The sequence below is a fragment of the Acipenser ruthenus genome, chromosome 25, assembly GCF_902713425.1.
Source record: "Acipenser ruthenus chromosome 25, fAciRut3.2 maternal haplotype, whole genome shotgun sequence".
In the NCBI taxonomy this organism is placed as follows: Eukaryota; Metazoa; Chordata; class Actinopteri; order Acipenseriformes; family Acipenseridae; genus Acipenser; species Acipenser ruthenus.
The window spans coordinates 18,597,269-18,662,429 of NC_081213.1; the positions used below are offsets into that span (position 1 = coordinate 18,597,269).

Here is a 65,161-nt window from a genome sequence, read left to right on the forward strand (position 1 = left end):
GGATATGAATAACAAAGCTTTCCCCAGGGAAGAAAAACAGGGGCCTATAAAATGACTTCCTCCCAGGGACCCTTCAAGTAAATTACATCTAAAAATAAACAGCTATTTAGGTTTGACCGCAAAAACCACAGGAATGGACAAGGAGCAGCACAAGAATCTGCCGGTTTGAAAGAAACCATTGGGTTGTATCCAGAGTCCATTAAAGGTGTCATATTGTGCAGGCAAAGACATGGTTTAGTGTCTGGGAACTAATTGAACTGTTTTAAACCTTTATTAAATGGCAACTCAAGAGGAATAAAGGGTTTCTGTAGTTTACTTCAGCCTATTGACAACAAAAATGTGCAGTCTTTACTAAATGTATTGTCTCATTTAAATGTGATTACTTCAGTGTTCACATCACAGGAGACCAAAGTGACCTGTAAGTGATAGTCATTCTCTTAAGTGGTAAAGGAGTAAACATACTTTTGCACAAATAATAAAAAATGGGAATAAATATAGAAAATATAACACGTGAACAGTGACAGACAAAAGGCAAAATCATATTTGTGATTATACTGTATTAATACCCTTCTTGTATTTGAGCCTCCACATCTGATTACCTAAAGATTAAGAGGTCCGAACCATGCAGGGAAGTACCTGTCGGGGTCAGGAAAACCGAGGATATTTAGGGCACTGTATCCTTTGGTCCAAACCTAAGTCTCTCTGACTCCATATGTGCAAGTAAACTGCTGCCAGCTGTTTTAACTATAGTCTCAGCATGCTTTTATTCACAAGAGTAATGTTTTGTGCGTGTGTGTGTGTGTGAATGTCAGGATTATAAGTCCCAAGGGCTTTCTGTTTAGAAGAAGTTCACATTAACCGTTTTGTGCTTTCAAAATCAGCCTGTTTGCATTTGAGATGGGGAAGAAGAAAATGCCTTGTTTTTTTCACAAGGACAGGCAGATAATGCTGGGAAGGATTTTTGCTTTGCACGTTTACACAAACTGCTTCATTTTGTGCAATATAATCTAAGGAACATTTAAACTAAATCACGTTAAGGTCAAAATGTACCATACTACTCGTCTGACTGGCCTAAGAATTAAATATATATCTTTTTTGTCTGGCAAAGTTTTCTTTTCTGTTCCTAAGCCTTGACTAGACACAGTCGTCTATAAGATACTATACTAATAACTTGAATATTTTATTATAAACCCCCTGAAGATGGGAAAAAATAAATAGGAAGTCCATAGTGCACTTTTAAGAACAAATTGTTTCTGTACTCAAGGACTGACTGAAGATATGTGTATAGTGTCCCTTTTGGTTTGACTTTTGTTTTTTACATATTGTTGTTACCTTATAAATCCATGTTGATAATATCAGCCCTATATGTACTGAAACCAATGAATTACTGTATATTTCAGTTTAGAATTTAACAAGATTATGCAACTTTAAAGAGCAACTTGGTATTTCAGAAAGGAGAATCCACAACTGATGTAGAATGACCATTTATTGATTTAAAGAAGTCAGATATATAAATATATAACTTTGGCTAATGGCATTGTTCATAGGAGCTCGTTAGCTGCCCCTGTGCTGTCAGAATATGTGATACCTAAAAACAAAAGACAGGGGAGGAGGGGAACGAACAATAAAAAAAATGACAAGAGGGCATAGACAAACAGGGCTTTTATAGGGCAGATGATTAGGTTATTGATTAATGTGGATTCTCCAACAACAAGTTTCCAAGGGTAAAAAATATCACAGTTATCTTAACTAAAGTATTCTTTTCTTGCATACATGGAGAATGTAATAGATATACTCTGGTGTGCATTTCAAGCTGTACTTAGAAAGGAGACGTCTGAGAGGTCTGTTGAGGCCACATGGTGCTATAAAAAATAATGGAGAATAATTGAGTACACACAGAAGAAATGACATACTATGAAAATGTAGATGATGTAAAGTATCCCATTAAACAGGGAGATACTAAAAGCAAGATTGGTGGGTGGAAATTGCACCTCTTCAAGGGTAAACTTGCATAACCTGCACGATGGAAGACAATGTAGCATCTCTTACATTGCAAGTGCACCTGGAATTGTAAGAGTCTTTGTGACATTGAGTGACTAGACTAACTCTACTATTTAGGTCATTCTTAATGAGTGATCTGAATAAATGGAGGATGAATTATGGATTACTACAGTTCCTCAGTGCAATGCAGATTTTTATATTTAGAATGAGCTTTCCCTTTGCTCGTTTATTGCCTTCCTTGAGTCACATAGTTTCATACTTCCCTGCCAGCGGAATAAGACTCCACTTTTAATTCCTCTTCCTGTGTCCCCAGTGGTCATTTAAGTGGGAATGAGAAGGATTAGCATTTGCTTTAGTTCTCAGCAAACAGTACTATAGAAAAATACACTTGAAATAAAGACATGGAAATTCAACCAAGGAATGAAAGGAACTCGAAAACAATGACGTTCTAATGTACAACTTATAAGAAACTAATTCAAGTAACATTTCATTACTTGACTTAATTTCTTATAATTTTTACGTTTGTTAAATCTTAACTCAGCCCTCCACCTCACAATGTTGTAGGGTAGGGTGGTTGCCAGTCCCTGTTGATATGGCACCAGGTTCTCTGTAAAGACATCACCAAGGGGCACTGGATTTCAGCTTTCCTGAATGAGTTAGCCACAGCATTTATTCTATTAACTTGTGAATACCTCTATTCTCAACAGTTGTTGCTTTTAACAAGCTCCCAAAAGCCTGTTAATGTTGATTTGAAAGGGAGATATGACTTCAGGCCAAATCCTGTCAACCTGAACCGCACTTAGTTATCTTCAATTTTGTGATCCAATGCTGATTTATCCCAGGTTTGTTTCACCATTGTTATTCAGTAATTGGAGTTAGCACGCCTTTTTGCACATGCTGGAACTAGTAGGCAATGCCACCCTAAAGTGTCTAGCAGTTGCTACCACTTAAGAGTTGCTAAACAACTTATTTGGATAGACACAGAAAAGAAGTGTAGCTAACTACTCGTTCAGTAACGCTGGGAATGCATCAGTTTACTTTACATCTATTTATCCGGGAACAGGAAGAATGAGGTATCACTAATTTGTTGTGACAGCATGGTGAGTAATTGAAAAGGGTCCTAAATATATAAGTTACAAAAAAAAACTTTGGAGGGATTCCCAGTGGTGGAAGTTAATTGATTCTGTATAATGGAAACAAAGGAATGCAATTTGTTCTGTCCTCTGCTGATTGCTTTTGAGAACCGGGCTTTATCTGCATTCCTCTGGCGACTTTGTAACTTCTTTTTGAGGTGGTGGGAAAGTTCAGCTTCGTAGGTCTTCAATGTTTTAGGTAATCTGATGTTTTTCAAGCTTTTTGTAGAAAAAAAGGAACGAAAGAGACCACACAACATCTCATAACATTTAAATGTCATTTACCCGATTACCATTAGAAGCAAGGATCTTGTTTTTTAATCATCCATAAACTCAGAAAGCTCAATTAGAATTCTAAGGCAAAACTATAAGAAACTAAATCGAGTAAATACGCTATCACCTGAAAAAGGCACTAGCCAAAACATCGGTCTACTTGACAAAGCTTTTTACTCCAAATTGTCATTCGCCCAATTGTGTTCTGTAAGAAAATAACAGCAATTACAATTTTAAAACAATTAAAAAAAATGCTTAAGACAATCCATTCATTTTTTTTCTGGTTCGTTAATTTTATTGTGTGTGTTTTTCATTTCTGAAAAAAACTGCAAATGACCAAAAAAATACTTTGAAAGCCCAGCACTTAGTTTCTAACATTCATTTTTTTAAATCAAATTGGACTCTGCCAACTAATGCTGTTGATTTCCAAATTAAATCAATTCAATTGTATTGAAATTACAAAGAAAAAAAATGTAGTGACTTATTAAATTGACATTTCTTAATATATGTGTAGCACAAAAAAATGAGGCAAGCTGCAGAGATGTTAGTCTACATGAATGCTGTAATAGCAGACTAGTATCTGAATTACAGTAATCCAGTTTGGAGATAACAAAGACTGTATTCAGATCTTGGTAACCTTGACATGCAAGTAAGACATGTTATTTACGTACACTGTCAGTAAAATCTGACAATACACCTGCCGGTTTTGACATGCACTTACATATTTCAGGCTAAGAATGCCGTAGATTATCAGAACATAAAACTGTCCATCGAACTTCTCAGACAAGATACAGAAAGCTCAATTCACTGGCTATTCTATAAAGAGCAACACCCCCTTATGGAAGGGTATAAGCAGTGCAAAGTGTAAATTGTGTGGTTTATCAAATGGCAATGCATTCTTAAGTATGGTTGGCCAGCCAAACATGCATTATTGACCACATAAGATATTTTGGTGTTTCGTGAATATGAAAAGTGTTATTATTTTTTTTAAAGTGACACACATATTTAGATTGATACAGTAGTCGAATATTTGGGCTAAATACATAAAAAGTATGTAGCGGTTAGTGTTTGAAAGTTGTATTTTTTAATTATTTGTTAGCAACCAGCTTAGCAAGATATCAAAATAGCAGCAGGTTGTTTTGTTTTGTCATTGCAATTTTAGTACTAAAAAAAATAGAAAGTTGCAGAAATCAAGTAAAAACAGACACTTTTAGTAAGTGGAAAAATGCAACAGGGTTACAACATAGACATGAGTTTATATTTAATCTGGGCTTAGTAATGAGACAAGCGATGGCAGCAGTATTATCTGCCATCTTATTCACTGCGATTCAATCCTTAAGTGTCCTGTAATTAAATTAGCTGGAATTCAATTGTATTAATATACTGGGGCATGTTTGCTGTCTGCCGCCACCACTCTCAATAAAAACAAGGCATGTTTATCCGATGAGATTGTAGTTATTCATGGTTTATGGCATTAGGTCTTCCTGAAACAGACACTGACCACAAGATTGTTCTGCCCACATGGTGCCACAATAACAGGGGCATCAGACTGGTTTAATAAGTGTGGGTATAGATGACCCAAATAAGATTACTGCAGATGCCGCAAACAACATAGCAGTACCACAACATCTGTCAAAGACCAGCAAAAATAAAATCTTGGAAATCAGAGCCAAGTTACAATTGACTTCCAGGGAATTATTCTGGGCATGAAAGGCCAGTTACTCCAAGTCTGAATGTTCCACCGCCTGGTGTCACTCGTGATTAGCAGCCCCCTGAAAACAACACAGGCTTGTTTTTGGTAATTTTTTTAAAAAAAATGTTTTCCATTTATCAATCAGCACTTGATTCTTTACATAATGTAAATAATTTAAAAAAATACAAAGGAAAAAAATACAGTCAGCACTCACATATCCAACCCTATAACATGCTGACTTCAGTGATGGTTAAACGCGTGTGATGCATGTCTAATTATTTCTTTTTGGCCTGTACCAAACCTTGTCCATTTTTCAGGGAACACAAAAAAGATACAATATAAAAAATACATAGCTGAAAGGACTGTGTTTTCAAATAAGTAGGCTTCCATTTAGATGTACTGTATTGGTTTGTTGGTACAGTACTATATTTTCAACAGAAGTATTGTAATTCAGAACGATATGATTCTGAAAATATCACTTGCCAAAAGAGATGACACGTGGACTGTAATACAGTACATACTTTTAAATCCAATACGTATTGTAGCAGTATGTAAAGTTTCCAGTTAACGACCCAACATCAAAATGAAATCAAAATATTACCCATGCACAGAACTATGTACAACAATTGCAATTTAGCAAAAGATTAAAAAAACCAACACGGTTTCCAGAATTAAAACAGCATCCAAAGTCAGTATTCAAAATTGCAGAATATAGTGCTCGATAAGGTCCTAATGTCACAGTTGACTTGCAAATGAAAATGCTCAAAAACAACTAAAGATCACAGATTTAAAAAAAAAATACATTACAGTAACTAAAACTGTTTAGTGATTAACTGTTACATTACCATAGCTTGTCTCGTTTGCTGTGTTTTGGCTGCATTTGGTATGCGAGAGAAAAAAATAAAATAAAAAAAATAATCAAATAAATTGTAACATTGAAGAGATAGACTTTGTATCAGAAAACTGGTGACGGAAATTGCATGTGATGGGTAAGTGCATTTTTGTTACACATATATATACAGTATATACTGTGTGTGTGTATATATATAATAGGGAGTGATTTTATTCTTAATACAAGGGCGGTAAAACGCGACTGACGTGTATCTGGGTAACGGATATCCGAGAGCTGACTGTACAAAGAAAAGTATTTATGTGCATTGATTTTAATGTTGGCATCTTAGATATTTCAAATCTGCAGTAAAAAAAAAAGAGAATTTATCTTTGTGTATATGCTGGATAGTGTTAAATTCTACATGCTTGTAATCCCTTGACTTAATTGGGGAGATGGAGTTTCATGATTAGTCCAGTATACCTCTTTCCAACACCAATTTTCTTTAGATCTAATCATGAGATAAATATTTTAACATTGGTTGGTATCTAGTTTTTAATTACTGCAAATTATAGTGATTATAGTATAGTAATTATAGTGTGTATATCTTTGAAATTCACTTAATTTGATCAATAAACTCACATTGTGTTATTACATTGTAGTTACCAAATAATTTGTAATTACTATGTAATAAGTGTCCTATAACTGAAAACTAAAAAAAAATGTATAACAGGTCTCTATTAAAGACTTTGAACAAGAGCTCATGTGCTCTTGCGAAATAAATACATAAATAAATCAGGGAAGAAACTTCCTTTACAAGTCTTTTTTTTGGTAGCGGTAGTTGCACAACTGAGACAGTGGAAAACTACCGAGAAACCCACTCACTTACAGTTTAGTGTTATTATTTCAATTCCTTTGAAATGAAAAACAAAAAATCATGGCCAGATGCTCTGATGGGTATTTCTTCTCATATGTTTGTCCCAAACTGTAAAGATGAACATGGTTAATTGTATTAATGGCAACACATGTGTCTCAGAAGTACTGTAAATTACGAGATATGTATACTATATTTAATACAGTGATAGTGCAGAAGAGAAAAGACATATTGATTTGTTTTAAAAGGATGTGGTGTCCAGATGTCTTATTTTCAAACAATATAATATTCCATATTCCAAATGGTATGTTAACCCTTCGGGTCGTTCTTTAATATTTACAGTAATTAAATACCATAGAATAAATGTAGAAAAGCATTAAAAGAACCAAAATATCTACAATACAATAAAAAGGGGGCCGCTAATAATGTCGATGTAGTGCTAATAAGAGAATGGATTTTTAAAAACGTAGTTCTTACTCATTAAGAAAGTAGTTTCAATTATTTTTTTACTGCCCCTTGACAGTATTATTATGCAAGCATGCTGAGTGCTTCTTATTGCAATTGTTAAGCTGCTTTTACTTGAGTTCAAGAGTTGCTCTTCAGTTCAAGTTGCCTGTCATAGACATGTGCAGCACTGTGAGCATCAGCTTCGGATGTGAGCTGTGAGCGTCAGGCAACTGGAACTGAAGAGCAGCTTTGACTAATGGCGGGGAAAAAGCAACACAAAAATACAATGTTTAAGTACTTAGAATAAGAAACTGGTTGTTAACACAATAACATGCTGTACCACTATGCACACAACAGAAAGATGCCCTCAAACCTCTCACTTTAAATTATAATTGTACATTTAGTTTGTCACAGCTGTGGTAATTCAGTTGGTGTTCTGATCATTTGTCAGGTTCAGAATCTTTAGACATTAGATGGAACTTAATAAATCATTTACCAGTATTAATAGTGATTGATTCAAGTAGGTCATACAGTTAGCTTTCGCAATACGTTTCTGAAGGAGGTTTCTAGTTTTACATTTTTCTTTATCTTTTAATGTTATTTGTTTACATTTCTGCTGATATGTATCCTCTGAATAGAAAAATCCAATAATGATAAGACTGGTGGTTACAACTGTTAAGTAGTAAGTGGAAAACTACAGTGACGTACTTCAGTAATGCGGCTTTTGCTGAAACGGTAAAACCATGTTGGTCAAAACAGATCATATGATTTTATTTATTAAGCTGCTTTAATGTTAACAGTTTCAAATAAAATGATTCCTATTTTAACTACAGTACAGACTATAGATCAGCCTACAACTTCTTGTTAGTTCCAGCATTTACTGGATTTCTAGAAGGCCATTACCCATATGCCAACCATTTCATATTTCATTTGAAAACCTGTTTTCTGGTTGTCAGGGAAACTGATTTTCATAGAAGATCTTTACTGAATCACATTTTCTTTTGGGATTTGAATGCTAGTTTTTGTTAAATGACAATGAAGCTTCATGTAAAAGAAATTGAAGTTAAAGGGATGCGCAATTCATTTTTTTCTTTTTCCGTTTCGGGATGATTGGTCACACTGTTCCTTGTAGTTCAGCTGTGGGTCTTTGTTGGATCTGCAATTAAATTAAATGAATCCTTGTGGTGTGTTTTTTGTGTTAGTGTGTTGGGTTTCATTCTTGAGGTTATATGACTGAACGGCATCAGTGACGAGGCTGTGACGTTGATCAAAAGGGGCAGGGATAAGGATAAATAGCCAACTGGGGAACTGGAGGGTTGTGTTTGGATGTGGAGCAGACGGAGTGGAAAATAACTGTAGCAGTTTTAGACTGATTTAGCATTGGTCTGTAGCTCTTCTAGAGCAGGCCTGTGTTCCAGGTGTTGTGGACTTCATGCCGATGACTGCAATTAAAATATCTGGGATGAAACGCTTCTTCTCTTTCATATTTTTTTTCTTTTCTGCGGTTCACGAGGCTGTGCCAAATTCATTTCGTGCCTCCGGATTCAGACAGACACACATGTCCAATATAATATTACAAAAAAAATACTTATTTGCTAGGAACTGGGAACCATAGGCTGACGAACCGTCGGGGATGGGGGGGGAGCGGCATTATGTAAGAGATATATCTGTATATTAAAACATGGATCTGAGATTTCCTCTAATGTAAAAAATACATAAATTCAGTAGGCCTGTTCTTTCATGTATTTGACCTTTTTGTGCTCGATGAAAGAAAATCTCTTTTCCTGTACACCCCCACTGGATGTTGTCTATCAATGTCAGCGGCAATACAGTACGCCCAACAGGAAGAGCAACTAGTCTCCGGTTTGAATGACAAGTTTTAGAAATCAAACAACTGGATGCAGATTACTTTGAATAAACTTTGTGAACACACTGAACAAACTGAACAAACAGCACGATCAGCACTAACACATGTGGTCTACTAGATATTTTTAATTTTTATTTATTTTTTTTTTTTTTTTACTTTCGCTAATAAATGTTAGCCTGTGTTGGTAACTTAAATACTTTCACAAATACACAAACGTTCACTAAACTCCTATTTAAAAAAAAAAAAAAAGTGACCAGTACTTTTATTCTTTTACATGTTTTAAGAGGCAGATAAAAACAAACTGTTCACAAACCATGCTCGCTTTTATGTACATAATGCCCTGGGAATGCTCACTTGATCACATGTGTTCCTGTACAGACGTACAGCTTTCAAGCAAACAAAAAGTCTGCAACAGTTCCCCAAAAAAGGGTCATGTTTGTCAGTGCTTTGCCTGCTTGGCAGTACTGAAAAATGTAGCGAGTGCATTTAAAAAAAAATGAAATGCCAGTAAACTGTAAATATACAGGTCTGGCTCACTTTTGTGTTCCAACATTATTTACTGTGAAATACTGTAAGTCCACCAGTCAGTCTACAAAGGTTGCTGGACTTGATTTTTTGAAAATGATTTACTGTAAAACATTTCTACTTATACGTGTTTAATGCTAGTTATTTCACATTTCTGCCATTTGAGATTGCTATTTTTATGAAATAAGAAAATGAAACACTGTTTGTATGGGTTTTTATGGCATAGTTAAGACACTAGAACAAGATTTCTGCGATTTTTCAAGCTTTGGTCGCAATTGAGCTGCATATTTTGAAGATCTCGTCGCGATATCTGTAGGGCCTTAATTATTTTCAATATTAACTCACGAATTGTGTTTCGGTGGGAACACTGAAAATAGCACCGAGGAAGCTTCGCCCTTGCAACCATAAAATGCTTCCGCGGCGCTGGTGGGGACCATTTAAGAACTGTAAGCTTTGAATTGAAAGTTTATCAAACTCATATAGCTAGTTCTAATCAGCATGAATTCAGCACATTCACAGGTCATAAAATGGGGTTGTGTGTGTAAAAGGGGTAGATGGCTGGTTGCGTTATGTGACACTCAGCTGGTATAGTAGATAGTGAGGAGAAGGAGAAGGAGAGGAGGGGAGCAGAGTAAAAGTAATTTAAATGTTTTTACTTTTTGCTATATCCAATATTAATCCGTTCTCTGCTATTTTCACAAAAAAGATGTTGATAGTTTTGACAATCTTTGTCCAGACTATTTTATTGTTAAGAAAATGAACCTTACAGAATGCACAACAGTTTTACATGGGCCCGTATTTCTGCACCAGGTAAAGAGTGTGGCCCATCTGTCTGCACCTATGCTGCATCTGGATTAAAAAATATCAGCAGTGTTTTAACCTAGAAGTGAATTCCAAATTAAGGGGGAATGAGATCTAAACACCCTGGCACTACAGTATTTTAATCAAGTTCTTGGGAACAGTATATCCTTATTGACACATTTTAAAGTACAGGACATAGGTGGTGAGTCTCATGCTCAAATAGACATGCACCAGTATTCAAGGTGATTAAACACACTCCATGTGACCTAATCTATGAAGGTTAATCTGTAGTGTGAAGGGAAACGCATGGTCAATAGCGCCTCCATATTTACATTCAGGTCCTTCAGCATCCCAGAGGGTCTAAAGCTTAGCAGACTGAAAATAGCAAATATCCCTAGAGCTATACTTTGTCCTAGAATGTGTCCTACTTTACAACCAGCTTCATGCTTTAATCATCTGATGGGAGTCATTAATAATGAAACTCCTCGTTAAACTGAACCAAGAAATACACATGACAACGAACTTTAGGCCAGTCCACTCAAAGTTTTTAACATAGGACTTATGTAGTTAATGATTGAATAAAGGTTGCACCTGTTAAACATGGAAACATCTCCATTTGGTTTATTACTAATCATTGTTTAGAAAATCCATTAACTGTAAACATTAAGCAGCTGATAAGTAGGGGCTCCCGAGTGGCGCATCCAGTAAAAGCACTCGCTAGAGTGCAGGATGCGCTCTATACCCTGGACGTCGCGAGTTCGAGTCCAGGCTATTCCACAGCCGACCGTGGACGGGAGCTTTCAGGGGGCGGCGCTCAATTGGCCGAGCGTCGCCCGGGGGGAGGGAGGGTTAGGTCGGCCAGGGTGTCCTCGGCTCACCGCGCACCAGCGACCCCTGTAGTCTGGCCGGGCGCCTGCGGGCTTGCCTGTAAGATGCCCAGAGCTGCGTTGTCCTCCGACGCTGTAGCTCTGAGGCGGCTGCACGGTGAGTTCGCAGTGTGTAAAGAAGTGGGCGGCTGACGGCACACGCTTCGGAGGACAGCGTGTGTTCATCTTCGCCCCTCCCGAGTCAGCGCAGGGGTGGTAGCGGTGAGCTGAGCCTAAAAAATAATTGGGCATTTCAAATTGGGGAGAAAATAATAAAAAAAATAATTGGCAACGACTAAATTAAAAAAAAAAAAAAAAAAAAAGCAGCTGATAAGTCTGAATCATCAATCTTCTGTAAGAATGAATCACTTACTGACTGAAATACTGTACAGTCTCATTGATTACAAGGCATATTGTGGTGCCTTCCAAACAAACAAACTGATTGAAATGAGCTGCTTGTCTCCCAGGTACAGGGGTCTAAAGTGGTAAGATTTACGAACAAGTAGAAGACCAAAAGATATGAGGACAAGAGAAAATGTTAACAAAATGGTAATAATGAAGACAAAATTAATTGAATTAATTTATAAATTCATGTTAAACAGACTACTCAAAATGAACCTGGTTTCTGTTTTTACAGAATGGTTCATACTAGAAAAAAACAAAAAAAACGGTTAGCAATGTTTTGAAATCTGAAGCAGACCAGGGGTTTGTAATCCCATTGCTGTCTGTTTCAGTTGGATTTCTGTAATGCTAGAGGTGGCAGATGCTGTGCAGAGAAGAAAACATATTGTTCTTCTATTGTGGGTCTTCAAACTGGCTGGGGGTGTAAAATCCACTCAACAAGAAATGGAAGCAGGCAGAGAGGGTCTTCATCTTGAGATGAATGAAAAACACCTCCAGTTAAAGCGACAGTCAATTCAGCAAATAGGCTTGTAAAATATGTGCTGAATTAATCCCAGCTCTACATCAGAGAAGCTATCACTATATTAGTGGTGTAGCAAGAGTCCTTCGGGTCTTTGTCCACAAATTGACTTAAAAACGAATATTTAAAATGAATACTGTTTAAAATAATTCGTTTATTTTTGCATATATATATATTAGGCCCGATTGTCATAATAAATATAGTTCTAGTGTAGCAGTAACATAAAAACACTGATAAAGACTTACCATTTTTGCATCCAACTGAAAACTGAGGTAAAGGTAAATTACAAACATGAAAGAAAAACTGTCCTGTAGTAAAAGTTAATGTTTAATGTATATTGTCTTAAGTATCATCAGAATTTTCTGGAAACCCCCAGACCACTGGTCTGAATGACTAAAAAGATCATTTTTTGTGAGAGAATGGTGGGACTGTTAAAAGAAGACACCTTTTAAAACAAATAATTGTTGTCACTAATATTTCTAATGGCGTAGGACTTTCATGAAACACATTGAAATGCTGCTGAAATATTCCATTAGGTATCAACTAAATTGCTAAAAACTGAAAAGTGACACTGCATAGCTGCTGTTGGTGCTCAGTTACCTAACATTGTATTTTGTTTGCCTTTTTCCCCATTTGATCTCTCAGTTTTGCCTAATTCTGTGTATGTAACTATGTAACATAATGTACAGTATCAGGGCTGAGTCCGGATCTGAATGATATTGGAATTTGCAATGAATATGTTGTCAAACTGAGATTGTATTGTTGAAAGCATACCATATAGAGGCTTAGTATTCTAAAGGTAAAATGTGTAGGAAAAGCTTCCAGCTTTGTCAAAGCTTGTCAGGGTTCACTGTCACCTAACACCTGATTTGATGCTTCTGGTCTAAATGCTGCACTACTATAGGCTCAGAAAAGGCTCTTTTATTTTTCAACAGCAATAAAAACAAGAAGCTTTGTTGTACCATTTGCTGTACTAGCTGACTTTTTTCAATTGACTGACACATTGTTCACATAGCATTTTTTTTTCTTCACTTTTTCATAGTTGTATTTATCAGTGTAAGGGTACCTGGCAAATCATAGAACAACAAGGTAAATCCAGGTTTTATATGTCCTTTTTTAAAAGAAAAAAAACAAAAAAACAAGACAAATCATTTTATTGATGAAGGTTAGATGACCTTGACTTTTGGTAGAGCCTTCATTGATGGGAAATATTGCTTATGTAAAACATTTGAAAAATTATCTTTGGTATTTAGTAAGTTTGGCTACTGAATGTCATTTGGATGACTTAATACACCTACCTGTAAATTCTGAATGCAACTTGGGGGCTATCTTACATACCTACCTTATCTTTCAGCAAGCCTGCATAATAAATATTATTATTATTATTTATTTCTTAGCAGACGCCCTTATCCAGGGCGACTTACAATTGCTACAAGATATCACATTATACATTATTTCACATTATACAGATATCACATTATTTTTACATACAATTACCCATTTATACAGTTGGATTTTTACTGGAGCAATCTAGGTAAAGTACCTTGCTCAAGGGTACAACAGCAGTGTCCGCCACTGGGGATTGAACCCACAACCCTCCGGTCAAGAGTCCAGAGCCCTAACCACTACTCCACACTGCTGCCCGAAAAATACCAAGAACCCATACTAATGATAGGACTACAACAACAGTTGTCTATAACCATTTGTCTCAGATGAGTTGTTATTCTGTGAGTCGTCCTTCTGTTTAGGGGAAATTTGTGCCAGGCTGAATTTGGAATACATCAATGCTTTGCTTAGTATGCAACTGACTGTGACAGAAAGCTGTATCACATTTAAGGGTCTATTGTTTACTTATTAATGCATGAACAATCAGTCACCTTCTTGTATTACTCAGTTGTTCAGTTCTCATTATCCAAGTCAAACTCTGGTGGCCTAGTGCACTCAAGGTCCTTCTTTCAACTGACATTTGTCATCTGAACTGAGCTGCTGATAAAACACTGATCCTTGCTATGAGCTACAGAAAGGATCACAAGTTAGTAAGTTGGTTTGTACTATTACGCCCAGCCTTTTATAAATCCCCCACTATTTATTGCTGTTGTCCTCTATGTAATACACAAGCAACTGAAATAGTTCTATAAATAATTCATAAACAATAAAGATTAGGTTTAGGACATATTGCACAAAAAACCTTAACTAATGTGTTCTTGATAGATTCACTTCTGTTTAAAGCCTTCCTGTACAAATCAAGTGTAAAGCCTGGTAAGAATTGTCCATGCAACACCCTGCCCTTGTAGATGTATGGTGAGCCCCCTATGGGCCAGGATGCGGGTGCTATATCAAATGTTCTTTGTCTTTCTTGGGTTAAAAAAACAGGCACAACGGAGTCAATAATGTATTTAAGCGCATTAGCAAACTTTTATTTACAATATTGTTCAAAAGTGTAATGTCCCTTTAAGATGGGAGAACACAAACACACACACACCCACACACACCCACACACCCACACACACAAAACAGGAATTCAATATTTAAAGCCCTGAACTAAACACTGAAGGTGATAAGCCTTCTCTCGGTCATAAACTTTCAAAGCCAAGTTAGGCTTGTTTTTCCCACCAAAGCTCAGCAATTTTATTACCTTATAGCAATATTGTAGGGTAATAACCCTGTGATCCCTCCTTCCCTGAACAGAAGTAACAGACAGGAGGAAAAAAAATTAAAACGCCCTTATATACACCCTCAGCTGTACTGGTTTCTCTAATGCAATCACAATGGAGAGAAATCCTGCTCTCTGATTGGCTGTCAGGGTATCCGTAAATGGCAATCATGTAAATTAAACATCCCTCTGGAACTGCTGTCAGTGTCTTGCTCACCTTCTGCAGCAGAATCATATCTCTCCACAGACCTAACAAACACTAAAGCATTGTGGTTACACACCATGAATGGGGCTCTATAGTGAATGATGGCGTTCTGTCCAAACAACCGTCACCAGGTTTCTAATGCCCTCATGTTCAGTGTGGGACAAACATGCCATCACAATGGGATTTTAAGGATTTTTAAAAAAAAAGTAATTGCACACCGAATGTTTAAATAAATATGTTTATTCTTACATTTACAATACTGCTAAACATTGTTTTACTTGCAAGATTTATTTATAAAGCAAAAACCTAGAAATCCAGGTACGGTAATAAAACCAGGCACATTCAGAGGGTTCTCATTATCACACAGTACTTGAAAAGAATAGTTTAAATAGAAACATTAGTTTATGTTGTTCTTAACATCCAGTGAGGCAGAGTTTGGGCAGAGCTGAGATGTCGTGACATCAGTTTGAATGTAAGTACAAAAGTAGGAAAGATCACATTGAGAGTTCATCAGATTATAGGCAAAGGTGTTCCCAAACGTCTATAGGAGAGTATGATAAAAGTTTGGTGAAGACTGATGTTCCCCATGTACAGTATAACAGACACATGGACGGACATGATCATGGCATTAGGGTTCCCATTTTGTAAATGAGGACTTTACATACTGTATACTATCCTGTTTTACATTTCAGAGGTTTGAAAAGTATTGAAATACACGATACTGAGCAACTTCTGTGCTTGGGAGGTCTCCCATCCCAGTACTGTACCTGTAGTTATTTCAACAGAATGTTCTGAAGTGCACTATATCAAAACACAGCAGGATTTAATCTGTTTATTTATTTATTTTTCTTTTCATTATTATTATTATTATTATTATTATTATTATTATTATTATTATTATTATTATTATTATTATTATTTTAAACATTTCTAACCATTCTACAAGGCCCTGTCTCTCCTATGGGTTAGGGAATGAAGACTGAGTCACCTCATCGCACTACAGCGGTCCATACCGGCCAGGCACCTGGTAGGCTCATGTGGACACCTGCTCCTGGGTGGAAAGAGACAAATGTCATGGAGGTGGGATTGGAGGAAGCCCTCTGACCTTCAGTTCTCCTGAGCTGCTGTGAGTTGTTGCAGTGAGGGAACATCATTGGACGTTTGGAATTGGGGAGAAAAATAGGGCTAAAATAATTAGGCAAAAACATAAACCCTATTTATTATGAATTTATTACGATGCAACACATCTTTGCTTTGCTTTGACACACATTATCCTGCAGCTTGTATTTCTGAATGCTTAATGCTTGCCCGTACATATATGCAGAACACATTCAAGGTCAGTCTTGTGTAAGTTGCTACTGTACTTGAGTTGTTGCCCGGTGCAGTGCGTGTTTTCTTTCCTCACAGCTCCCATTGCTCATTCACCTCACTGTATAAATGGATTAACTTTAAGAGGATGTAAGCTATTGGGATCAGTCTTATCTGTTACGTGCACACATACTTTGAAAGGTATAACCTGGAGCCCTACTAAAGCTTGCTGTTTAGTGAAACAGTTACATTGCTTCAATGCACATCTGATGATGTTTTGTTTGCTATTCTAATACTGGGGATGTGGTACTGATTTGGAATCAACAAATGCATTTGACTATGATTCATTATAGAACAGGTGGAATCTCCAAATTCTGTTGTCCTGTAAACATTTTTAAAAAAGCTTCACGGCACATATCGTGCATTTGGTGTCAAAAGTTTCCTTCACTAGTATAACACTTTGTCTCAGATTGTATATTTACTTGGAAGACTGTTATGTCCTTGTAGACTCAATGCGCCTGGTAGCTATTTCTTAAATAACAACGGGAAAAGGAAAAGGCGGATATGTACACATGTTAAAACATAACACAGATGAAATCGTGTTACATAAGGGCAGCAGTGTGGAGTAGTGGTTAGGGCTCTGGACTCTTGACTGGAGGGTTGTGGCTTCAATCCCAGATGGGGGACACTGCTGCTGTACCCTTGAGCAAGGTACTTTACCAGATTGCTCCAGTAAAAACCCAACTGTATAAATGGGTAATTGTATGTAAAAATAATGAGTAAAAAATAATGTAATTGTATGTAAAAATAATGTGATATCTTGTAACAATTGTAAGTTGCCCTGGATAAGGGCGTCTGCTAAGAAATTAATAATAATAACATCGCATATTATCAGTTCACTGATTAAAACAGTCTATAACTGATATGACTAGTTCTATCAAATTCTTTCGTAGCTGTAGAAGCAGGTCTTTTTTTCAGGCATTTTTGATACACAGATAACCTTCAGAAATATGTGTATATATATTTCACATGTAGATGTATTGTTTAGATGTATGTTTTTCTAGACAAAAATACATGAGGCCTGCAATTACAAGTCAGAAATTCCCTCCCACATAGACATAAAAAAAGAAAATTCTAATTACCAATATTACTTAGTGCCAATCAGTTATTTACTGGGTCTCTGTGTACTGGAAGTATGGTGTGGGATTTCAATCTGCCTGTTTAAGAATGGATTCTGATAGAATGGTATAGAATTAATATATAAATATAAAAATATAGTTAAATGTTAAATACTGTACAGGTTATCAGGAAATAAAGTGACAGTGTTATGGCAAAGAGTGCATTAAAGTTAAAGAAGATTCAAAACACTAAAATTAAGAATAAAACTGACCTAGAAACAGAAATAAGGCCACTGAGAATGCAATGTACTTTACTTGATATAAAATGTAAACCATTGTTTTTAGTTACACTTTACATTAAGGGGCTCTTTATACTGTGTATTTGCATAGTAACTACATAGTAAATGCATATGTACTTACAGTACTTACAATGGGGCATATTCTCCAAGGCCTCGTAAGGGTATTTACGCGCTTGAAGTAGGGTTTACGCGGGGTCTGCTGCTATTCACATTCTAGAATGAGAATGAGAAAAGCACACACACATCTGGAGCACAGATACGCGCTTCAGGGCATGCAGGATTAAAAGTAGGCGTGGTTTAGCAAAAAATAGGAGTTTGCATAGTTACGCGGAAGATATTCACATTCTGAAATGGCAAAAGACGAGGAGACAACACACATAAACTACTCAGCCTGAGAGCAGGAGTTAGGGGCGCGTAGGAACTTCAGCCTAGCAGCCATGAGTAGTAAATACAATTGAAGACAACCACAATTATGATTAAAACACAAATGCTATGTGAAACAGTTGTTAGTAATAATAACTGATTATTTATTTCTTAGCAGATGCCCTTATCCAGGGCAACTTACAATTGTTACAAGATATCACATTATTTTTACATACAATTACCTATTAATACAGTTGGGTTTTTACTGGCGCAATCTAGGTAAAGTACCTTGCTCAAGGGTACAGCAGCAGTGTCCCCCATCTGGGATTGAACCCACAACCCTCCGGTCAAGAGTCCAGCGCCCTAACCACTACTCCACACTGCTGCCCTGTTGAATTATTTTATAGCAATGTACATATTTACTTCTGTTTTAAATGTTTAAAAAACTTGACACGCATTTGTTTTTTGGAACTAGCAAAAAGACAAAAAAAAACATCACATTCGTTTGTTCCTCCAGTGAAGCTGCTGCAGTCGCCACTCAAGGTGATCAAGCCCTATACTTCACAGGGATCCTTTTGTTTTTTTTCCAGGTAAGTCAGCCATCATCATATTAGAATTCAACATGTTCAGATTAAATCCTTACAAAAGAAGAGAAATGGCGAAAATGGCCTATTTTCCGATTATAAAAAAAAAAGTCAGCTGTTAGGGTTAGGTAGTTATGGTAGCTAGAATCAATAGTGTATTGGTTGTACCAGTTTCTTTTTTTTAAGCATATCTGTGTCTAGTAGTGTAAATGGCTTTTAACTATTAAATAAGTTCACTGCTTTATTTACTAAAGCATTTAAATAGCAGCTCTTAAAATAGTTGATATTAAGTACAAAAAAAGATGATTGTTTGGGTACTGGTTTGAAACTTGATTGACATCTTAAAACAACTTATGAAAGAAAAAAAAGGTGGTAGAATGTATGCAAAATTAAATGGGGCACTGTGATCTACTCTCGCTTGGGGCACCAGAAGTTCTAAGGCCAGCCCTGGGTAGGGGTATTATTATTATGATTGTGAAACTAAAGCTGAAAATTGTGTGGTGTATCAATTTTAATCCATTTTTTACAAGCACTAACATACCTGCTAAACTGTGAAACATATTGATTTTCACTGGAGGGTTGCATTTATCATCACATAATGGTGCAAAAGTACCATTTGCTATGTTTACTAAAGTGACCTGTGTGAGAACATTGTGAATTCATGCCATCGGTTCATGCAAAACCACAATTTATGATTTAATATACCATTAAAATAGCAACAAAATGATGACACCAACAGCAAATATTTATTATTAATATTTATAAAATCCCTAGCAACGTGGATATAGTGGAGGTGAACGTCCATATGTCACACTTAAAATGTTTCCATGTACAGCTGAAAACCGCTTATCCAGCTGTGCTGAAACTTGTTTTTACCATTGTTTAGCAGAAGTTATCGAAAGCAGTAGATTCTGAGGATATATGGGTCTGTGTGTCTGTCCGTACATTTGTTATTGAAATTGTTAAGCATACGTTATAACTGTCTGTCTGTATATCACAGTCATTTTAATATACCAGTACTTTAATGTGACAATAACAGCTCTTTTGCTTACCAGCTCTGGAATTAGGGTAAATATTTTCTTACCTCTTAGCATTTGTACTGGTCGCATTTTCTTATTCTGATATCTGATACAGGATTTTTCAAGTACAGCGTAAGATCTAAAAAAAAAAAATCTTCCTGATATATAATCGTTTCCTGTGTGGTACCGTACATCACATGACTGATTTGCAGCCACATCATTGGAGCTCCAGCACAGGAAGTGATGTGATGATAGTAAGAGTTAAGGAATTGGATTTGAAAACCTGGGATAAGATTTAAGGACCAAGGTCGGATTTAAAGCATTAGCATTTGTTTTTAAAGAATGGAACTAAAATAATACAACAATCCTCCTTGCACTCAAACTAATGAAATTGAAATGGAAAAATAGTAGCGATAAACAAGACTTTTAAGATTATTTCATTTTTATTAAATTGAATAAATCAATTGTTCTAGTTACTGTAATAGTTAAGAGATGTAACCCATGGCCTCACTGTTGCATACAATAAAATAAAATATGTATTTGGATACTGTAACAGGGCGAGCAGCCCTGTACATTGTTTTGTTTATTTATTTTTAGATCGGAGTCCCCTCCGCCCCTGTGCAGTGTATTTTGTTTTTGTTTTGTTTTATGATTTGTTTTATTGTATTTAAATGTATGACGGCGAAGCGCCGCGGGTTTGTTATTATTTATGTATTTAGGACGGCATAGCCGAATGTTTGTTTATTATTTAGTAGCGTGGATGGGAAGCCCCATCCACACAGTATTTAAAAACTTGTGCAGAAGGTGGCCATCTCCCGAATTAATTAAGTGATTAATTTTGTTGCTAATCGGGAGATGGTCACCTGAATATAAAAAGCCTGCAGCTCTCCAGCGCGATGTGGGAGTTCAGAGGAGGAACGAGAGAGCCGAGAGCCGAGAGCCGAGAGCCGAGAGCAGAGAGCCGAACTTAATAAAAGTAACACAGGAACAGTGAAGGCAATCTGCCCAGCCTGACCTTTGTTTATGTACTTTTGTGTTCGTGATTTGTTTCGTTGACCTGTTTTATTTTGCTCTACGAGCAAGTGTGTTTTTGTTTAAATATTTTATTTTTGTTTTTGTAAATAAAAACGGCGCGAGCGCCTTTACCTGCAGTACGTCCCTGGTGTCAGTTTTTATTCCTGCTTCTAACGTGACGTCACCACTCAGTCACCCTGCCACAGATACATATTTAGTTTTGCCCTAAACCATCTAGCAATGTTATTTTAAAATAAAAAAACGGAAGTAATAACATATATGGTGGTAAGTCTTTAATCAGTATTTATTTTTATATAGTGCCTTTCACGATAAATCGCCCCCAAGCGCTTTACATAGACAAACACATTGACAAATCTTAAAAGAAGTAACAATACGCAGTACAAGTGAACAATACAATTAAAACAATAAAGCAATTAGATAGAGCATTGCGTTTTTGTGTAAATGTGTTTGGTGGTCTATGCTCACAGATAAAAACACCAGAGCTCCACTCCTACAGTACAGGCACTGAGGACTGGGTTACTATGACAACTAAAACTATGTATAGCACTACATCTCGGCTACACATTTTTAGGACTCAAGTATCCAGGGCTGTGGTGATTATTAACCGTAGTGATCTTTGAATTATTATTATTATTATTTATTTCTTAGTAGAAGCCCTTATCCAGGGCGACTTACAATTGTTACAAGATATCACATTATTTTTACATACAATTACCCATTTATACAGTTGGGTTTTTACTGGAGCAATCTAGGTAAAGTACCTTGCTCAAGGGTACAACAGCAGTTTCCCCGACCAGGGATTGAACCCATGACCCTCCAGTCAAGAGTCCAGAGCTCTAACCACTACTCCACACTGCTGCCCAAGAAGAACAGCGTTTTGAAATAGACACACTAATTAAGTGGCCATTAAACTGTTTTAAATGTGAATGATTGATTTAAATGTTACTTGGTTAGATGTTATTACATAGAAGGAGAGCCACATTCCCTAACTTAAAGTAAAAATACAAACCTGTGACTTACGATCTGAAAAACAAGGTCTTGTATGGGTGTTCTTATTTTGTATTAGACCACTTCAACAGCTAGACATGCAATGTGAAAGTGGTGAGCTCTTTGAACATGGTAATATACATTAAAATGTTAATAGTTATTGTCCTTGTTTATTTTATTGAGGAAAAGGACTTTAGCCTTCCACACACTGTAACTCTAGTCCTCACCATATTACTGTCTTCCCTTTCTGGTCATTTAATCTTAATTGAAGGCTAACTTTTAACAAATGTGCTCCTTACACATTTCTTCTTAAGCTACACCCACATATAGATGCATCCAAAGTTCACTGGAAATGTAATGAGAGAAATTTGGACAATGAGTTCTGTCTCAACAGTAGACATTTCATGCCAGACCCTGGGACATTAATAATAATAATCCACTTCAGAATACAAACAGATAATCAGCAGGGTCCTGCACCTAAGTCTATGTAGTGTCTGAGTTTAAGGTGGTACATTCCCTTGCTAAATGATCTTTAATTGTAGTGGCAGTGGCACGTTGGAAATGCAATGGTTATGTACTGTAGCCATTGGTAGAAGTGTCCATCAGAGTGGTAACATTTTCATATTTTGTATATACGTATCACAAAGAGTAAGAACCAATGTAAACTGGTAATACATAGGAGTACAATTGTACCATATCAATACCAGTGTAATCTTCAAGCTCAAAGTCTTGTGTATAGGCTAGTCAATTCATTGGAGAGAAGGAGTGTAAGGAGGTGTACAGTATCCTTGGAAAATAAGTTAGAGTACAGGCTCCTAAATAAAGAGTGTGCTGAAAAGTCTTCTGACCTTGTCTTAGTAATTATAATATCCTCTAGTGGAGATTAAAGGCAGGCAGACATGATTCACCCACTCCTGTCAGTGTCAATATTTTAATACACTATCACCCCCAGATTACAGCTCAATAAGCTTCTGTATTCTGATGCAAAGCTCCTGTCTTTGTTAAACTGGAGCAGTGTGGCAGGACGGAGGCCCTGCCGGTGTAATGTGTGGGTGTGTGCGGGGAATATTGGGTTGGCAGGGAAGAGGTTAAATTCCTCCCTGCCAGAACACATGTGGCTGGGGCCATAATACAATCATTGAAGATGAATTAGGCTCCAGCCATAGGTGTATAAAAAGTAAAATCACAGGTGTTAAGATTAGACTTAATGTTGGTGGGTTTTGATGTATGCTGTGCTGTGCTGTGCTGTGCTGTGCTGTGTTGTATTGGAGGGTATATGTACAGTCGTTTTTGTGTAAACCTTTTATTTTTGGCCCTTGTATATTAAGTTACCAGAACCCTGAGATGCAAATTGTAACCAAGGTTTATCACGGCAGTCCAATTTCTTATTATTTATTGCATATGGAATGACTTTTGATCAGATGTTTACTATACCATGTGCTTCTTTCAAAACTGCACATTTGAGATAAAAGTGCACAGCAGGTAAGATGTATGGAACTACTGTGTTAGTTACAATCCCTTTGAAGAGCAACATGATCTCCTGTCCTCCTGCAACAATAGTGGATTTTCTAGAAACATTAATAGATGTGGGACGTTTTACATCCACTGCAAAGTGTTGCAGGGGGGACAAGTTAATAGTTACACGCTGGTGTCCCAGTTTACCACTGTATTTTTACTCTGTATTTTTGTAATTTTCCCACGCTTTTCCCATGGTTATACACAGTTTAGCTTTGTCATGTTTTTTTTTATTTTTTAAATTATACTTTACCATACACCTTTGTTGCTTACAATGCTTACCTATGCTTTCTCTATACTTTATTACACTTTGCTATGCTTTTACTTAAGGGAACTTAGAGAAAGCCTTTTGAGGTCACAGGGGTGCTTTAAAATTTAGAGTTTTAAAAAATGAACCAGGCTGTGATGACTGAAACAGAAAATAAGATACAAAGTGGATCAAAACAAGAGAGCAGCATGACGACTACATTAGTCACGATAACTGTGATAATTCAGACCTGTACCAAGGGACTCTTTAAATCTTCTAAAACCTTGATGTATTATTAATGTGCAGACACAGCTAGAAAGCTGCTAGCACAGCACTGTCTTAACAAAAGTGCGTACAATAATATAAGACAAAAACACAGTAAAACAGATGACATAGGTCCCCCCTTTAGCGGAAGAAACCTGCCAACTTTTCAAATGTTCCTTTTGTTCTGAAACTAATTTAAAATGCCTTTCATTTTAATAGGGCACATTCTTGATCAGATACAGGACAGCAGTTTTATAATGAGTTCATCGCACCAGGTTTATTATTAAACACACGGGTGACTTCACTAGATTTAAAGATTAAAAGTCGATTCCAATTATTATCATCAGAGTTGGCTTAAAGGGGTAATCACCAAGTTTTTAATTATTGTATTTATTAAAACTTTTCCAGACTTCCAATTATCCTGCCATCACACTGTGTTCACTTCTTGTATACGGCTCAGGTGAGGTCTTAATATCTTGTGTACAAGAAGTGTGTATACAGTCATGGTTCCCTGTTTTTATTACTGTAATACAGCACTGTTTAGAGGCTCAGCCATTTGAGACAGCAAGCAGATACGCTGGGTTCCGATAATGTCTAACACCTGCCTTCAGACTGGTGGACTCCTCAAAAATAAACACAGAAAATGAACATTTATAGTATATGAATATGGCTTAAAAAGGGCAGAAAAACCGTGAAATGGAAAGGGAAAGATTGTAAAGTTAATGAGATGTAAAAACAGCGTTTGGGTATGAGCTCTTTAACCTGACCAGAATCACTTACACTGTTTTCCATTGCTTAATGCCCGTTGTCAGTGAGGCCACAGTTAACATCATTGTTTTTTTGTTTTGCTTTGTTTTGTCCACAGGTGATTGCATTACAGTATTTCTATTTATACACAATTTGAATGTAATTTCTCAGGAATAACTCAACGGTTATAATTTAAACAGTTACCATTTAAAAAAAAAAATGTTTATGGTCCCTTTTCTTGTTCTGAGTAGTTCAAATATACTTTCAATGTTTTCAGCATTGGAGGTGGGTATTTCAATACAACTACTATAACTCAATATTAGAAACAGAACTAAAAGCAACTGCAAATACATTGAAAATAACATTCAAATACCGGTACGTGTTTGCCATAACAGTGCTTAAGGGCTTATTTGTGTTATTATTTTTAATTTTTTTGAAAGATTGATGTTCCCTTCCAGGCAAGGGGTGGGGAAATGTATTGAATGAGCATTTCTCTTCCATCTGTTGTCATGTCCATGTGATATTCTTCACAGCTGCTTCTTTCTTGAATTTGTTTTGCGTGCAGCACCACCAGATTTGATGCTTGTTTTGAAGAAAGTGCTCCTGTGTTTTTCAATCGGAAATATTTAATGACAACAGAGAACCTCAGGGAGACCAGCACATGTTTTGACCTCAAGCACCCTCATTAGCTTTAATCCTCCTGTGCTGTTTCCATTCCATTCCATTCTCCATTGTCACACACCCAGGTTGTACACTTCCATACTAGACTTAGCCTGGCCTTGTCTAGGTTCAAACTTGAAAACACAGGCCTGAGTATCTCCGGTTCCTTCACTTTACAAACAAAACAATTTTAAAGCTACTTTAATTAATAGACATGTATAAAAACAATAAATGGCCACATTTCTAGTAATTAAAATAAACAAATAGTAATTTCAAATAATAAGTAATCAAATTAATTAGCTTTAGTAGTTTTTACATAATAATTCAGGAGATCTAAGCAATTAATAGAAGTAAGTCTTGGTAATATCAAGGGCCACTCACCATACTTTTTCTTGCAAAGCACATTAGGGTGTGTTATAACCTCTGCATGTGAACTACTAATACTAATACACATTTTATCTGCACGTGAAATGATTGTGCAATCCCCGTGCCTAAATACAAATACAGATTTTAAATCACCCATGCTACATAGCCCAATGTCCCCTTGAGCAAGGTACTTTACCTAGATTGCTCCAGTAAAAAGCCCAACTGTATAAATGGGTAATTGTATGTAAAAAATAATGTGATATCTTGTAACAATTGTAAGTCGCCCTGGATAAGGGCGTCTGCTAAGAAATAAATAATAATAATAATAATAATAAAATAATAATACCCTGTGCACCAATACATGCACACCAATAATAACACACCACATAAACCATAAACCACAAAATGCTCACAGGGGCGAGGTACCCCGCCACAGGGTTAATGCTCATTTTTGGTGTCAAGTTTGAAGGGCAGGGTTTAAAATCCCCTGCCTTTGGGATTATTTAGCTTCCCATCTCAGGCAGGGGGTCTCTGTCCAGGGTGCTGTAGGTAATGGGCTGGTTCTCACCTGCTGTTTAAAAGCATGAGCATGCGACTGGACTGTGCAGCACTGGAGGGCCATAAATGTGAGAGATTGGGAAAGACAGAGGCACTTGGGAGCTCAAGAGCTGGATGAATTTTATTGGTCAGTCCAAGCATCTCAGTTGTCATGGGTGGTTCCCATTCTTGACATCATTTGTTTCTGTGGTAGCAGGCCCCTCAGTTAGCCACTGACACTACAGCATGTGATTACAAAATAAAAACAAATTCAACATTGGTGCTCTCACCCACCTGAAAATTATTATTCATACGTGAAAATAGATTCATAACGAGTGCACCTGTGTATCCAAGCTGCTTCTTGAGGTGCCAGATCTGAAATCGGGTTTGAATCCCACCTTGCATAAACTTTGAAAGCCTGTTTGTTATGTGTTTGTAGTTTTGGTCTGCCGGATGGCCACCTTCTGTTTGCAACAGTGTTTGTTTAGGTTTATTTAAATTCTGTGGAACTGCCACACCAGGGAAGCATCTCCCTTTATATAAATGATCAATCCTATAGGTGCCAGGGCCCGCTGAACTGCAGCCTTCTGCTTCTGTGACATCATTAAATCTGTCTGGTTTCAGAGAAGTGAATTCCTCTCAGGAGCTTTGTTGCCAAAGTTAAATACATACATAGAAAACATAAAGATAATTGATAAGCAACAGAAATCTCGGTGTGAGACAGTATTACAGTCAGGTATAGTAAAATTCAATTTTGTTTTAATTGACAATGTACATGCTATACAAATGACTCCAGTATATTTCCAGCTTCCACAAAATACAGTCATGTGGTCTCACATGTTTTTAAAAAAGGTGAAGAACTTTTTCTGCCAATGTTTGAGTCACTTTCGGATAAGATAAAGACCACAGGGTTAATAATTGACACAACTATGATTACTCTGATACCTTGAGATAACATGAGCTCACTCAATGAAATAGGCCACAACTGAGGCCTAGAACGAGAAACACTGCCTCTATCTGGCTACGTGGTGACCTAATTTAATCTGATTAAATGTTTGTAGTCAGCTGGGTTTAATGGAGGCAGGTTTAAAATAACTAAAACAATAAGTAAATCATTATAAATGTATTTAAAAAAAAAAAAAACACATTAGAAATCATCTTTCTTACCGTTTGTTGTATACGCTCATGTAAGTGATTGGCAATTGACAGCCATGTTTCTCAGTCTGAAAACACAAGCAGTTATCGCTGCACTGGAGCGTTTTCCCTTACATTGTAAGAACACCTTTTTATTGTGGTTGCAGTGTATCTGAGCACTTCCTATTGCAATCATACTGTGTTGTGTTCACTTTGTCATATAGTCTTGTGTTAAGGTGCTTTGACCTAAGTTCAGGAGCAGTTTTTGAGGTCTTACAACTATTCAGACACTTTGCCAATCTATCAAAAACTTTGATACAAATCAAGAGCTGTTTTTGAACTCTGATTAGATATATACAAAAATGCATTTAAGACAGTTGTCTCCAACACACTAGATATGTCCTCTAGTAATAGCTACTGTATTATATTAAATGTGCTTTCCTAGTTTTAAGGTCATGGTTTTTAATAACAAAAAGTCAATAGCATCCGCTGTTAGTCAGACTCTAGTAGAACCAAGCATTTGGCCCAGCGACAGGCTACGGTCACTGTAATGTCAATGTACCCTGTGTGAAGTTTGTTTATCCAAACAATAGTGTGTTGTGTTATCACAGGATAACATGATTTGGACTCCCAATGACAGTGAATGTCAGAAGTGATTCCACTTGTCTACAATGAGCAGTAACCCTTCATATCAAGGGGTGATGATCAGGTTTTGACTGGTGGCATACGGTTGTACTCCCTACAGTGTACAATAAAAGTTGCATGCTCTGTTGACAGTGTACAGTCTGCCCAAACCTGCTGTGGAGTTCTGATGCTACTGTAAGAGAAGTCTTGCATCTGTGCTCCATACTCCAGCATTGCTGACCACTATCTATCAATTATGTACCCTAAGGGTAATTTATTCTGTAATGAAGTGCTTACAGTCTAAATAGTAATTCTGTGGTAACAGTAACAGGAATTTATGCAGGTTTTCCGATGCAGTTTCCTATTGCAATTACTGAAGGTTTTAAAGTTATATATACTGTTTGTGCTAACACACAAAAATGCTACACAATCCCAAAGGAGTAAGAATACATGTGTGTGTCTGCAGCTGAAACCACCTTTACTATGTTTGATGAAATAGTGCTTAGAGGTAAAGCATTGATGACTGCAGTAACTTAGGGAAAATATTGAAAATAAATGTGAGACACTGCAGAGGACAAATGTATTTCTCATCAATGTCTCTTTCACTTCTAGGAAAAATGTTTGAGAACTCTTCTCATTTAAATCTGATATAAGTCTCAGATGTTTCTCATAAAACTACTATTAGAGAAACAAAAGGAGAGTAAAAGGAGACATATTTCAAGCAAGACATATTTCAGAAACATGAGCAATAAAATAAAAAGTAATTTGAGGTGGTGTACAGTACATGTAAAACAAACTAAGATTTTAAGTGCTCTGATAAATTCGAATATGTCTGAAGTTCATATCCGCATAGTAATAAACTGTGCCCTTCAGCTTGATTTAAAAATAGGTTTTATGATCCACTATTATGTGGATATAATTATTTTACCCCGATTATCTCCCCAGTAATATAATGTCTAAATCATTTTTTTGAGTCTTGGTTGTTTGAGGTGTAGCTCAAATGTATTTCTCTTTTACTGCTCACATTTCTGAAATATGTCTCTTCGTTTTAGGAGAAACATTTCAGGCATAAATCAGATTTAAATGATACGAAAAAGATTTCTCAGTGAAGTGAAAGGGACACGGGTGAGAAGCGCATTTTCCATTTGGGGTAGCTGTGACATTGTCAGGCTGAGGGGGGGGGGAGAGGGGGGGGGCTGTAACTAAGGTAAGAGCACCATTTGTCTCACAGAAAGGTTCCATCATCAAAGCACCATTAGAAACATGGGCACATGACACCTCTAGGCATATGGCATGCTTAAAATGAGTTAGGAGTGTTGTTCTACAGCAGCAAAAGGCTATAATTTTCACAACTCTCATTTCCACAGACACGTGTGTGCGTCTGTGTTGTGGGCGGATAAGTAAAGCTTGCATGGCCAGAACACTCAGTAATCAGTCAGTAATCTTTGAGTGTGTGTTTGATGTTTCATGGGTGCCAGTCTCATCCAAAGGACAGCACGGGTGATGTATGTTTCGACAGTGCAGATTCAAAGTGACAGGCCAGCAAGATGTTTAAATTGTTCTGGAGGGATACTTGACCATTCCTGAGTGATAAGCGCTTATGATTCCTTCAGGAATGTTGGGGGTGGAAATCTTTAGAGGATTCTGTTTTGCTGAATGGGCCATAGAGTCAACACTTTAAAGGCTGTTCCTGATGATAAATGAGTAGTTTGTGCAGTTGTGGATACAGAAGCATCTAAACCCTGCTGACTCTTAGATTAAAACAGTCATGTACAGAATAGACAACTTGCACAAAGGAATTTGCTACAACACTAATAAATAATCAAATACACTAAGAAGAAAAAGTAATGCATTTGGACTGGATGTAGCCCTTAAAAAATCCTATTACTGTATAAAACAGTATGATTTTTGCCTTTGTGTTGTAGAAATGTATGTATATTACTCCCATATATCACTTCTATAGATATCTAAAGACTTTGATTTTCTACAGTTCTGTAAAACGTGCTATAAATATATTTATTTCTATAAATATTTATAGATTTCTGTAGGCTTGTACTTCTCAACAGCCACTTCTTCTCTCCAGTCCTTCTACTACCTCCTTCCGTGGTTTATTTCAGCTATTAGCTGTAGAGTCTGGGGGCTTTTTCTGTGCGCACGTGTGGAACTGAAGCCCACTTGCATCACTATCACTGCAAGGATAAGAGAAACAGCTTAAAGGCCCTAATGCATCAACCACCCAACCAGAAGCTGTTTACATTACAAAGCTATATTTACTCCTTTATTTAAACAGTTTATGTTGTATAGGCCCTCAGAGATGTCTCCTGTCACCAGACGGAGCATGGACTGTAATATATATATATATATATATATATATATATATATATATATATATATATATATATAATCAACATCTTGTAATTATTTTATATACAGTAACTTTTGGCATTTACTGAAATTATTTCATTTTGTGGTCAGAACATTGTGTAGTTTTGTTGTAATAAACTTGTTTCTTACCAGTCCTGCGACTTCCTTCAGCGGGTTATTTTATCTATGTTGTTTTGTGAAACAAATCTGTGCTGGGTGGAAATTTATGTATTATGGTTCCGTAGCAAAAGCCAGGGCTGATGCTAAATTTCCTGAGAATGTTTCCTAGCTGCTGAATTGAAGCTTGAAGCACACCTTTGAAATGTCAGCACAGTCTGCAAGCAGAACATTATAGTGAAATAAAAAGGTTGTCCGCGTGATTAAAGGCAGTACCTTGAATCTGCTCTTTTGGTGACTACCTCAAATAATGCTCAGAGTGGAGTTTATTGTCTCAGACCTGTACGTAAGTAAAAAGCAAGTTGTACAGCTTATAATAAACTTAAAATGTAAAAAGAATGGTTCAGTCTTTTGGAAGGTAATTTTATTCATACATTTTTTTGACAAGAAGATGGACTTTAAAACCAAACTGGTCATTTCGGTCCTTGTTAACGAATGTTAAAATAACGGTCCTTCTTTTTCTGGTTACTGGAATCATGGGAGAATAAGATGCTAATGTGAATCTGGAGACGCAGTGATTACTTACGTCTCCTTTGAGTTATGGAAGTAATGGGGTTCTGAAAAATACAGCGTTACACGTCCTCATATGTTGCTACAACTGTTTAAATAATGCACCTGTTTTTCTTTTCATTGTTAACATCCTGACAACTTTGTACACTTAAAGTCTATTTCAAAGCTCTTTTCAAAAATGTCTGTTCTAGTGCACTGATAATTTAAGGATTATTGCCCACATTGTCAAACAGTTAACACAGCAATAACCATCCACATCGGCAATGAGACCCGAGAGGCCAAGAGTGGCGGCCATCTCAGACTGATGTAATTCCAGATTTTAACCTGCCCTCTTTTTAATAAGGGCTTTTACCCTGGGAGGTGGGTGGAACTTTCCAGATGAAGCTGTTTCCTGTAGAGCACACACAAATCCTGCATAAAGCAAGGTCCTGGCCTGAGGCCACCAATCCACCGCTAATCCTAATTCGCTCTGTCAGTAAAACCGTCAGCGATGTGAACAAAAACAGTCCCCCTTTTCCTGAATTAATCTCTGCTAATGATTTGTTTATTTTTGTGATGTAAAGCCCCTTGCTTTTTATTTTTACAGTACTGGGAAAAAAGAATAAGCTAAACTATTTGGTGTCCTACAGAGAAGTTAATGCTCACAAGAAAGAAAAAAAAACATGGACATGTTGAGTAGTTATAAAATAGTACACATGTAAAAAGAAAAGACAAGGATTTCTCTTATTGGATGGCAATTTTAGCTCTGGGCTTTTTGAAAAGCTCATCTTATAGATTCTTATACCTCAGTAAACAGACACAGTAATATTTTGGTGTAACATTAAATGTATAATACAATTGTTTCTTTTCTTATTGTATTACTTTATCTTTGTCAGTACTGCTGTAAAATTGAATATACAGAAATACTGCATTACAAGTGCTGCATTGTGTCACGTAGTGGTAGGATACCACTTTGTATGGATCTATATTAAAACCAGGTGCAAATTAAAATTGGGAGGTAACTGTGCTGTGCCTGATGAGATTGGCTTCAGACTACTATAGTTTACCAAATGATCTTCAACAGTAATGCATTACAATGCATTGCAGTGAGAGGCAATGGAAACAGAATTACAGCTGCAGTGGTATGACCCATTGGTAAAATGGTATCAGAGTTTACACTTCTGAGAGACAGTACAGATGGCCTGCTTTGCTTGTGCTGTATGAAAAATTGTGTGTCATTTTACCAGCCGGTGGACCAATTGCTTCTTCTGTATTGCACTACATTGTTTACTCCCTACCAAAAAGGATGCTCAAATGTTGCGTCATAATAAAAAGCTGTGGGTTATAATTACATTAGTGTTATTACAATTTGCTGGATGTGTTTCAAGGCCTTGGTTTTCCCTAGTGTAAATGTTTAATTGACCCAATGCAGTCATTACCTAATGATAATGGCTTTGCCTGTGGATGTTATTGCTAGAGTAATAGGGTTCAGTGTTCACTGACTTGTTATAGCATGGACATGTATTATCCCACTATCAGCTAGCTAAGCAGCATCTCATAGAGCTCATTTCACAAACTTGTTATGAAAGAAAAAAAATGAATTTTTGTCATTTCTGTTCTGGAACAACAGTTACTTGTGTGGTTTAATAGTGATAAATTTGATTACCCGTACAAGTGAACAGTGTTTTGAACTGGCTTTACCCTGAAGGAATTCCTAAGAGGTGTCTGAGGTACAGTATTATTATGAATAGGATTATTGAAGCTGTTTTTGTAAAAGTTTACCACAGTAAATTTGCATGTTCCTTTTTTCCCCCCAAGCTTTTACCTTGCTTATACTGTGCATATACTTCACGATGCTATAACTATGGTAAACAACACTTTTTTATGATTCAAAGTTGTTCACACGTATAACCTTTGCTTTTGTGATATATCCAGTAGAGACATCCCTGGCCTGTTGTGTCCTAATTCAGCACATTGAGGTTTATATAGCCATCAAATAGACATGCAGTTTAAAAGTTTTAAAATTATCAGCAACTGTTATCACAGAGCAGACTTGAGTCCATGAATGGTTATTTACATGTAGAGACATTTCTCTAGCTGTCAAAAGAAAATTCAAGTGTGTTTTGGGGCACCCCTAGACACATGAAGGAATTATTATGATTATTTTGTTTAAAGAAGAGATGTATAGATTATGTTCAGGATAACTGACGCCTGTCTGTTTGATTTTTATCTATAAATGTAAACACTCGATCATGTGAGATATATCGTATTACTAAAAAGTGACTTAGACTTTACATGTTACAATGTGGGCATGCGACAGAAACCGTCAAAGTGCATGTAGCTTAAATTATAATTGTATTTTGTTTGCTATATGTACAGACGTGCTCAAATTTGTTGGTACCCTTACAGCTCATTGAAATAATGCTTCATTCCTCCTGAAAAGTGATGAAATTAAATGCTATTTTATCATGTATACTTGCATGCTTTTGGTATGTCATAGAATAAAGCAAAGAAGCTGTGAAAAGAGATGAATAATTGGATTATAGTGATATTTCAAACTAATTGGTTTCTTTAAGTAGTATCACACATGTCTCCAATCTTGTAATCAGTCATTCAGCCTATTTAAATGGAGAAAAGTAGTCACTGTGCTGTTTGGTATCATTGTGTGCATCACACTGAACATGGACCAGAGAAAGCAAAGGAGAGAGTTGTCTGAGGAGATCAGAAAGAAAATAATAGACAAGCATGGTAAAGGTAAAGGTTACAAGACCATCTCCAAGCAGCTTGATGTTCCTGTGACAACAGTTGCAAATATTATGAAGAAGTTTAAGGTCCATGGAACTGTAGCCAACCTCCCTGGGCGCGGCCGCAAGAGGAAAATCGACCCCAGATTGAACAGAAGGATAGTGCAAATGGTAGAAAAAGAATCAAGGATAACTGCCAAAGAGATACAAGCTGAACTCAAAGGTGAAGGTACGTCAGTTTCTGATCGCACCATCCGTCGCTTTTTGAGCGAAAGTGGGCTCCATGGAAGAAGACCCAGGAGGACCACTTTTGAAAGAAAAACATAAAAAAGCCAGACTGGAAATTGCTAAAATGCATATTGACAAGCCACAATCCTTCTGGGAGAATGTCCTTTGGACAGATGAGTCAAAACTGGTGCTTTTTGGCAAGTCACATCAGCTCTATGTTCACAGACGAAAAAATGAAGCTTTCAAAGAAAAGAACACCATACCTACAGTGAAACATGGAGGAGGCTCGGTTATGTTTTAGGGCTGCTCTGCTGCGCCTGGCACAGGGTGCCTTGAATCTGTGCAGGGCACAATGAAATCTTAAGATTATCAAGGCATTCTGGAGCGAAACGTACTGCTCAGTGTCAGAAAACTCTGTCTCAGTCGCAGGTCATGGGTCCTCCAACAGGATAATGACCCAAAACACACAGCTAAAAGCACCCAAGAATGGATAAGAACAAAACATTGGACTATTCTGAAGTGGCCTTCTATGAGTCCTGATCTGAATCCTATCGAACATCTATGGAAAGAGCTGAAACTTGCAGTCTGGAGAAGGCACCCATCAAACCTGAGACAGCTGGAGCAGTTTGCTCAGGAAGAGTGGGCCAAACTACCTGTTAACAGGTGTAGAAGTCTCATTGAGAGCTACAGAAAACGTTTGATTGCAGTGATTGCCTCTAAAGGTTGTGCAACAAAATATTAGGTTAGCGGTCCCATCATTTCTGTCCATGCCATTTTCATTTGTTTTCTTATTTACAATATTATGTTGAATAAAAAATCAAAAGCAAAGTCTGATTTCTATTAATTATGGAATAAATAATGGTGGATGCCAATTACTTTGGTCAGTTTCAAGTTATTTCAGAGAAAATTGTGCATTCTTCGTTTTTTGTGGAGGGGTACCAACAAATTTGAGCACGTCTGTACTTTAAGTGATGGTAATTCATATATAATATGCATTATTATCACTTTGTAAATATCACATTTTCTTGTAAGATATGTTAAACATGTATTTTACTTTTAATGGTATTTTTTGATAGCATTTGTATACATTAAACCTGGAGAATGTCTTGCATTCTTTTCCATGTTCCTCTTCCTGTTGAAGGAACACGTCCAAGAGAAGGAATTATTTTATTAACACTGTGGTCACATACCACAGTGTTAATAATTGTTTTCTGTAGGCATCTGATTTTTGTATATATTTTACTATCATTATCAAATGGCTTTGGAGACATTTTGCAATTCGATAGTGCTGCATTAGGGTCTTAATTGATTCCACCTGGTAGTCAAAGGTTTTTGTTTGACAGTCAATCTTACTTATTGGTTTGGTTCATGAGGTGGCAGTTTGTATCACAGCAATGTTCCAGGCATGTTGTACGTTGTTTAACGGCTGCATTCTTGTCATTTTTTTTTTGCCCCCGATACTGTAAAGCCCTAAAAAAAATATAGATATAGAGTTAAAACATTATATACGTTATTATTAGTAAATTGAGACCAGGTCTCCTAAGGTTAAAGACACAGAGCTAGTTAGTTATTATTTTTATTGCATGTGCTAAGCATTATCCCCTGATTGTTGAGCAGCATCTGGCCTGCAGCCCAATGCATCCTGGGAAATGCAGTTTTTTAATGTCCACTCTTTTAAAAGCATGTGGACTACATTTCCTTGTTACCCATAACTACATACATATTTCATAAAGGATAGGGGCATCGCAGAATTTACACTGTGACGTACCACCCATCCAGGACATTACCCCACACCTTAACAGCAGTGTGGAGTAGTGGACTCTTGACTGGAGGGTCGTGGGTTCAATCCCAGGTGGGGGAAACTGCTGCTGTTCCCTTGAGCAAGGTACTTTACCTAGATTGTTCCAGTAAAAACCCAACTGTATAAATGGGTAATTGTATGTAAAAATAATGTGATATCTTGTAACAATTGTAAGTTGCCCTGGATAAGGGCATCTGTTAAGAAATAAATAATAATAATATATATCTATATTAAAAACAGAACTTTTTCCAGATTCCTACAGGGGTCTCACAAAATATTCTACCAGGATAAAATGTCTAAATAAAAACAGTGTATATATTTCAGTGCACTTTTTGATCTTTGTTTTTATAGTCACAGCTGCTAACGGCTTATGCCATTCAGCTGTCGTCAATTACACATCAAGGTTATAACACACCCTAGTGTGCTTTGCAAGGAAAAGTATGGTGAGTGGCCCTTGACATGTCATACTACTGACTCAGGAACACAAGAGGAACAGTTGTCAAGTCTGCAGGCTTTCATTCTGCATACACAAGTCTCATATATAGCTGGACACCTCAGAGAGAATAGTATTTTTTGCCCTGACCAAAGTGTTTGATATCCCGACTAATCATCACTGTTACTGAAAACCATGGAATGTGGTGGCTATCACTGATCCATTGATTTGGCTCTCACTGAAATTAGCATTGGCATCTCAGCATCCATTGAATTGACTGGAAAGGCAAAGTTTGATTTAGGTTTGATACCAAACGACGGGACTAATTACAAACCACGTTCTAGTCTCAGTGACAGATAGAAGCATATGTGTGCAGTTATTGTTACTAAAGATTACTACTTGCTGTGTAATGCCTTAAAATACATGTTAACTAATCTCTTTAGCATTTTTAAAGAAGTAGTGGGGTTTTGATTCCACACTGTGGTAAACCAAGCAATGCCGTTGTAATGTATTATTTATCAGGATGGCTCAACAACTACATTCTAGTTCAAATAGAATCCATTACTGGGCAGGGTGCCTAAATGGGTTTTCACTTTAAAAGATTTGTTTAAAAAGGGATGTTAAACCAAAAACAAAAAACCTGTGTCTTTGTGCAAAGAGGTTAAATGGAGGTAAAACCAAAAAAGGAACAGATAATCTTCAATATATATATCATTTTTGTATCACAATAAAATATTTGTTGACTTTAACAGCAAACTAGTTATACTGAAGGCACTTTCAGATGAATGCAGCCATCCCCATGCAAGTTCATTATGTAATAATGTTAATGTTGTTGTTTGATTTGGAATCCTCCACTGCTGTTTTACTGCTTCATGTGATGAGAGATGCTAACAGCCTTTTGTTGCCATAGTTGCAGCTTTCTGACGCGGATAAATATTTATATTCAGGCGCACAGGTTTCTTATAAGCCCTGTGCAGGTTTCCAAGCGAATTGGTTTCTTTGCACTCAGACTATCAGATTTTCCTTGAACAGATATTCTGTGCGATGATGGCCTACCGATTGCTTGCCCAGTTGCTTCAGGGGAGGAATGTAACTGGCATCCCCACGGAATTAAGTTCTCAAGTTTTTACAACCATGTACTTTAGCTCATGCTATAGATAGCTCATGATATAGATATGAACTGGAATTGTGATGTAGTTTGTACTTGGTTAAAGTGGTTGTAGCTGAAACATAATTGAATACATCCTACCTTGTGCACTTTTATTTGTTATATAGATTTCAAATGTGTAGTTTTGAAAGAAACATATGTTATAGCAAATGTTCATTTTAACCTGGAGAGTGTGATTGTACCCACCCCTTCAACACTTTCTGATGATTGACCTTTACTGTTCTCTTTCCTACCAGTCTTTTCTGTAGGTCAAGTTTACCTTGGCTCAGATGAGCTAGAGCATACACATTTGTGTGCCTCCTAGCTCTATGTTCAGATTGGGGACTGAGGAAATCCAGTCTACAGAGTAAATATAAGAAGTGGCCTGTCCCTAAAGGACAACAAATAATTGCTGATGACTTTGGTCAGGATTTAGTCAGAGAAAATAATACCTAGGTGTAAGGAGTTGTAATGATCCAGTCTTTAATTGCAAACTAATGAATAGACTGATTTTGCAGTATCTAGCAATGAGAATCTAGCAATAATGCAGTATTTTCCAAATCTGAAACACCCAATTCGAATGTTGCAGTATGTCACTCACGGCTGCAGGCCACTTACTGATCAGGACAACTGAAGCTCAACAGTTTTCTAGCTGTCAAACCTGAGTCATCACCTATTTTCACCCAGCAAACCTAAGCAACAGGTGTTACCAACCTACCAAGTTGATAAGTCTCTGCTTGGACTGGTTAGAAGCCTGACCAATAGGGGTCACTAAAGTGTGATGAAGTGAACCACCCCCAGCTAATTCTCCTCCCTAACCCAGCGGGAGTTTCAGCTGGTCACTCGTCTGACTAATATTTGGCAACAAAAAGGTTTGTCATCACAGGGTCCATTGTTCCCATGATTCTGCTTTCAACTATTCTGTATCCTTTTGAGACTTTGAGGCTGGGAGGAATGATACCAAGGCTAACAGTGGCTGTGTAAATATCTAGTAAAGCGTCACAAATATATTCATTTACTGGGTCCAAGTGCAAAGTCAGCATTTCAACGAGTAATACAGTCACTGCCGCCTAATCGGGATACTGATAATCGGGGTTTCTGCTTAAATGGGATACAACTCTGGGAGACGGTTCTTCTCAATGCTATTTATGTCGTTTACTTGGGACGTCACTTCATTTAATTGGGATACAGTATTTTCAAATGATGAACAGAGTTCGCTTTTCAAAGCAAGGCCGGTTCATGTAGCACAGTGCAGGTGCCTCGCCTTGTGATAAGATGTGATTTCATTCTTTTTCATTTCATGTAGAAATAATTTTGTTTACGAATAAAACATTTCATTTAGAAACAAAAAAAAAAGTGTTTAATTGTTTAATTGGGACAGCCGCTTATTCCCCCATATATACACTGTGTATAATATAATACTAGTGTTTTATCCTGCACAAGCCTATGTAGAATCATTTTCTGACCAGAATTCTATTAATCAGTCTGAAAAGGTTCATATCTGACAGTGTTGTGCTTTTGAAGTAGGCAAAGCTATGTACAAGCAGCAGTGTTGTTCACTTATCTTTTTATGTAAAAGAACAGCACTCCAACAAGCACATGTAGGTTTTCTAAACAGGGCAGACCTGTATGTTTATTGTTAACACAAAACAAAATGGACAAAAACCTAACTCCTTCCAGTAGTGTTAACTACACATTTCAGTTCTAAACTAATACACTGGATGACAAAGCCATTTACCAGTGTCAAACATATATTTTCTCAAAGTATATACATTGTACCTTTCCTTTCCTTTCCTTTCCTTTCCTGTCCTTTCCTTTCCTGTGGTTCAGTTCAGATTCTTGGTCATTCCTGGTTAGATTCAACTAAGAAGGTGTAAATTAAAGGGAAAAAACAATAGTTTGCTAAAGCTAGCAAGAAGCAGCTTATTTGAAGGCAAGAGCTGTTTCTTGCTAGTTTTATAATATTAAAATGGAGACTGCACACTTTGCATTCACTTCAAAATCACATCCCCTAGGTAACCTTCTGTCTGAGTTGCTTATAATTGGTTTTGTATATTAACAGGATGCAGAAGTGTGCTTCAATAGAGAACAGCTATACTAAACAAGCAATTCAAGTCGCTGGAAACACTAGCTCAGTGATTTTAATAGGAATACATATTTCAGAGCATTTCTTGCCATTGCTATCTTTTCTAGTCTGTGATTTGCTTCATTTTAAAAGTGCTCTCTTGCCAAGGTATGCAAAGATTAAAAGCCTTTTTGTCTGTTCTTCCCTTGCACTTTTCATTCCAATGGCGTTGTGTCCCACTGGTTCTGTAAAATGTCTGCAAAAACCATTTCTCGTCCTCTATCAATCAAAGTAAATATCTCCCTTCTATGTTTGTTCAATCAAGACATGGGGTATATATGTGTTCTTGCCGTTATACTGTATATCCTGTCCATGAATACACTGAAATCTCATATTATATAGTACTAAACCAAACTGTTCCGATATATTCTGGTATTGAGGTATCGTTCACATACAACATTGCCCTGACTGAAAAATAAATATGTTCAGAAAGCACTGAACCAGTTAGTGCAACCATCAACAGCTCCAAATATCATTTGAATTGATTTTTTTTGTGTTTTAACTATTTTATTGAGTTTCCTGTAATTCTTAGTGGTTCCAGGTGAATTAATACCATTTTAATTTTTTTTGTAAATCTGCCTTTACCTGACTTTGAGCTTGTCCGGAGAATCCCAATTGCAGGGTCCTCCTCATTCAATTCATGCGACCATATAACCGTTCAACCCCCAGAAACACCATTAAATAGTACATTCAATGCACAATGTACGGTGCATTAAGATTACACTTGCTCTTTAAGATTATACTTTCATCTGTGCTGTTCTCATCAAATACTGTTTACCAAAATGTTAAAGATAAACCAACTGTAGCCAACCGTGTTTGGCTTAGATACTGGTTTCAGAACGAGAATGAAGTATTTCCTATAATATTCATACCCAAACTTCTTATTCTTATTGTGTATTTAAAGAAACCGTTCAGCTATATCTGCGTGTGTCTCTGTGCTATGAAGTAGAAAGTAATCTATACTCCAAAGTCCTGGATAAATGAGATATCTTAATGCATGTCCACTCTGCTGGCATCTGTGCCTCGTTGTGACGTATACCTGTATATAGCCGAAGATAATTAAATGTTGGATATAAGTGTTGACTGTAATTTGATATACCTATACAGGAATGTTAAAAAATAAATCCATATATAAAATACCAATTATTATTCATGCCTGTGCAACGAGCATGTGGAATCACCAACCTATACTTTGCTTTGTCTGTACTGATAAGGGAATGGCTCTTTGTTAATACAGAAGCTATCATGTCTGATAAGTCATGTTGTGGAGAAACAGAATACCCTAACATACCAGTGTTATATAAATGGAGCACTTGTTTTGTCTATAGAACACAGTACATTACTATCAGTGCAGTACATTTGTTTGGGGGTTTTACATGGGAAGTTTATTGTGAAGTTTATCAGGTGTTTTTTTTTTTGTTTATTATTATTTTATTTATTTTAAAAAAATGTCTGCTGTGTTCTTTTCTGCAGTAATTGGGGTTTTTATTAGGTGACTTTTTTTAGGTACTTATAAATATATGCTGTTTTTATTTCAATTCCTCTATATGAAAATAGCAGGGGAAGTCATCATATTTAAAAATGTAGCCATTGTAATGTTATTATTTTGTACAGTATCTTCCATCTTGCACAACAGACATTTGTTTGTGCTTGGGAGGTATGATTTAACCCATTAAGTGCTATTGTCCTCATTTGAGGACAGGCTACTTTGTAATTTTCTGGAGCATTTTTAACTGGCATTTACCTGTTATTTTTATTTTCTCTTTAACTATGTTGTTATGATAACTTACTCTAGCTTTGTTAACCCCAACAGTCTAAATGTAATCTATCAAATTATGTAAATACAGCTTGTGGTTTTCTTCAAAGAAAAATGTATTTGGTACTTAATGTGTTAAACACATTGTGGCAGGGGTGAGGCCTACCCCTGTAAAGAATATGTTTTTATTTGATTTGCACATAAGAACGTATTTTTTTTTTTATTAGATATGGCAGGGCTGGGAGATTCACTGTCTAATTGAAAGGGATGTGCAGCAGGTGGCCAGGTGTCAACTGAAGAATTGACAATCAATTAACCATGGTCGCCTGCCTTTAAAAAGAGGTCAACTGATGAAACTTAAAAATGTGTTATTAGACACGATAGCAATAAAGCAAGAAGAATACATATGGATCACGGACAGGGTTTCCACTTCTGGATCCCTACTTTGAAATATTGCACTAAACCCAATGCCAATATTGCTGTGTGCCATGTTTGTCCGCTGGTTTTGTACCAAATTCTGTTTAGGCCTGGATACATATGGATGACACACACACACTCACACAGCTGCTTCTAACACAGGATCCGTGTTGAATGCCAGGGAGACTTGGTCTGACTTGCTGTCACTGTTTTTTACTGGCAGATAGTCATATTGGCTAACTGGTGGAAGCTTCTATTATCCACCACTTTCGTCTTTAGAAAATACACAGATTCTTACATCATTACATATTCCACCAAAAGATACCGTCAGAATAACTAATGAACCAAGCTGGCGGATAGTCCCACCGTGTTTTCTGCAGATTTAGAAAATACTGAATCAGTGGGAAAAACAGTGTCGAAATAATGTGATCCTCCAGCGGATCTACTTTGAAAATAACCCCCATTATAGTTCTTACTTTTTTTAACACCATGTGACCGTAAACATGCTGTGGGTTGTGTCATTGTGATTGGTTCTTAATCTGTCTCTTTCTCTGAATATTGAAATGGAGATGGCAATACACCACTGCAACTCTGCTCTGCAGTGCTGATGACAGGAGAGCACTTCTGTTTTGCAGATGACGTTGGGAAGGAGACAGGTTTTCACAGCTTCATTAGCACATGCGGGTATAAATCAACAAGAGTCCTTAATCATACCTCGTACTGGAAAAGAGAAATAAACACTTCTGCATTTGATATAAAGAGGAGTGGACAGATTTCCTGATTATACTTCATTAAAACACACTTTTCTAATTAAAAAACTTTTCTAATTTAAAAAGCAATTATTTTTAAATGGTTTTACCGGTAAATAAATTAAATCAGCCAGGAATGCTTGCTATTCAAAACAACATTTTAATTAGTATATATCACAATGTTTTGACTTGCTTGGTTTTGACACTTCCTCTTGCTTTTCTGGGCACTTAGTGTAGTCTTGAAATGTGGATCTCTCAGCCAGCGCTGTATGACAGACAGAGAGGCAGTTTGCAGACAGTGTTAGTTTGGCACTATAAAGAGAGGTAGGTTTAAGTTTACCTGGCTTGATATGCTTGGTAGCTGTTGATATGAGCTACTTCCTTAGTCCAATGTCTGCTTGACATTTGGTGATGGTTGCAGAACTGTTCTTGTCAATCAAATGATGTGCATTTATGTTTCATGCCTGAAACTTTGGATAGCTTTGCACGTCCCTGTTCTGCAGAGAATCAAACTTTCTTGAGGTGCATTAAGGCTACCATGAGCTTAATGTAGGGGTACTGTATATTCAGGCTGTCCTTCTTTGGCTGGAAGTCTGATTGAGTAGCACCACACAAAGAGAAAGACGCATTTCATTACCTAAACCCCATTCACAACACGCATATGTTTTCTGCATCAAGTTCACTGTAGAGTGTCACTATAAACAGCACATACAAAGAGAGATTCAATTTACCATTTAATCTTTAAGACATGTCAACTGGAAAAGCTGGAAAGTTTACAGAAGTACAGTACTCCTGGCAATTGGTTTATTTTTACACATTTGATCGATGTTTGAGATTCCTGATGACGTAGGCTGCCTACGTCTGAGTCTCTGGAATCTGCTACTGTGTACTGTGGCCAATAAAGTTGCAATTACTAGCATCCACACGTATAAAAGGCAACACTTAGTACATTAACTAAGCTAAGTAACAGCAAATACAGTGCCTTGCGAAAGTATTCGGCCCCCTTGAACTTTGCGACCTTTTGCCACATTTCAGGCTTCAAACATAAAGATATGAAACTGTAATTTTTTGTGAAGAATCAACAACAAGTGGGACACAATCATGAAGTGGAACGAAATTTATTGGATATTTCAAACTTTTTTAACAAATAAAAAACTGAAAAATTGGGCGTGCAAAATTATTCAGCCCCCTTAAGTTAATACTTTGTAGCGCCACCTTTTGCTGCGATTACAGCTGTAAGTCGCTTGGGGTATGTCTCTATCAGTTTTGCACATCGAGAGACTGAAATTTTTGCCCATTCCTCCTTGCAAAACAGCTCGAGCTCAGTGAGGTTGGATGGAGAGCATTTGTGAACAGCAGTTTTCAGTTCTTTCCACAGATTCTCGATTGGATTCAGGTCTGGACTTTGACTTGGCCATTCTAACACCTGGATATGTTTATTTGTGAACCATTCCATTGTAGATTTTGCTTTATGTTTTGGATCATTGTCTTGTTGGAAGACAAATCTCCGTCCCAGTCTCAGGTCTTTTGCAGACTCCATCAGGTTTTCTTCCAGAATGGTCCTGTATTTGGCTCCATCCATCTTCCCATCAATTTTAACCATCTTCCCTGTCCCTGCTGAAGAAAAGCAGGCCCAAACCATGATGCTGCCACCACCATGTTTGACAGTGGGGATGGTGTGTTCAGGGTGATGAGCTGTGTTGCTTTTACGCCAAACATAACGTTTTGCATTGTTGCCAAAAAGTTCGATTTTGGTTTCATCTGACCAGAGCACCTTCTTCCACATGTTTGGTGTGTCTCCCAGGTGGCTTGTGGCAAACTGTAAACGACACTTTTTATGGATATCTTTAAGAAATGGCTTTCTTCTTGCCACTCTTCCATAAAGGCCAGATTTGTGCAGTATACGACTGATTGTTGTCCTATGGACAGAGTCTCCCACCTCAGCTGTAGGTCTCTGCAGTTCATCCAGAGTGATCATGGGCCTCTTGGTTGCATCTCTGATCAGTCTTCTCCTTGTATGAGCTGAAAGTTTAGAGGGACGGCCAGGTCTTGGTAGATTTGCAGTGGTCTGATACTCCTTCCATTTCAATATTATCGCTTGCACAATGCTCCTTGGGATGTTTAAAGCTTGGGAAATCTTTTTGTATCCAAATCCAGCTTTAAACTTCTCCACAACAGTATCTCGGACCTGCCTGGTGTGTTCCTTGTTCTTCATGATGCTCTCTGCGCTTTAAACGGACCTCTGAGACTATCACAGTGCAGGTGCATTTATACGGAGACTTGATTACACACAGGTGGATTCTATTTATCATCATTAGTCATTTAGGTCAACATTGGATCATTCAGAGATCCTCACTGAACTTCTGGAGAGAGTTTGCTGCACTGAAAGTAAAGGGGCTGAATAATTTTGCACGCCCAATTTTTCAGTTTTTTATTTGTTAAAAAAGTTTGAAATATCCAATAAATTTCGTTCCACTTCATGATTGTGTCCCACTTGTTGTTGATTCTTCACAAAAAATTACAGTTTCATATCTTTATGTTTGAAGCCTGAAATGTGGCAAAAGGTTCTAAAGTTCAAGGGGGCCGAATACTTTCGCAAGGCACTGTAGGCCTGGTACACTATGGAGCTATCACATATGCATTTTAAAGAAGTACATGTTCTAGCAAATATGTATTTTCTCTAAGACCTACAGGAAATAGAAAAGCACTGAATCTTTTGAAGAATTTTTGCACAATATTTTTGAGTAGTTTTACCATTTTTCCCTTGGCTATACTATGTGTTTACCATAGTTTACCCTGGTTTGCTATGTTTTGTTTTTAATATACTTTACCCTACCTACCTCTCTGTGCTTTTACAATGCTTGCCTATGGTTTACCACGTTTTCACTATGCTTTATTACACTTAGCTATGCTTTTACTATGGGAAACTTTTATAAGGGCTGTGTAAGTCATCCGTTGCATACTGATACATTTTATGATACATGCCAGAACCATTTTAAATCCTCGACAGTACTTAAAACCATTGTTTGAAACATTTAATGTATATGTTGGAATTACGCCCATCTGCTTGGGAAAAAAAAATAGGGCAACAATTTATTTTGAACAAGAATACAAAAAGAAAGTGATGTGAGGGGTCTTTAATGTCTAGAAGGTCTTATTGTCATCTTCCTGCGCAAGTGAACAATGTTTAATTATAGCAGCTTGTTTTGTCTATCGATGTTTTGTAAATAGTGAGATAGTCATCACTTTTTTACCTATCCTTGTACAGTATATGGGTCAAAAAACAACAGCAACAAAACACTATTTGTATCTGATCTTCTTTGAAAATACATAAATACATTAAAAAAAACATAAATACTGGTTTATTATGTATTGTTGTAGCATCTGTGGTAGACTGTACCCTTCATTGGTTTGTACAATGACAGAATGTGTAAGAACATCGAAAATGGGGCAGCAGTATAGAGTAGTGGTTAGGGCTCTGAACTCTTGACAGGAGGGTCGTGGGTTCAATCCCAGGAGGAGGACACTGCTGTTGTACCCTTGAGCAAGGTACTTTACCTAGATTGCTCCAGTAAAAACCCAACTGTATAAATGGGTAATTGTATGTAAAAATAATGTAATATCTTGTAACAATTGTAAGTCGCCCTGGATAAGGGCGTCTGCTAAGAAATAAATTATAATAAAATGTAACAACGTGGAATATTTTTTTCTACATCCTGACAATGGGAACAACTCTGGCTGTGACACTAGCTGTTTATAAGAAGTAAAACCAAAGCCTGCCAGACATGGTAGTAGAAATTAAGCAAAACGAAAAAAAAAAAAAGTATTATTGTTTAAAGTCAAACAGGAATAGCATCAAAGTGGAAGAAACATTTGTCACTGTCAAATATCTGCCCTGGTCACTTGTCAGGCGGTTTACACTGTACAATGATATGTTGTGGGCCTTGTTAATGCCAGTTCAGGCATTCTATGCAGTACAATTAAAAAAAATAATAATCTGCTCAACCACAAGTCTTTTAGAGAAGTGTTTAGTATCAGCTTTGGACAACAACCATTTCAGCTGCTAGGTTTAGGAGACTGAATCTAAACTCAGCTACAGTGGTTTGCAACATTGTGGAGACATATATAGCTAGGAAAATGGCAGCAGTGTGGCAGCCTTTGAAAGCCACACTGAGGAATTCCTTTCAGTCTTGGCAGCATTGATTGCTGCCATCTCATTGGAAAAAGCACAGTGCCTCACCTGTTACAATGGCAGGTGTCCCTTCCGGACATATTATTCAAGTCATAATCTGGTCTTGTTGCGTTTCATAATTGTTTCCATTTCTTTTTTATGCATTTTAAAATGAACTAAACTCAAGCTATCTTAAAGTAATTGCTATCCCCCACTGGGTATAGCTCAAACAACGGGAATATAGTGGAGGCAACTGTACATACAGTACATACACATGTATTGTTTAAACTGGGGTTGAAATCTGACGTCTTATTTAGTGGTTTGTTTTTGATGGACTACATCAGTGAGTCCAATAATATCACTGTGTAATTGTATACCATTAATTGAGGAGTTTATAAATTGACTTGAATAAATTAATAGACCCCTCAACTTGTTTTGAAAAAAACAATTGTGGAAGTGAATAGTTATGCAAAGGGTGTGTGACAGTAATGATATGCTGTAAAGGTGAGCCATATAAACTAAGCAGATTTGACATTTGAGAACTAAAAACATGTTAAAATCCCTGATATTTGTATTTCATAGTTTAGTTCCCCCAGCTTGGAAAGTATGCATGCATTCCTATTAACAAGTGTTGTATATTTCAGATGATCCTTTTTGCTCTTTCACATTGTTGTGCTGCATCCCAACTCCTTTGAATCTCATGAAAGTCTGATCATTTGCTCTGAGGACATTGACCCCTGCTATGTAACAATGCATCCAACCAGCATCTTGGTAGGCTTTGCAAGGTTAAGTTGCCAGAGCCATTCATGCTTCTTTTGGCGAATCGTCAGGTGTGCCTGAATTTCAGCTCCTACTGATTTAGAAGAGTCCCCCAGCAGACATGGCACCAAAGCTTTATCTGATGTAGTTTGCACACACGAAAATATGTCTGGAACTGTACCACATACAATCCGGGAGAGGTGGGGGGGCAGATTTACTATTTGACATATTTACTATGTCAACTGCATAGTTTGAATAGTTACTTCTCGTCTTCACGCATGCAATCTGGAGTCCTGCAGGCTTCAGTTACTCAGTACTGAAGGAATGAGAAAGTCAAGTGAGACCACACTAAATCAATCTTGCTTACTTAGTGTACCAACACAGAGTCTGTGAAAGGGCTCAAGCTTGCTATTCTAAGAAGAATCATACCAGTACCAGTCACCAAACGTTTTTTTGTTTTCTTTTTGTTTTTTTTCCCCGTGCAGTAACACAGTTACTGTTATGCTCTGAATATTTCAATAAAGAAACAGCAACACATAAAGGAACAAAAAAAAACAACTGAAAATAAAATGGAACACTACCTAGCATTTTTGTTTACCCAACATGATTCAAGCAACAGACAATGAGGCAGAAAGAACATGGGACAGACTGAAACACGCTCATCATACCAACTCTTTCATGCCCTTACAGTGGCTATCGACACTGCGGTTGTTTTGATATGTGTCAAATTTATTTTGGTGCGTGTCAAACTTAAAATATTAAGTGAGTTTAAAAAATGAAGTGTATTTCAACACAATATTGCCATGTTTGACGCTTTGAAATCTAAAAAAGACGAAGCGACAAATATTCAATCATTTTTCGAATTTATGCAACTTTTATGCGACTGCTTGCATTGTGAATATCTTGCATTTATTTGCAAGTCTTTGAAATTCAAAACAGTTGCAGGGAAATTGTTTTACATTTCACTCACAGGCACAACTTTTTGTCAAGGCAGAATTGATGGGAAACAATCCCTGCAGCTTACCTTGTGAAAGCGTTAGGCACTTCAATAAGAACTGGACATATTGCTTTTGTGGAGTGTGGTTCATTACCAATTTTGTGTCACAGACAAGCTGCAGACAACAGCACTAACAGTCATGAATCTGTAGATGCAGGAGACTTTGCGTCATATCCCCCCAATGTCAAATCAATATGGTCAGCAATGCTGTAATGGCTTTACCAGTTCTTATTCTTATCAGCGTATCGAAGTTTCAGTCTTACTAAAGAGGCTGGGATGACATCAGATCCCAATTTGAACTCAATCATTACCATATAAGGGTACACTGACATAGCCGTCAGGACTCCTGGTATGCAGGAGCGTAGGTCTGATGAAACAATGTAAATGCGATGATCGCAGTTCACAATGCAGGCTTTAGGGAGGTCATGATTTTCACATAGCTGGGGAAAATAATTTTGGAAGGCAGCTCTGACTCCTCTCATCTGAAAGCTGGGATCATGAAGACATGTGAAACCTTCCGATCTGTGTGTAAAAGTGGGGCAGGAGAACACAATACATGCAAAATACATTATATTAGTACCCTTGTCTACAATGCTGCGACTTGAATAACAAATGCTGTCAGGGCTTCTTAATGCTCCTGTATAACATAGCTTGTGTGAGTCGTAAGATTCAATTCGTCTCACAAATAAGAATAATGACAAATAAAGCCTCAATGTTACATTTCTTACATAAACAATAATTTAATAAATGAATAACCAGGGCATGTGAATAATACAAATCAAATTGCAGTATATTGAAAGTAATATTATGGGGATATGAAAAGCACTGTGATCAGTGTGTGTTCAGTAATGCTTGTTTTATAACATAACCAGAATTTCTACAGTTTTCTATCAGAAAGAAAGAAAGAAATCTTACATTTGTGTTATTTGTATTCAGTTTGAGTAACTGTGAAAACAGGTCTAATACACTCAATTTGCAGTCCTTGATTGTTTAACATTGTAATAAATGCAATAATAAAAAATGTGCATTACAGGAGTGACTGACTGAATAACTTGTGTCTGCAAGTGCTCATAGTACTGCTGTGGCTGACTGTAAATGCATTTGAGCTCTGTCCTCTACAGATATCACTTAATGCCGAAAAAATTACAGTGTGTGCACAGTTATGTGATTTGATTAAACGTATGCATCCTCCAAAATCTGAATTTCAACACGACCCTGATGCTATCTGCATCTGTCACAAATCCAATTACAAATTCGGATTCATGCCCAACCTCCATAGCCAAAAAGATGCCATTGTTCCTCCTAGAATGTCCACCTACCTGTAGCGAATTCAGCGATAATAACATAAATAATAGTCATTTTTCATTTAATTTGTGTGAATTTTGTTTTTGCTTCATCCTTAAATGACACTGTGTGTTATTTGAATTTAAAAGTCAGCAGAAACAAGGCCAGTGAAAACAAGCAAGAAAGTGTGGCGTTGATCCAAATCCATTGGAGAAGACTGTTTGACAAGCAACAGCTTGTTAAGGTGAAATCCATTGAGGTGCTTCTCTCTTCAGTACAGTACTCACATACCCTGACCTAACAGAGGGGCCTTAACAGTGTTTCTGGGGAGCCAAACAGTTGCAGTGTCAAGCTGGTATCTTTTTTAGCTGGAAAACAGGGGTGTTCCTTGGCTTGGCTGTTCTGAACAGCAATGGATATCATCAGTCCAGCCCCTGATCGTTCATAAACAGTTATCTCAAATTTCATAGAACAAGATTCAAATTGGCATCTTAGCCCAGGAGTGTACTGCTGAATGTTCTTTTCATCTCTCTAATTCAGTGGAGGACTACAGAACTGCAGATATGTGGGCGTAGATGAATTTTATATTATAATCCAGAGACACATTTTTTTCTTGAAGGATTTTATAAATTAAGTTCAATAAGCTGTGGCAGCTCTCCTTGAAATGTTAACCCCAAATCCTGTATGGCAAGCCACGTTATCAATTAGAGATATCTCAAATTAATTTATAGATGTCTGGAAATATTTTAAGATATCTCTAAAAAATTTTCAGAGATCTCAAAATATTTTTGATATTATATTATATTAAGAACTGCAGCATAAACATGGAAGGGTGAACATTTTTATTTTAAAAAATGGCATCTTAAGAAATGGTTCTTATGGAATAACTATTGACATCTTGTGTTACTGTTAGATGGGTTGATGCTCAGTAGTTAGCTTCAAGTAGGTACACTCAATCAAGTTTATGATCCTTGTTTTTGAACTTGCAGTGGAGGGCGATCCCAGTCGCTAACCCTAACCCTACACCTCTGTTCACGTTAAGTACATTGTAACTATGCATAATAACATTGTAATTAAGTGTAAGTATACCTGCATTAACTAAGTAACTACTATGTAAATACACAGTAATTAGAGACACTTAATGTAAAATGTTACCAAAAATTGATGATTTATCAACAGCATTTTTACCTAACCATGCTACCTAAAATATTATGCGATCATCATGTGTTGAAAGGGGAATGGATCGCTACACAACTAGTCACCTATGGCACTACCAAATCATATTGCCTGTTATTTAGGGTCATATTGCTTCAATAAATAAATAACCTTCTATCAAGGTTTGCATGGTTGATAAAAGATGCTGTGTGCCTGTCCAGCTTTTAGCTATTCTTAGTTACCCTGCAAAGGGTGCAAGTTGTTGCATGTGTTTCTTTTGAAACGATCCAGCCTTCTGTTTCCTGTACTTTGTTTGTATGCTTATGTGTATTGATGAGACTTATTATCACAAACAGTAGGCAACAGCTGCAGGATATGCATGTGCTTCTCCAGGGTAATTTTCATGACGCTTGTATCTTGTGCTTAGATTCTGTAGTGTGTTATTAAAAACAAGCCATGTTCCCTGGCAAGTATACAAGGGAACTTTTGGAACCTTGCCAACTGCCAGATGTAGCTAACCAGTCTGAAGTAATTGAATGTGTGTGTGGTGTGTGTTTTCCTATTCAAGACCAGCTAACAAAGTGCATCACAATTATAAATGTATATAAAACTTTGGTTTTGCTGCTGCAAATTGTCATTATTTGTGCCTCTGTCTTGTGTGTGTATTTTGAATACTAGAATTACAGGGCTGCTATATATTCATGGGACTGTTCAAATCTGTTGTTGGCTTTTTTCGTCAATAGTTTAATCATTTAAACATAATTCATAAAAGCAGGCTTATTTTAATAACCCGCAAGTTACTTTTATTCCAATAAAGCCTTTGGCAGCATCAAGAATGGGAATTGCTGTGCAAGGTGAGTGATTTATTATTATTATTATTATTTATTTCTTAGCAGACGCCCTTATCCAGGGCGACTTACAATTGTTACAAGATCTCACATTATACATTATTTCACATTATACAGCTATTACATTATTTTTACATACAATTACCCATTTATACAGTTGGGTTTTTACTGGAGCAATCTAGGTAAAGTACCTTGCTCAAGGGTACAACAGCAGTGTCCCCCACTGGGGATTGAACCCACAACCCTCCGGTCAAGAGTCCAGAGCCCTAACCACTACTCCACACTGCTGCCCATAAATGTATAAATGTATGTTTTGTGTGTGATATAGTCAGGGGAGCACAGGTTTGCATCCTGGTTTTGCAAAGCTGCTTTTCTTCCTGGGGATTTCACAAGGAGCTCTGGCTCTGGTTAGAGAAGGAAAATCAGCAGGGACTGAGTCACCTCTCTTGTCACACATCAGATTCCACTGGCAAGACACCCAGTGAGCTCAGTTGAACACCTGCAGGGTTGGCCTTCGTCCTCCAGGGGCTGGTAGCTATTGAGCCTCTGGGTGTAAAGAGGTGTAAAGGAATTTAAAATGCAGTTTGATATAAAAAATACAGTTGTTAAATTGATAAACAGTTCAAATGTAGTTCATCATATGAGTTGCTATAGATCTTGTTTACAATATGAAAAACTGAGACCAAGGTAATTTTTCTGAATTTCCAAAATTGTAGGGATTATTAAAAAAACAAACAAACAAAAAAAAAAAAACCTTGCATGCCAAGTCCATAAAAGTCGATCAAGAGTAATTGAGCAGTGAATGCGGAATCTAAATGATTTCAATTAATCTCCATTTTAAGATGAATATGTACAAGCAGCTGGTGTGCAATGAATATAACATGTACTTTACCATGATTTCACTGTTTTGTAGCATGTTTAACCACACTTTATTGTGTTTTTACCATGAATGTTATAAAGACCATTCCTGGGTAGAGTTTAGAATAGTAAATCTAAATATTAGTACACCATCCATCAACCTGCCGCAGCTGGGATTGAGTTTTCAGGATTAAATCAAAAGACAGCTGCGAGTCGTTTCTTGCACGGTGATATGATATACTGCGACGGTCCTAAATTACAGGGCTGCAACAAGAACTGTAGAACAGGTTAATTTATTAGAACTGGAACAAAATCATTCTGCAGGTGATCCTCGAGGGTCATCACAGAGGCCTTCCGTTTTACACAACCATTTGATTCCTGCTGGGGTAATCACTCACTTACATCTTCCAGAATCTACCCTTCTGTTCGTTCTGTTTCTTTAGAGACGTAGCAGTTTGTTTATATTCCATGAAGATATGTTTAGCTGCAGGCATACAGGCATCCTTCCTTCTTGAACGTCCACTCCACCACTCTGTCAACTAAACAGGTATGCTCCTGCTGTAACCTGCATGTGGAGGAGGTTGTCATCTAAGAGTTCCACTGTTGCTCATTAGAAATGGAAATAATAGTGTTTTTGTTTTTGTGATTTGTTTCTAAATATATGCTACTAAATATTTCCCATGCACCTTGTTTAGGTTAATTCATGATACCTAGCAACACTGTTCATCAACGCAGATTATTATTATTATTATTATCATTATTATTATTATTATTATTATTATTATTATTATTATTATTATTATATATGTTTTAATAAACCTAGATTTTCAAATTATATACCTCTTAAATCAAGTTATTTTATCGTTATTGTATTAACTATGCATAAAAACCTAATTGGTCCCACTGAAATACACCAACATGGTCCTACCTGAGCATAATATCTTGAATAAACAGTTGCATTTGTAAATAATTGATTTATAATATACAAAAGAATTAATCAACTTTGGCTTAATCAAAATGAATGTAAAGCTATGCACAGTTTCAGGCAGAAAACTATAAATAGTCCTGCAAAAACTGCATTTGATTGACAGGAAAATACTTGCAACCATCACCAAAATTCAGGCAGACATTAGACTCAGGAGGTAACCCCCACATTCATATCAGCCTTCAATCAGTTGCAACTAACAATAATATTCAAGCCAGGTACATTTAAAACCTACCTCTCTTTGCAGCCTGTTTGCAGAGCTTTGAGTTTACTGCTTCCTCCCCAAATGAGCCACTTCATGCCTACATCAATTAAAATGTGCAGCAGCAAGCACCAAGTGCACCAGAAGGCAGGACCAACCGCTAAAACCAAGCAAGGCAAAATGGTTTTATTCTCTAATAAAAATGTGTTTTTAAATCACAACAATTGTCCTGAATCTACTTTGAATCACAATGCTTTGCTGAATGACTTCAAATTAACCCATTTTGATTCCTAAATAATTCCAGGAATTAACCCACAAAACGGTGCTATAAAATAAATGTATGTTTTGTGTGGGAAACTGTGCCTGGCCATGGGTTATGCAATGCTATATTACATGTGTATTCTAACCCTGACACTATGTTTTATGTGCACCCTTGTTTCATATAAATTTCTTATGAATCAGTCTTTACAAGTGTGAAACAAAACATCATGTCTGCTCAATATGTATTCCTTTGAAAACACATAATATATATCTTCTCTTTTAGCACTAAAGGATTATGTGCAACTGAGCAAGGAGCAGTCAGTAGATTCCTTTATTTTAGTGGCATCCATGAAGTAAGGACATGCACGTTTACCATAAGAACAGCATTCAGTGATCACAGATCAATAAGAAAGAGTAGAAGTAATCATGAAAAACCACCAGCCTGAAGCATCATGATCTGTGACACAAGCAAAAATGAGGCAGGTTGCTATGGATACAAGGCTTGCTCTCACTCACAAGATGGTCGGCAACTGCAATTACAGTGCAATGCAGTGAGCTTTTTTTTCGAAAGAGAAAAATAAATATGATTTCATAAACAGTACTTTTTTTTTTACATGTATTGTCATCTTAAAATTGTATTCTAGTAAATGTATATTATACTGACAAATTAATTTCCTGTCTGTATCATTGCTATGGCCACATGTTAAAACAATATGTCAGTGAATGGGTTATTTAATCAAAGAATATTGCTGAACCCAAAAAGTATACAATAACTTGATGTAGCATGTGAGCGTGGGTGAGGTCGGGGGGATTGTCAGTAGGGCTGTACTGTATTTATTTTTTAAAAATAAATCTTTTGCCACTTTTTTATTTTGTTTTACTCTGTGTTACTGCATCCATCTATCACAAGTTACCTACATGTCTTTTGCTTTCAAAGCATTCATGTCCCTCAGCTAAATCTTTTGCTTCGCACTTTGTCTCACCTTCCTAGTAACCAATATCTGATTCTCTTATGACTGGCGAGTTTTCAGTGTTGACCGACTCCTTATAAAAAATGCAGGGAAGTGTAGCACTGAAATATCTGTAAGGAGCGATCGACACTATTAGCTCAAAAAGAAAAAATGGAATTCCATATTACGTGCTTGTTAGGAAAGCATGAGACCTACAAAATGATCGAAATACAGAATGATTGAAATACAAATTACCAGAATTATTTTGTTAGCTTTGTCTAAGAACCTGGTTGTGTTTTTGCAGGCAGATGTTCACAGAGCAAATCTAATGGGGTCAAATTCCACTGCATTAACATGGCAGTCTATCACAAGTTGGGCTGCTGTTTCGCTTTGGTTCTGGTTGCTTTCAAAACAGGCAAAACTGGCCCAATGTAACTCCATAAAATGACACGATTAAATCATGCAAACTGTCATGGAAATATAGGAGGCTTATAAATAAGTACGGTGCTAAATGTCTATGTCTTTACAAAGTTCTTGGCACAAATGTTATGCTACTTAAAATAACGTATGACATGACTCCAAATTCAATTGTACGATGAAAGGCAAGCCAACACTGTACATGCTCGGTATGCTAATAATAGAATGTTGCATCTGGTGTCTGAGGAGAGCTAATATTAAAATAGTTATATACAGTATATTGAAGGAGAACCTTTAGCATGTTGGAGTTTGATAATGGAATGTTAAGCACAATAAACAAACTGATGTTTCGCAGGTCTTCAAACTCAAATGGGACCTGTTGATTAAATACAGATACTGTAGTTAGTGCTGGCGGCTTATACTTATACTTTTCAAATCATTAATAGTAGCATTTAGCTTTTCAGTGGAGATTACTGTTACCTACTACAATTTCTTTATTAGAATACAACGTCAGTGATGAACTGGTGTTTGATCTTTTACAGTGTTGTTGTTTGAGGTGATATTTCAGTTAAGCCTGACTCAGCTCTAAAAACATGCAAAGTAATGATAGCAACAGCTAAAGAAATACTCACTGATTAAATATGGAGCTATCCAAACACTTCAACTTCTTTATAAAACTAAATAACGTAACTAATATTAAAACTAAACGTACAAAACTAATATTAAAACTGTAATTACCAAGAACAATGTCTAACCTCTTCGCTTTACCTGAGTCAAAGTGAAAAATGGTGAAAGCCCTGGTTATTTACCGTGGGGGTTGATCAATCTATACCCTGTCAGACTTTCCTTTTCCTTTCCTTTTATTCTATGGTCAAAATCCAGCTGGCTCAATGGAGATTGAGAAGAGCAAAGCTAATTAGTGGTCCTGACAGTCAGGTGTCAGAGGTGGAAGGGTCTTGAAGAGGTCACTTCCACAATCAGGTGTCAGCTTTGGCAACTTACTGGCAGGAAGGAGCTTGAAATTCTAACCGAACACTCCCTAGAGATAAGCCTAAACAAGCTCTTGAAGGTGTCATCATTGCTTGGGTCCCATTGTCTGTTATGTTTATGTTTATTTTTATGGAATGTTGAGTTATTTTCATTTTGCCTTTCCTGGGATGGAAAGCCACTCATTTTAGAAACGTTATCAGAATCTGTTCAGATAATATTTGTAATTGTTTGTTAACCTTGATTTTAACATAACAGGACAGAAGACATGATATTATGGATGAACCTTCATGTAATAACATAGACATGCTCACAGACATGCTAACATTATTCTAACCCTGTCTTATTCTTTTTTTTTTTTTTACACAGCCCCAATTTATTCATGTAATGATCATTTTCAGAAGCTGTGTATTGCTCAGTTTAGTGGTCCTCACTTGTGACTGACTTAGATATTTATTTTGTGTAGATTGGCATCATAGTAATTTGAACACCCTTGTTTAATAGCCTGCCATCTGATTAAGAGTCAAGGCTTGTGCCTTCTTCAGTGTAGTGATTAACAAGTAAATGTTAGGTTAGATTGTTAGGGATGACCAATTCCTAACAATTGGTAGATTGTTAGGGATGACCAATTCCTAACAAAGTGGTGTGACTTTGTTAATCCCCAGTAGGGACAATCCATCATAAACAATTCATTCTTATTCATTACATAAGTACAATCATGCTGATGGGATAGACTGTGCAGTAGGGTTCAAAACTAAAAATACATTGCTACTAAGATTCTGTTTTGTTTAAAACTTCCTTCCCATACAGATCTTTCTGTGGATTTAGTCTGTTGTAAACTAATGTCATTCTAAGGAAGCTAGTCATGTGGAAACCAATGGTCAACTGCTGCAACTTTACAAGCTGATTTGCCCTTTGAACTGGTCAAGTGACTTTTGAGTAACTCTGTACATGTTAACTGGTGTCAACTTTTCAATATAAATAAGCGTGTAACTATCTCTGTCTGTTGTAAGAGGTGTCTACAAAGTAACCACTCAGGGTTCACTACACACACTGACAAGCAAGGCACAATTAATCCATGATAGTTAGTCTTTCAATGAAAATATTCAGGTATCAGTTGATAGAGGGAGCAATGATGTAAAGTATTTTGACCGTGATTTCTTATAAACAATGCAGCATGTTCATTTATGACTCAACAGAATAAAATTAAGTACTTAATCAGTGCTATACAAAACCCCTCATTTTAATTTCTATAAGATAAGAAAAGACAAATGCAGACCAATCTTTACAAAAGGAACTATTGCACGTAGGCATACATGTTTGAGAAAGGGAAATTCATATACTTGGTTGATGTTTATATGCCTGGTCTTCACTGAAGTGGGCTATATAAGTCCCCTATTGTGCACGCAGAAAATGTAGCCCCATGACAAACACTCCTCTAGATGTTTTTATTGAGGGCATGATTTATTTCTACTGCATGATTGCCATGACAACCATATCTGATTCTCTTGGTTAATCTTTGTGTATCCTGTTTTATTTCAAAACAAGATCTTACATTTCATACACGCACCTGAAGTGTCAATGCAAATCAGATTTCTCCAGTTCAATGAAACAGTACATTTCTATCGGCACAACGGTTTGAAATGTATGGTGTTGTAGTTTGTGCCCACATTGTGAATGACACTTCAAACTCAGTGCCATAGACACGTAACAAAATCTGTTATTTGTTATTAAAAGGAAGAAACAGTCAATTATGCTGTTCTGGGTTTAAACAGATTTTAATAATTTGTATGTTTAAAAAGCGGCCTTAAACAAATGTAACCCCCTTGAATACGATCAACATGGAGTTGATAATCCCTAAATTGGATGGGTTAATATGTTAGTAAGCTATTTGTTAAAAGTTAAACTTAAAAAGTGGCTGTTAACGCATGATTTTAACAATAAGTAGTGGGGTTCTGAGAAATATAGACTTTAAATTCTAAGTGTAAAAAGTTGTCAGGATGTTAACAATGAAGATAAAAATGACAGGTCCGTTATTTAAGCAGTTGCAGCAGCACGTCGGGACGCGCAACACTATATTTTTTGTAACCCCGCTACTTACTCTTTAATGGTCCTTTTTTGTTTTTTGTTTGCTACCAACTCGCTACTATTACATGTGTAGTTGTTGTATAGTGTATTTCTTTTTTTATCTAGAATCATTATACATTGTTTTGATCATTTATTCACTTGCCGTGTGACATTAATCTGCAGTGGAATGTCAATATAAGAAAACAATGAATGAAAACAAAGTAAAAAAAAAAAAAAGATTCTTCAAATACAAACATTTATAAACTACCTTCCAACGGATTGTATAGGTTGTAATGTAAATGGTGAAAGACATTTTGCACCGATCTTGTGAAATATACATTCACTTAACAGATACAAAAAGTAGCAGGTAAAGACACCGAATTATACTCAGCATGATTCTGGAATTTAAACAAAGTATGATAGAGGGCACTATAGGCAACACCAACTGTAAAAAAATAAATAAATATATATTTTTTAAAGTACGCTGTAATAAGCTACAAATTACAATATAACACAGTGATCTTTAATATATATATATATATATATATATATATATATATATATATATATATATATATATATATATATATACACACACAATTTTAATAAGTTTATATTTGTTCACATCATAAAATCAAATAGTTTAACCTTGAAGTATTGCTTTTATTGCCTAAAATGGCTACCACTGTCTTTGGTACTAAACTGTTTATCGTCCCTCCTGTGATAGTGTGTATTGCTGCTCCATTTGGAGCGGATGACTTACGGGAGGCAGTACTACAGCTGCTGCTACAATGGCTCTTTCAGAGCAGCACTTGTGCTGTTAACTATGGGCCTAGGTGCACGTCCGTCCCAGTCCTGGGAAATTCATTACAGCACCACTTCCTAATGCAGGATAACCTTGGATGACTTCTCGCTGGTGAGAATGTAAGTAGTTCAATTTTATTTTTAAAACATCCACTGGAAAACATCCTAGTTATTTCCAGAATCTCACTGAGACCAGGCAGAGTAGATAGAGATTCAAACACAATCAAACTCTCACTGTGAAGACTACTCTTTACCTGAGAACATTTGCTTACAAATTGCCTGTGATTGAGACTACATACAGTTAATTGTCTGCAAAGAAAATCTGTTGTACAACGTGCTTCTGCTGACTTCCAGGACACAGTGTAGATCCCAGTGAAATGTTACTCCTGGTTATTAAATATGAATCATGGAAGGCAAGAGGAACTGATTGTCCACAACCTTGATTGTCATTACAATGTACATGCAGATACATTTCATTATTGGACAGCAAAATTCAGTTACTAGGTTTGTAACCCTCACTAACTATGCATTTCAGTCAGTTGAAGAGTGACCAGTTTAGCAGTTCCTAAATGTCAGGTTATGCATCTTCGACACAGTATCTTTTGCATCATTTACCTGTGTTACCGGGGTACATTCTTAAGAGTCATCCAAGGCATACCCAAATCCCTTCTAGTCTATGGTCTCATTAACTCCATAGGAAAGGCCAGTGTTTATTGTGTAACTTGGTTCCATTGGATTCTATGGGAGCTGTTCTAACACTGAAGATCAAAGACAGTGTGGCTTAAAGATCTTTTCACTTCTTACTGTACATCCTCATGACCTCTACACTTTGGTATCATGTGATGGAAATTATTCATTTTTAGATGCATTGATTTCAAGATTTCGATTTGATGATGGCACGGTTACCAACACAATAATTAGGTTTCAAAGAATTAGTGCTGGGACGAACACAGGATATTCGCTCATACTTTAAATAATCGTATCATTAGTAACAAAAGAAGCATGCACAGTGTACCTAATTACAGAGTAGATAAAGGATATTTAGTTGATCTTGCATTAAATATGTACCTTTTTGTAGCAGCAGTAGTCTTACCCAAGGCTCAAAATTATATATTTTATTTGGTTTGTTTATTTACAATTGCCTTATTATTGTTGATCCAATCTCTTTAAGTCTGCTTCCATCTTCCCATTCACTTCCTGTGTTACACCATACAGGACACCAACATGACCTGGAGACAGGCATAACATAAAGCCCCGAATTTCAAAGCAAGGTTTAATACATTGATGTATTACATGTAAGACTTCAATGTACCTCTATATCTGCTTTCCCTTTAACCAGAAACAGCAGAGTTCAGAATTGGCATTAGGATAATTCACAGTATCTACAGTATGCTGCAGCTGTTGTAAATGGAAATCTAATGACACTATATGTACACCACTTGCAGTAAATGTGTCATCCTGCATATCTAGCCCTCAAGGACAAGATAAAACAAGGTAAGACATTTTAGTAAAAAAACAATTTGGCCATAAATGTAAAAAAAATATATTTAAATACATCTTTGAATGAATTTCATCAGAACAGGAAGCTATGGAATTGCTGCTATGGAATCTTTGTGCTGAATCTCAGAAGCCATAGAACACAGAAGCAGAAAGCCAGTGGAAAAATACAGTACTTTATTATTGGTGTTGGAAGGTTGTACCCAATTGGTATATAAAAGTACATTATGATGTTCACTTTAATAATATCAAAAAGCAATATTAAGCATTTACAAGGTCCAGAGTCTGGTGAGACTGGTTCTTCTATTGGCTCTTCAGGATAAAAATTATAAGTGGCTTAGCAACCGTGTACAACACTGTGACCTCAGTAATAACTACCAATTAAAATGTCTTCGTCAGCTCTTTCTCTGTCTTTTCTGTTCCTTACCACGTCATGGATAGTTATTGCTGTGTTAACTGTTTAACGATGTGGGCAATAATCCTCACACTATCAGTGCATTAGAGCAGACAGTTTGAAAAGAGCTTTGTTAGGATGTTAACAATGAAAAGAAAAAATACAGGTAAGTTATTTAAACAGTTGTACCAACACATGGGGACGTGTAACATTATATTTTTCAGAACCCCGCTACTTACTCTAAGAGTTTAGACATGACTCATGATACAGAGAATTCTATTGAGGCAACAGGGGTTCTTTATACCTTTTAGTTTTAAAAAGTCACCAGGATCTGATTACTGAAGCAGCCAATGATACAAAGTGTAAACTACAAACGGAATTACATCAGTTAAGATAACTCTGACATTTCACATCTATACCAAGTTATTATATGTACAACAGTATTTCTTTTTATGGGTGTGACAGGGTGGGCACTACAAACAGATGATTGCACACAGCGCAACGCCAAGCAGTGTCTTAACCCCAATGCAAAAGAGACTTGTTTGCAGCTGTGGTTCCAGGGCTTTTTTCCTCATCACATTGACAGGGGTCAGAATCCGTAACACCGACGTATCACACACTGACTGATCAGTTGCACTCTATCTATGAGATCTGGGCACCAATGTAAGTAGGCAGAGAGACCTGACCCAATTAATTGTAATGCCTCGGGTAACATGCATTAACAGTATTAAAAGCTTAAAGAGAGAGAGAGAGCCATTACATTTACATTTTAATCAGTGTCTCCATCTCTTTGGTAACAATGTGTCTGTCTTTTAGTTGTGATGTAATAATATATTTATTAATTTTTTTATTATTATTTTCTATTTAACTTGATACCTGTTATTGGAAAATATAAGCTTTCAAGATAATTTATCGTAGGTCACTTCATCTGGTAAAAATGTAACTGGGAATAATGTAGATGATTATATTTTAAAATTAATTTACAAAAATGGAACAAAGTGTTGAATAAATACAGTCCTTAAAGTTTTTAACATGTGATCATTTCTTCACAGTTTTAGCTGCTGAAGCGGTCCACTCTGTGTAATCCCAAAGCTTGTATATGTTCAGCTTCTTCACTGTTCCATTACTATGTTATATACTGTATATATGTTTTTATTTTTGGACCGATTGCACACATTTGTTTTTTCCACATCATGTTGATCTACAATTCCTTTTTAAACACTATTTACACTGCACCCCCATTGCCATGAATGAGTCCCCTGCAAGAGATACAGTAATCATGTCTTTGCACTACAATGACCGATTCTTTACTAAGTTACGACAAGGGCATCTACTTTACAACAGGCATTGGTAGAATGATACAGTAGAAACATTTTGACTTGGTTTGGACCCTCAAACACTAGTGATTCAGTACCAGCTATTGTTTAATGACCACTTTGCGGTATTTGTCCCCATTGTGTTGCTGGTAAGACTCCTGCTTGATTTTATTTAAGATATTATAATCTCAATATTACAATTTTCTGTGGGGAGAGAACAGACCAAAATTATACAAAAAATACAGGATTGTCTTCAATAATTGTCAACAAAATCACTCCTCCACTCTTATGCTCAAATCTCAAGTCAAGGGTTTAATAGTGACAGCTAGGCCTGGTGCTTTAAAAAAGAGCTTGCCAGTGTCCATGCTGCAAGAGCAGTGAATACATTGTGAGGCTGTGTGGTCCAGCGGTTAAAGAAAAGGGCTTGTAACCAGGAGGTCCCTGGTCCAAATCCAGGCTCACTCACTGACTCACTGTGTGACCCTGAGCAAGTCGCCAAACTTCCTTGTGCTCCGTCTTTCGGGTGAGACGTTGTTGTAAGTGACTCTGCAGCTGATGCATAGTTCACACACCCTAGTCTCTGTAAGTCATCTTGGACAAAGGTGTCTGCTAAGTAAGCAAATTATAATAATAGTGAAGTGAATCATTCTACCTATCCTCACTCAAAAGAATTCTCATTTTTTCACCATCCAATTTATATGTTTGTTTGCGTGCCGTGTGTCAGCAAGACACATCGATCCAGCATGTTCTATCAATGAATTTGCCTCTCCCTCAACTTGAGACATGAAGTAAAATTGCTTAAAAGTGTCAAGGGGCTTACCGGCCTATATCTGTCATGCCTGATTACTCCACTAAACACAGCCTGGCTCTGAAGCTGTCAAACCTTTTCAAACTTTTTTGTATATATTTAAATCATTTCTCCCGGAAAGACTTAAACATAGAAATATAATCTTGAGATACCTTATCTCTGACGTAAGGAGAGTACAACATGTCAGGTCTTTTAAACAAAATAACAAACAAACAAACAAACAAACAAAGACACAGCTAAGTAGTATGGAAAAAACCCATTAAATAAACAGTGGATTTTAACATAAACATTTACATAGAGTAAAAATAACACCAGGTTGTTTGGCCTTGTTACTAATTTACATGCTGCCTAGCAGTAAGCTTTAATTTAACTAGAATCTGAATGGTTAAATCAACAAAAAACGTGGGTTTGGGAGTCAAAGGTTTTTCAGTGAAAGAAATAATCATTCTCCTACATGATTACATGCTCAAGTATTACCCTAATGTACCAGTACAGTACTTCATTATTAGTTACTATGGAAACAACACATTAAATCAGAACACATTTTATGGCTTTCCAAAAGCTTATTTAAATAAATAATGAAAATGATTTATTTTTTGTTTCTCTGCATCCTTCTTTCCAGATGTATGTTAGGACCCAGTTGTTCCTCGACCAGGCTAATTAAATGGGTTAACTTTGGGGATTAGTTTTACATCCTGGTTCTGAAGCATTTAAGTTATAGCACAGCAGTACTATCAGCCCGCTTTAAGAGTCTGCTGACTTGCCCATTGGGACTGGCAGGAAGGTGCAGCTTTTATACATTACAGAATACATATCAGTGGTGCCATTTGCTTAACAATGTAGCCAGTCTTGTGAGAGACAACTGGTTACATAAAAAGTGTGCTTGATGAAGCCTCCACAGCAGTAGTCCTTAGGGGGTTAAGCACCATGGGAGCAGATCAGATTTCCTGTTTGCTCTAGGTCATGTTCAGTATGTATAGTGGAGTACGGTAAATAAGACTCTTTAAAATCCTTTGAAAGTCTCAAGGTTTCGGTTTCCAGGGGAATTGGAATGTGAGCGTACCGAACCTTCTCCAAAGTCAGGTCCCCTCAAGGCAAGTGGTGTGTGGCCCCCTCACGCTAAATCCTAGCATTCGTGCCAAATATAGAGGTTTCAGTATTCGGCGTGTGAACATAGACTATAATGACAGCCCAGCCTGATTGAGACATTTTGTGCTATGCTAAGATACTGTAGTTTGAAGTGCTATATATTTAAGCAATAGAATCCTGATTTGGCAGACATTATTGTCAAGTTATGGTCATAACAATGCCGCCTCATCCCCCCTCCCCCACCCCATTCCTAATCCATTTTATATTTGTAGGAAATGTCATATTAAGTCAATTAGAATGTTCTATCAAAAGATCAAGTTGAACTTAAATGATATATACAATTAAACTAACATTTGGCAGGAAATTGTTGGAGTTAAATTCATTTAAAACACATGGTTTAAAATATCCCCTGGCTTGAGGATACTTGGTTAATGGCTGTATGTGGGTGCCTCTTGGTAGAACACTGGTACCAACGTGGATTGCTAATGTTTACATTATTCATACCACAGTGAGTTGTTGTATCAGTTTATGAGAGGAGGGGGCTATTCTTGGATCATGTCCCTCAAGAATATGTTCCAGAATTCATGAGAAAGAATACAAATATTCTCTTCACCAGAGGCCAAAATAATTGCCAAAAATGCAATTATTAAAAAGCAAAACTCTGTGTTAATTTAGAACAGAGCACATGACCTTAAATATCACATATACTTTCCATGACTTTTTAAGGACAGCACTTTATTAAAAAAAAAAAGTTCAGAAAGCACTGAAAAACTGTCTATTTTTTATTTCATGGAGACCCTTACTTAAGTGGAATATGCTGAAATAAACTTTTACAGAGCAGTTTACACAGACTAATGATATCCCACAGGGGCAACACTTATTTTCGATACCTTCCTCCAAGACAGATAATGGGTTGGTTTTATCCACTATGAAAAGACAACAGCCTTGGTCCAGTGGTAACGTGAGATACAAGCATTGAAGTAAAA

The 65,161-nt window shown here is 36.8% G+C and overlaps 1 long non-coding RNA gene across 1 annotated transcript; it reads right to left on the reverse strand.

Moving 5' to 3' along the window:
* Nucleotides 1-51,309: 51,309 nt before the first annotated feature.
* On the reverse strand, nt 51,310-53,734 carry LOC131701546 (uncharacterized). Its single transcript, XR_009308870.1, has 3 exons — nt 53,619-53,734; nt 52,801-52,963; nt 51,310-52,086 (listed from the first exon to the last, which is right to left on the reverse strand). It is a non-coding gene; the product is annotated as an uncharacterized LOC131701546 (long non-coding RNA).
* Nucleotides 53,735-65,161: the final 11,427 nt, after the last annotated feature.